The sequence below is a fragment of the Vanellus vanellus genome (assembly GCF_965231255.1).
Source record: "Vanellus vanellus genome assembly, chromosome: 8".
In the NCBI taxonomy this organism is placed as follows: Eukaryota; Metazoa; Chordata; class Aves; order Charadriiformes; family Charadriidae; genus Vanellus; species Vanellus vanellus.
This window is the reverse complement of record NC_138913.1, coordinates 10550918-10623006: the sequence shown is the minus strand read 5'-3', so window position 1 is coordinate 10623006 and position 72089 is coordinate 10550918. Positions and strand designations below refer to the sequence as shown.

The 72089-nt window shown below is 37.9% G+C and overlaps 1 protein-coding gene and 2 long non-coding RNA genes across 3 annotated transcripts; all 3 read right to left on the bottom strand.

Moving 5' to 3' along the window:
* Positions 1-16296: 16296 nt before the first annotated feature.
* Positions 16297-67305, bottom strand: ATP11B (ATPase phospholipid transporting 11B (putative); the record flags this gene model as incomplete). The annotated part of the gene is made up of 23 exons (XM_082487212.1): positions 16297-16308; positions 17123-17288; positions 17972-18075; positions 18371-18436; positions 21927-22065; positions 22940-23067; positions 23362-23421; positions 24664-24809; positions 26217-26319; positions 29021-29174; positions 29444-29647; positions 30373-30554; positions 30697-30800; positions 32483-32558; positions 32855-33013; positions 33284-33481; positions 42297-42335; positions 42460-42588; positions 42758-42865; positions 47557-47637; positions 50752-50841; positions 51649-51765; positions 67279-67305. 23 exons carry the CDS (start codon positions 67303-67305, stop codon positions 16297-16299), a joined length of 2592 nt encoding a protein of 863 aa, XP_082343338.1.
* On the bottom strand, positions 30916-32410 carry LOC309675202. Its single transcript, XR_014269465.1, has 3 exons — positions 32386-32410; positions 31922-31990; positions 30916-30959 (listed from the first exon to the last, which is right to left on the bottom strand). It is a non-coding gene; the product is annotated as an uncharacterized lncRNA (long non-coding RNA).
* Positions 37991-42283, bottom strand: LOC309675203. Its single transcript, XR_014269466.1, has 3 exons — positions 42232-42283; positions 40932-40979; positions 37991-38041 (listed from the first exon to the last, which is right to left on the bottom strand). It is a non-coding gene; the product is annotated as an uncharacterized lncRNA (long non-coding RNA).
* Positions 67306-72089: the final 4784 nt, after the last annotated feature.

Sequence of the window (72089 nt, the reverse complement as noted above, 5' to 3'; positions counted from 1 at the left end):
TTCAAAAAATTTATGCTAGCGAGGCTTCTGCACATTCCACCAATTCTTACAAATTTTTCCATGTCAAGGTCAAGAACCGTTAACAAAACACACAGGGCATAATAAAAATGACTGGCTTCTGAATTATACTTCAGGAGAACAGTGAATTGTTATACCCCTTATTATTCCAAATTACGATTTGCAAAAGTTAACAGTGTTTTTCAAAGCAATGACTAATATATTGTCATTCATACACCAGCATAAATATTTGAATTGTATTTAACTTTCAAAAATTACTAAAGTGATTGCTTATAGAATATAGTAATCGTCTATGGAAATAACAAAATTGATTTGCTAACTGCTAGGACAGCATCTGTAAGAGACAGCTCAAAATGAATGTGTGTGTGTTTAAAGTGAGGGCCATCATGAAAAACGCTACTTTTAAAAGTTTCATTGTGCAAATTCAGTTCTATTGGATCACTCAGATTTGGGAGAAAGGTTCTGTCACTGCGCTACAGTGGCATCCCAAGTATCAAGTGCAGGATTCCAATCTGCTCATGTAGTAACAAAAAAGATTAAATGGTCTGAGGTAAAGCATTCCTTACAAAAAATAATTTAGCAATTTGTGGATATAATTACAAAAAAAGTATTGGAAGCGATTACTGTCCCGATGACTTATGCTAGGTCACAAGACAAGCCAGGGCTTGTATTTAGAAGTCATGCTAGTCTTTTCTAGGGCAGGGATGTAGCGCTGAACTCGCTTCAGCACCTACTAGAGGTGTGTGAGCACCACATGGCTTCCACAAGGCATTTACAAGTGTCCCTGTTAACAAGTGGGTGAGTCCATTGTGGAGAGAGTCAAGATGCTTCTGTCGTTGGCATAGAAGGGATCCGAGGAACTCCATGATCTAAAGCAACAATAAAAGAAAAGTTTGGCTGACTGGGAACTTACAATCTAGAGGTGAGGAGAAAAGTCTATGAAAGCAAGAACTAAAAGCGTTATGAGATTAGGCAAATGTAACTCTTTTCCAGACTACCCTGTTAATTTCATGTAGGCACCTGCAATTCACTCAAACCTCTGAAAATATACTGCCATTAATCATGCCAACTCTGTAATTAACAATTCTATGTTTACCTTTCTACGTTTACTCCCAGCTACAGGTATTTTCATCCCTACGAACTAAAATGACCAGAGGTTTATATGCTAGTTTTACAGCTAAAAGTTTAATATTGTGCCTCGAGGAAAATCCTTATGTTGCGTGTGTGACTTCAGGCACTGCGAATGCTACAACTTGATACAGCGTAAGGTCACCCCGGTCAGCCCTGTGGTACGCACAGTATACCGGTGTTCTACTGTGAAGCATCCGTGCTGTTTAAAGCTGTGGGTATGTAAAACTTATCTGCAGCCATGAATCTGCTTTATCCCTTACTGTTAAATTTATGTCACAGCTTTTGATTCCAATGGGATCTTGCAATAGCTTTCTCTGAAGGACAGATTACTGCTTAGAGAGACATGCTGTTCTTGGTTGAACAATATTCTAGGACTGCATATGAAAAGCTGAAAAATAGAAGGCCGGAAGGCAGGAAATCAAAATATAACCAACTTATCCTCCAGATTTGCCTCTGTCAGAAATCTGCTGTTTCTTTACAACTTTTACATGCAGTGCCTTGACACAACCACCACTAATGGGAGATATGAACGATTCAGTAATGAATCCTACTGTACAAGAACGTATGTGATCCAGCATTCTTCGTATTTTAGTGACTGACGAGTTGACAGACAATTTAATGGAACAGACAGACAAAAAACACATTTTATCCTACCACAACACACATTTTATATTCTAACTGGTGAATGAAGCTGTAGAAAATACTTCTTGAATACGTTTTACAAGCAGGAAATTAAGTACAAGAGAATATATTCCTGTGGCCCGCTACTCCAAGCATTTGTACAACTTTGATTCATCAAAGTTTCTATCTAAATTTGATACCATGTTTGATTTCATGTTCAGTTATTGTATTTGACAGAATATCATATTTGACAGAATATCAGGAGCATGGAGTAAAACACAAGCTAGCTTCAGCAACATCATTTAAAGTAGCGCTCTTCATTCTAAAGCACTCTCACAAACAATGTATTTCTAAGCATTCAACGAAAATCATTTGCAGCTACCTCCTGGCTGAATAAGAAGCTGTTTTATAAAGCACAAGCACTCAAGAGACCATCCTGTTTGAGACTGCGCAATCTTCTGAAAATGCCAGCGTTAGGTAAAAATCAAAGCAGCTCAAGCTTGTGAACAAAGGCTAAACAATTTTACGAGCATTTTTAAATCACCAAATAGATTTCTTAACTGTATCTTCAGCATTTCATAACTTTTAACTGCCTCATGTGATTTAAGCAATTAGTACATTAAAAAACAAAGACTTTCACAGATTACCAGGAAAGCGTAGGGAAAAAAATCATCTTAGTACCTTGACTTTTAGACTAGGCTTTAAGTGTCAATGGTGAGTGGAAGGAACTGAAGTCATTGAAGAAAGCAATTAAGACTCAAATAAGAGAAAAAAGTCTTTTCTAGCACATAAATTTATACTTTATACACAATTTATATTTTGTACACTGTACATAAATTTAATTGAGGCTAGAAGATGGTCCAGAGTAATTTCAACCAGAGGCAGACGCAAAAACCATGGAACTTCAAGCCCTTAGTGTAGCACCAAGATAGTTTTGCATATTCATTACGCATAATACTAACTCCTGTGTTCTAACAACTCTAAAATTATTCAGCTAGATGGAACTTGGTCTGAAAATTACGTGAGGTAAGCAGACAAGAAACCTGAGGAAAAGCAGTCTTCAAAAACTGTTTAATATTCTGTCAAATATGAGTTATCTTCAACAAACATTTGTAAGTTCTTAAAGAAAGAAAAATCGAGTGGAAAAAAAAGAAACTGCAAAAATGTAAACGCATCACAGAAAATAAACCACAGAATACCTACCTTATAAGACTACACGTTACTAAGGCAAATGTTAACTAAAAACCTGCCCTACTTAGATGACAATAAATGAAAAAAGTAGCATGAGAAGTTCCTCATTTGGAAAGCACAGTTTTACAGAGAAGTGGAAAAAAAACCCCAAAAACTTCGAGCAACTGCGACCAAAATGTTGATTTTTAGACCAATTAAATGCTCACCTTGTAGATTAAAAATTCTATTGAATTGTTTATTTTATACATCATGCCCGCTTTCTATACAGCAAGAGTTTGAATTAAAAACGTACTTAATCGTAACAGTTCATTTTTCATATGGAATGAAACCTTTTTGCATAATCATACCCTAGATTTGTAGAAACGTTGAATAAAATTTCATAAGCAAGCCAGAAGACAGAAACTGACTGAAACAGCCGACACTGTGTTCAACACAAGAGTTCAAACCAGGGGTGTACTACACAGCAAGTCAATACCTAAAGGCAGAATCAGAACTGACAGAGCTTGTCAGAGAAAATCACCCACAGAAGATTTCATACTGAATGAATGATATCACAACCTTTAACCAAAAGAGACAAAGTTGTTCAAATACAAAATGAGTTTCCTTGAAAATGTGTGAAGGGCAATTTTTTCAGGTTTGCCTTTTGACCAATGAAGGACCATGATATCATTCGGAAACTGAGAGACTACGATGTACAAAAGACTATTTTTATTTCTACCCCCAAATATTTCCATGTTTGTTAGCTAGCCCTCTTTATTTGGAAATGGGGAGGTGGCACATTAGCAGATTTAGTAAGAGCTTTTCTCAGTTATGCTGACTGCAAGAGCAGTATCACTCCTTAGATGTATTCGATTCCTCTAACGTGCTTTTATCCCATTGAAGTTTGTTTCAGGCATGGTTTGTGAAGGAAAAAGATTTATTTAGCACATACTTTGGAATGGCACACATGATTTTGACAATATACCTTCTAGAACCGAAAAAACGTTTAAAATTCTTAGAACTTGAAGGCTCTGCTCTGTCAATTACTCTGATTTTAGAAATAGATTATAAAAGTTTACTACAAAAATATTTAATCTTCATATCAATCAATGGCTGAAAGATTTAAAGACTCTCCTTCTAACAATGAAGTTATATTTAAAGGGGGGGAGTGTGAGCCTTTTGTATATCCTCAGGAGTAACGCGAGCTCCAAGGTAAATATTTGGAGGTTGTACATCAAGAAGCAAAGGGAAAAGTCTTTCAACTTTACAAACAACTCCTGATTTGTGAAGGCAAAAAGAAAAGAAAAAAATCATAAAAAGGAGAACAAAAAGAGCAGCAAGGCTTGATTTCTCTAGAGAAGAATGTACAAATCAAGAGAAATTACGATAGATACAACACAAGAACTTGTAGTAAGCCAAACTAAACATTTTAACAGAAGTCTTTTGAAAACCGTTTTTCCCCCTCCCCATCCCAAAAGAAAGCACTCAAAAAGAAACAAGAAACTAATATTTTAGGATGAAAAAAGGTACAATAAAGAGTTGCATTTCCTACTTAAATAAGCAAAACCTGCAGCTGGTTTGCTAGACATCTATTGCTGCAGGCTCATCAGGTTCCAGTTTATAGGAGAATCGTCTGCAGCAAAGGCTATTGAGAGAAATGCCACACCTGTTGACCCGGGTTGGACTACATCTTCCCATTAGTCGTTCCAGCATTCTTCTAACAGATGTGCATGCTGTTTCCCCATCTGAGAAGCAGCACATGGAGTCCAAGCAGTTGATACCTGAACCTGCCTCAGTAAGCTGGAAGGAGGAAATAAAAATAATAATAAAAAAAAAATCAGTACTCACAGATTTTAGCAATGAAGATGTTATCAGAAAACATTTAGGAAAAGCGGGTTTTCTTAAAGTTAGAGTGTTGAATATTTTTCAGTTTTATAGGAGAACTACAATGATGAATAGCATTGCCACTTTGCTTCCTAAGGTCTATATGTACTAAAATTTGATCTTCCCAAGGTTTGAATGCAGCCTTGGTCAGTGTATGGAAATCATTGAGCACCATCTCTGCTTAATGTTGAAAATAAACTGGTTAGCAATTCTCTGCATTACAGCTATAATGAATCTCTGGAGCAGAGCGCCATGCAGTTTAAGCTATGATGCCCTGATTAACCTCAGCGGAGGTACAACAATTTATTCAAGCTGCAGGTCTCCCCAGTTTTAAGGGAAATCCATCAAGAGAAAGCTTCAGACCAGGGCTGCAGAATACAATGCAGCAACCTGATGGTAAGTAATATTTTTTCCTTAGGAAGTGTAGAATGCAACTTCCTACAATAATTTACATTATACCACTACCATAGATGGAACAAAAACTCACTCCTGATTTTGTGAATATCTTTGCTTTAAATGCAAACAAGGCTGATGTTAGAAAGGTTCAGTCATGTTCATGCCAGCATGAAGAATAAGCCAACATTAGCATAATAAACTACCTACTGTTCATTCTTTGTAGGTGAGAAATAGACCCAAGCAAAATGAAAGAAGTAATACAGAGATGTTTGGGTTTAAGTTAAGTGCCATCTATCAGCATGCTCCTCTATATTATTTTTGCACACCAGTCAACCGCAGCATAACTAAAATCTAACTGAAATCTACTACAGCTGGAGAGAGAACACCCAAAACTGACTTCGGTATCCTCTCCGAAAGGAAATAAGAATGTGGAGCATGGGGATGCTTTTTAATTTAATTTGAAACAAATGCCAAACACGAAGGCTAAATTTAAGCATCCATTATCCTCGCCTCATCACTCTCAGACACCACTGAATGAAGAAATCTGGAAGGAGGCACCTTAGTCTACGATAGGACACACATCGCTTAAAAGCTTCCCCCACCTTTTCCCCAGAGGTGGCTGATTATTGTCTGAAGACTTTGGTTTCCAACCCCGATTTCTTTCATGCCACCCACGCTTTCGCAACGCTGCAAGCAAAGCCAAGAACCTCAGAGCTTCCTATGGGAATGGTTTACTATGAGTGGACACACTCCTTCGTAATCCCCCAAAACAGGCAACTGGACAGATTACAGCTTCATAACATAACAATTCCTATGCTATGAAGGAAAAGGCAGCTAACAAAAACAAGAGGCATCTGGAAGTCCAGGAGAAAAGATCCCAAGTGGTAGGACAAGGAGGGAGCACACAGACAGAACTGGTGTTTCCATGCATCTTTTTCGTATGCCTGCCCCTTCCTCAGCTCTGTTCTGCACTCTCCATTGTCCCTCCAGATCCTCCCCTCACACGGCTTAACATGATGCTTACAGGACTGTCAGTGAACAATTATATGAACGTACATAAAGCATTACAAACTGAAGCCCTTGATTCAGCTGCTGGACCACAGAGGCCATAAATGAGCGCAGGCAGAACACATGCTTCTGACTAACTTGCACTCATTTGGGAGGTTTTCTGGACAGAAAACGAACATTTACTACGACAATGAACTTCTGTAAGTACCCAAGAGACAGGAACAGCAGCATTGCAACTGACAGATGTAAAAGGAGTTCTGCTTAAAACCAAACCAAACCACACCTCAACAGAGCTTGAGTCCCTGAACGCTCTTATTTGATGACCATCACATCTGGTCACAATTGTACTGTCACAGAAGATCGCATAAGTGGCAACACTGCAATTTGCAGCATTGCAGTACTAGCAAATACGACCTTCACAGCCATGTCAGGCTGCGCTCACAGTGTATTGAGACAAGAAATTACAGAGAAGAAGGAATTCCTATTAGGAGGTCAGAAAACAAGTTCCCTGCTGCATATGCAGTGATCTTCACGGTTGTGTTCACAGCAATACAAAACAAACTCTCAACATTCCCACACTTAGGATTAGAAAAAGAGTATTTAGTCCATCCATTACCTTGAAGCAGACCAAGTCATACTTTTAAACCGACTGTAAAAGGTTGTATTACAGTGGTTGTATGTAGGATCAGATGAACCAGACATTTTTTTTCCCCCTAGAATCTGCTGACCTGAGAGCTAGCAGTCCTAGATATTATTCAAAGACTGTCAGAAAGAGGAATGAAGAGTAACCCAAACTAGCTTCCAAGGAGTGAACCCTCAGCTCTGGATTTTGGAGTACTTGTGCCCCTTCTTCACTAGAATCTCCTTTGTTCTTCACAAGCTAGATACTCACAAAAACCTAGGATCACGCTTGAACCACAATTTATGGAAAAGTTAATATTACTGTTTTTTTAAAAACAGCAAACGTGACCTTACATAAGCCTGGAAACAACATTTATGTTTCATCAAACTCACAGTTAAGTGTAAAGCAATACTAGGAGAGCATTAACAACAACATAAAAATAAATTCAATTTTATGCGTAGATATATTGTGTATCACTGCCTGGTGAACATGGATTTTTATATTTATATCCATTGCCTGGAAGGAAGGTACTTATATTATCTAAAGAGTCCCTTTTCTCACTTTTCTCTCCATGGTGGACAATTATGATCACATTTTTATACCAAAGTAAAATCTGGCATGGTATGGCAGTAGAGCATAATGGTGTCTGAAGACCTGAAACAAACCCTCAGGAAACAAAAGGCAGTATAGACAATGCTTTAGAAAAATTAATAAGCATAGAGAAATATCTGATATTATTCATATTTGGCCTGCAAATAAAGTATTTTCATACTGTAAGATCCAGGATCACAATAAACATAATACTTTATATGATAATGGCCCATTTCATGTAATAAATCAAAAAGAAACTGAAGTGCAGAATTAAAGAATGCTTGATAAGGAAAAATCAAACCCACATACTATAACGCAAATTTTCTTGTAGCTACCAAAAATATGAGTATTTTGCAGATGGCTCCATGACTGTCTATATATGATATATGTAAATATAGATATACACACACATTAGGGTAGAGTGGGAGTACTACCTAGTGAACGTAAGAACTGTCGGGTAGGCTAGATGGATCTAGCAGTTGCCTATTGTCCTCCCCTCTGTGCCTGCTTTCAGCAAAGTCACATGCTGAGCTGACTGAACCCTTATCTTCTTCCATCTAGAAGGACAGAAAAGCAACAAATATTATAAAGCACCATGCTTGCATTGCTTTAAAACAGTTACCATTTTTATATGAACTTTCATTTTACAGATCTGTTCTTGAGAGAACAAGGCTTATTTACAACGTAAAGAGGCTTTTTTTTTTCAAGTTAATCGGTGGATCAAACATGGTTTATCAGTGCACAAGTACTAGAAGTGTTTGGTCTTTTTGTGCACTGTAGACTACAAGAGGGGAAAACCCAACAAATTTGAAATCTATTTCAAATTTTCAGATTTTGGAGTTTTATTTGGTTTCCCCCTAATAGAAAGGACCATTTCAGTTTGTCTTATTACAGGGTATTCCATATGCCACAAGACAGACATTCCAACTAAACATTTAATCACACTGAAATATACAGTTGGGACTTTGTTAAACAGGAAATGCATTTAATCCTGTACATTAAGTTAAGAGCAGTGCAGTGTGTTTTCCTGAGCCCTGGTCCTACCTGCCAACATGCCTGATGCCACACGGATGTTTCAGAAAATATATACGAGATGGTTACTACTACTCCACAGTTAAGTTAAAACTTGCTCCCTACTGTAAAGCTCACCTTCTTTAACCCTTAATATACTGTATACCGAAATCCTAAAGAATTAGGATATCTTGTAAGAGATAATATAAGAACGTTGACATCTAACAACTTCACTGGCAATTATGTTTTCAACATTTTTCTAGTTTTTTTCTACCCTTCATCTCTTTGAACAAAACAAACCTACAAACGTCAAATTATTTTGTTATTTCAAAGTCATTAGACAGCAGCATCTTCAGGTAAGTAAATACGTGCACTTTTGTGACTGAAGAGAAACATGAAATAGCCTATTCTTCTCTCATTTATTCCCTCTTCCTGCGATAGATTGTATGGATTAGCTAATAGATCAGCACCACACTACGCTAACACAATATACAAACCTGCAAAGGAAGAGATTACCCTTGTTCAAAGATGTTCTGGTATACTTCACTAGTGCAAATGCATGTTTGCACTTGAATAGTCTTCTTAGAAATTATACGCTCCTTACAGAAAACATATGCTGTAAGAGGAACAGAAACCTGTCTGTTCTCGACTTCTACACAGCTGGGCTGGATCAGATATGAAAGCTATTAGGAGGGGAATCCTATGAAACAGTAACTAGAGGAAAAAATACAGACAAGTAATGACGGCCGTAAAGCCAGGGGCAGGAGTCTGGAGGTCTGGAGACAGCTAAAGAAAGCAGATCTGTACAGAGATGAAGGGAAAACGAGGCAACAATAGACTCATGGGCCTGTAGACGGGGAAAAAAATGGGTCTTGGCTGTGCTAAGGCAAATGCTACAGTTTGAGAGTCCCAGATACAACCTTATGCACTGACAGTCTTCCCTGTAAATAAAAAACCTTTTTTTGTGTTTTACAGTTCCCTAGTATTGTGTACAGTTGTAACACACTGTCCAAAGGTAAGAACTCTATAAACATAGTTAGTCCCATCAGTGAGTAGAACTAAAACATCTGTCTGAGCAACACTTCTCACATGTGGCTTAAGAATTCTGATAATTCTAATAAAGCACAGACATGTATACATACATAGACACACAAAACTGTTTACAAAGAAAAAAACTGAAATGAGATACAATGGGGCCCAGTTAGAACCCTAAGATAGATACTTCACATGATCCAAGTACAGGAGAGCCAGCCACAGAAGAAAGAAGTAGTACTCAGTCAGTCCCCAGTTAAGCACAGAGCCCACCCCTGACCTGTGCTGCCCAATTTCCTCTTCGTCCCAAGTTACCAAAGTGACAGTAAAGTTCAGAAGCAAGAGCTTAACAGGCACACACGAGACTGCATTTCTGACTTACAGGAATCACATGAGCACTTAAAAGACCCCCCTTTCAAAGCTCTTAACCGTACGTCACAAATGTACTTAATGCAAACTTGAACATTTTTTGCACTGTGAAGCCTACAGACATAAAACTTGACTCTAAGATCATGCTTGTCTTTTAGTTTGCATTGATAAAAGTATTCTCCTTTTGTGTATCAACAGAACAGTAAGCACATCTGCAGAACAAGGCACGACTCAGTTTAACCTGGTGCTATAGTCCTTTTGAGGTTTTTAATACATATTTAACAAACAGCAAGCTGCCAATGTCTGTTCATCAATCTACATGCATTCTGCAGTCGCAATGCAATTACTGGGCAGCAATTATAAATGAGGTGTGACAGAATTAGCTCCTTACAGCTACATTCACTGAGCAGCCACTTTGTTTCATACTCCTACAGTTTTCCTTGCGTTCCCTGCTCCACTGCTTTTGGAAAACAAGCACCTCAGAAACTAACCAACGGTCTTCACTCCAAATTAGTTTTTATTTAGTACAGTGAAGTGAGTAGCTTCCGCCTATTAACTGACTTTCCTTTTTACTGTTTTAGGTAAAGATTGACAGGATAGCTTCCAAATTTTGTCTGAAGGTTATGAATAAAGAACTAGAGAAACCTGAATCCTTGTTTCTTTCTTGTTGCACTTTACAACTTCAACTGCATAGTATAGAGCACTCAGTGCTTGTATTTCAGGTACCTTACTATCAGATACTCAAGTGTAAAAATTCTGACATACAAGAGAACTGGATTTGCATAATCATTTGTTACTCAGGGACAAAACAAATTTCCCATTTTCTCAAGCCTTAAAACGTGTTTAACTTCAGAAAGTTTAACAGAATCTTTTGTTATTAAACCTTTGGTGTAGATACGATGCACTACATAATTCACTTTAGTCATTCAGTGAGAAAAAAAGAAGTTTACTGGAAATAGATTTATCCAAAGTTTTAAAAAGGTAACTTATTTACAGGACACTGATAAACCAAAAATTTTAAAAGCTAACTTGTAAAATCTTTTGCAGAGAAATCTCCCCAATATGTTGCTAAGTTTACTGAAATTCAAGATGTATACTGCAGTTTGCCTGTTTTAAAGCTAGTAAGTGCTGAATTTGAAATAAGACAAAACCACCCCACCACTACCTGCCTGAGGCGTTTGGAAATCAAAACTGATATGTTTCACAGCAGAATAACTAATAGCTAAACAAAACTGCCATTTCAAGTTTTGCCTTGCAAAGGTGTAGCACACTCTCAGAGGAAATACAAAGTCCCCGTCCACCCCCCCGAAGGACTGGTATTGTCTGTTTCAATTAACCACTAAAAATCCTCTGCTAATCATTTACAATGTCAGCTTCCTGTCTCCTACTTTCCCTCAGTTAAACAAACGGCAATTAAGTCACAAAATTGGCTGGTTGGTTCTCTAACACCTGTTTGCATGTTTTTAAACAACAGAGTCACCTTAAGAAAATATTTTAAAGAAATCCGTTCTTTGCATTAATTCTTGCTATAGAATATAAAAGTAGGTAAGGGTTGGATAAAACAAACAGGTTGAGACTGATGCATAGAAATGTTTTAGTCTTAAAAAGAGAATCAGAATTTGATAGCATTTCACATATTGATCTCAGTGCATTTGAAGAATTTCAGAATCATAATGGTTTACCTACAGACAAATGTACGCTTTGATTTTTTTTTTGAATAATTTTCTAGGATTTGTAGCCAAATGCCTTTAGGAATATGTATCTATACACATTGAAAACAAACAACACTCACTTTATAGATGCACAAAACAAACACAAAAAGCCTTAGCCACACAAGTGCACGTATGCACCCAAACTTAAAACATTTTCTGCTCTTTCAATACAAGTGAAAGCAAATTAAAACGGGCAAACAACTCACAAGAAATTGCTGCCTGAAATACATGGACCTTCCTGTCACAGCCTTATGAAGCTGAAATTATCCAACATGCAAAAAGCACCGTTAATTTTGATCATAAAGAAATTAAAAGCATTATAACCATGCTAGAAACTGATTATTTACAAATGGATGCAAGAAGAGCTAGATCTGTACTCTAAAAGTTGAGCATCATGCTAGGGATGTTTTTTTCCTAAAAAAAGCACGTCCAACACATGCTACTTAGGAGAAGCATTTGGCTCAAAAACACAGAGCAAAGCCAAGAAATAACCAAACTGAATGGATCTGCACTACAGGTATTGCCCTCTCAACCCACTAATATTCATGCCTCTTCCCATCTCTCTCAGCACTGGTTAGTTCACCTTCAGCATGCATAAGAGTTGATGAGGAACTGTCCCTCCTACTCTACCTAATTTTGCTCAGCTGATTCCTTGCCCTGGACAATGGCTGCAGTGCGATGAACTCGTCACTTAAAGCAACTCTGTTGGAGTACATCTACAATTGGACAGAGAAGGGATGGAACATACATGTCAGTAAGTAGCAGCAGTAATTTTCTAAGAGAAAGACACAGGACAAGACATTGTTATTTAACTGGAATACACATCATATACAGAACACAAGCCTGGTACCTCCAGGACAGCTCCTGGGATCATCACAGCCAATTATTGTTTGGTAGGACCATTCTTAAGCATACCTTAGCTTTCATACTGAGAAATGAGGCCTATACACTTTTACATCTATACTTTACCAGACATTTTTATTCAGTATTACCTTCTCCACTCAACAGTGCTGTGATTTATATTTACCCAAAGATTTATGTTTTGATTCAGATTTACCTTACTGTCCACTTCCTCCTACGTGATTCTGTAACAGACCTATAGTCAGAAATTACCCAGAAGCTACTTCAGGGCAACAGATTTAAGTCAAATATAATAAGATGGATTTTCTTTAAGGACAGCAAAAGAAAAAAAACACCTTTGAACACAGAAAACAAAAATTACACACTGCACCCTGAGTGCAATAAGGAAGGTAAAGTTAACCAAATTCATCCCTTTATAAAAGTCAACTCATGCTTGCCTGTCAAATTTTTAATATACTGACTTCCCAAAATGGAACAGAGATTTTTTTTTTTTTTTAAATTGTTGTAACAGAACAATATTTACATTTAAAAATTTATCTTTAGCAGAATTTCTCAAGTGTTTCTCTCAGACCGGTTAAATTTCTTTGCTCTCTTATAACTTAGCTACATGTAACATCTAACAGACTGCCTGTTGATGCTATGACCTTATACTAAATAAAAGATATAAAATCAAGTTCCTTATATACTAAGGCAGCTGCCTACAGAAACAGTGAAATCAGAGCACAAAGTCGGGTAACTTGCACAACTAGTGTGCTCTTAGTTTCTGAAAAATTAAAACAATAGGGGGAAAACCTGTGTTTTCCTCATTGCTCCTGTGAATATTTTACAATTTAAATGATGGCAGATAGAAACATATAACTTAAATAGCCGTGATTAAAAAATCAGTGACTATCTCATGTAACAATTTCTCTTGTCCTGATAAAAGATACTGGGACTGATAAAAGACTGGGGTTAGTACTGGAACTGGTGCTGTTTAACACCTTTGTTGGTGACATGGATGTTGGAATTGAGTCCACCCTCAGGAAGTTTGCTGACGACACCGAGCTGTGTGGAGCGGTTGACACACCGGAGAGAAGGGATGCCATCCAGAGGGACCTGGACAGGCTTGAGAGGTGGGCCTGTGCAAACCTCATGAAGTTCAACAGGGCCAAGTGCAAGGTCCTGCATGTGGGTCAGGGGAATCCCACGCACAAATACAGGCTCGGCAGAGAATGGATTGAGGGCAGCCTTGAGGAGAACTTAGGGGTGTTGGTTGATGAGAAATTCAGCATGAGCCGGCAATGTGCACTCGCAGCCCAGAAGGCCAACCGTATTCCAGGCTGCGTCAAAAGAAGTGTGGCCAGCAGGTCAAGGGAGACGATTCTGCTCCTCTATTCTGCTGAGAGCACACCCGGAATATTGTGTCCAGCTCTGGAGCCCTCAACACAAGAAGGACATGGAAATGTTGGAGAGGGTCCAGAGGAAGGCCACGAAGATGATCAGAGGGCTGGAGCACCTCTGCTATGAAGACAGGCTGAGAGAGTTGGGGTTGTTCAGCCTGAAGAAGAGAAGACTCTGGGGAGACCTCGTAGCAGCTCACCAGTATCTGAAGAGCGCCTACAAGAAAGCTGGAGAGGGACTTTTTACAAGGGAATGTAGTGATAGGATGAGGCGGAACAGCTTCAAACTGGAAGAGGGTAGAATTAGAATAGATATTAGGAAAAAAAATTTCACTCCGAGGGTGGTGAGGCACTGGAACAAATTGCCCAGGGAAGCTGTGGCTGCCCCATCCCTGGAGGTGTTCAAGGTCAGACTGGATGGGGCTTAGAGCCACCTGGTCTAGTGGGAGGTGACCCTGCCCATGGCAGGGGGGTTGGAACTAGATGATCTTTAAGGTCCCTTCCAAACTAAACCGTCCTATGAATCTATGACAAAAACTTGGTAACTGTAAACTTAACTTCTTCTTTCCTCCCAAAAGGAAATATACTAATTTAGTCCTACAATTAAAAATGAAAAAAATATTCAGTTATACAGAGGGTGCACCTACACTACAAAAAACACATTTAAAAGGGCAATATGCAAAGTTCCATATTCACTCTTCCAATGACTTCCACAGAAAATTCCTTAGTGTTTAGGACAAAGATATTTCTCAAACTCATTCTGTCTCAGAGTCCTTTCCTCTGTTTTGAAACTGAAGAATAATATTTACTAGAATTTTTAAGCAAATCTAATAAGGTACAATAATGAAAGAAACATTCTGTCACTCCTCGACAACAAATGAGCTAAGTTGGTGTTCATCTTCACTTATATCTACTTCCTCACTACAAGAAGAAGATGAAATTCAGTGGGACTGACTGTCCCATTAAATATAAGAGTGGGTAAAAGCTCAACAGATTAAACCTCAAGACAGGAACAAAAAGGTGCCTTTTCACAAATACATTTTTAACTGTAATTTCACTGTCAGACATACACAGAGAACCACTGAATGACTGCTGAAGCATTTCTGGCCAAATCCGATACCTCGACTTTGCAATATCAGGACTTAAGTGTTTTCAGAAAGAGACAGTACTTTGGTAAACACAGATGCTAATGCTGACACTGTCAAATGGCAAAGTAGAATGGGAATAATGAAAAAAGAAAAGATGACTAAGAGACGCACAAAGGAGAATCCCGATGGCTATGAATCAAGCTATAGCCACAGGAAAGGGGTTAGACACATTCATCAAGATTCTTCCTGAAAAAATAAGAAGTCCGACTGTGTCCTTGACAGACAACTGTAATGGAAGCAAACTGAACCCAGAACTTCTTTAGAAGTGATTGAGAAAACGAGAGAATGGAACAAGAAGTATATGGATAAAGCTAGGGAAAACCGATGCAGGCTTTCTGGTTTTCAATTCAAGCACCTTAGGAACATGCGAAATTTCAACAATCATACTGATATACTACCAAAGAGAAACAGCTGACGTGCAGGAAGGAAGGAAAAGGAAATATTCAATAAATATTGCCACTAGTTTTTGAAGACAAAAAAAAAAGTAAATATCATTACCTATAGAATTTTTCCTAAGTCAAGACTCTTTAATCCAAAAAATGTAATAACATGTAATCAATTATCGGGTCTAGTTGAACAGTTTTCTGAAAGCTAATGGTTATTTACATTGGCTTTTAGCTACTGAATTCCAAGACTGGAAAAAGCAGCTAATATTCCAGTTTTGAAAAGGGACAAATGGGATATTTTGGCTGGCAGTAAGTTTGTCAGCATGATGTTGATCCTAGGCAAATTCTGAGAAATGTCTCGCACGGATTTTTTTTTTTAAACACACAAATTAGAAGAGTAATATAATTTAAGTAAATCAACATGCACTTATATCAAAGTAATTACAAGGTTAGATGCTAAAGGTAACTGTTGTTGTAATAAAGTTAAAGAGTTCTGTATGGCACATAGTTCAGTGTAACTTGAGTTAAGCAACTAGGACAACACAAAATCAATGACACACAAACGCACTAAAAACTGCTAACAGGTTTCAGAACATAACTGTATAAGGGGTATCTTTGTCAACTGGATTCTTCATTCACCTTCACCTTTTTTTTGGCCCTATGCTAAGAAACCAACATAATCACTTGCAGATGAGGAAAAAGATGCAGAAGGTAACAGGTTAATATATATTATTTTATAAACTGAATAGAGCTGGGGGATTTATTATTCCCATACTTGGCACTGATGTATGCTGTGCTGCAATATTGTGTCCACTGGCGAAAACCAAAACTCAAGATAAAGTTGAGGAACAGTGATGATTACAGGAGAAACACAATAATGGTTAAAAGACTGGAAAATAACCTTTTTGACAAAAAGATGCAAGTCCAATCTACTTATCAGTGATAAAATTAACTTCATCACAAACCTAACTGTGAATAAAACAAAAAACTGTTAATAGAAGGCTTTTCAGGAAAAGTATAAAAAGATAAAGTGCTGAAAGCTGAAACTATAGACAGTAACGTTTAGAACAATGGGTCACGATGACTTCTTCATAACTGTCACTAAAAAGAAGAAAACACTCAAACATAGATGAGAGATTTACCTAAAAGACAGCCTAATTTCAACAGAATGATTTCAAGGAGTTTTTGTAGCCTGTGTTAGGCAAAAGGGAGATTCTATTATCACAGCATATCTTTAGACCTCTTCTATGAATTTATGAAAAAGCCACATGGGTAATTATCTTTAATTGCATAATCAATGATCAAATACACAGCATGTGATATGATGAAGATTTAAGAAGTACTAATTAAAACAAATCCTACTAAAGCAATTTTTAAAATATTTTTTTTATCACATTTTAAGAACTATTGAGTGCCATTTACAGTTGAAGAGAGTTTCTAATAAATAGACAAAAATAAGTTACCATCTTTAAAGCAGTACAAAAATGCGTAATAGGATCCTCTCATACAGCTGCAAGCTGAGTGACCCCCTTTATAAATAATTCAATTGTTAATATCAATTACTTAAACAGAAATGTTATTTCCTTGTAAAATTGTGTCCTCGTTTTTGTAATTTTGAATTAACAATTATCTTTTGAAATGAAAACACTTTTATGCATTAAACATGACAGCAATATAAAAGGATCATTGAATATCACAGGAAAGTAATTAGTTCACAAGACAGACTTTAACAAACATGTTCTTTTAACTATTGATCAAGTTGGATACAAAAGCGTAACATTACCTGAGCTTTTTCAGTACTTGTTGGTTGTAGATGTCTGTACAGCACTTTCTTCACAACATCAAGAAACAAACAAGCAACTACTATGAGGATTATGGCAAACCAAGCAGAACCACTTGACAACAGCTGAACAAATACAAAGTACATGTCCTGGGTATGCAAAAATGGCCTGAAAAGTTAAAAGTAGTAGCCATTACTAAAAGGAACTTCTAGAAACGAAAGTACAGCACAGGCAGGTATTATTTTATTATTTATAATTTATAGATATTATTTTATTATTTATAATTTATGTATTCAAGCAGCAAGTCTCTCAGGATGCAGAGTTAAAACTGCAGGCATCCATGCAGAAGAGTAGCAATCTGTTGGACCTGACCTGCAAATAAACTCTGGGGAAGGAGGGTAGCGAACTTTGAAGGGAAGCGTTCTAGATCCTGTGTTGCAGGAAACCAATCACCATTCCTATCCCTCCAAGACCCCAAAATACAAGCAAAAATACATCACTTTACTGATTTAAACCCCAGCATCTTCATTTCTGCTGCCAACATTTACTTATTACAGAGCACTTTTGGGAACCTACATGCTTTAGAAAAAAAAAAAAAGCCTTTATAGTCACAGGTTGTCAGAGCCAAGTAATTCCTGTCCTTGAGCACAGGACAGCTTAGCAACACTGCTCCTATTTCTGAAAGGATCATCAAAAGCAAGTGGCTGTTCTAGGTTTAAAAATTTCTTTTCTGACACCTGTCACAAAATTCAGAGCAACACAGTAGAACATAATATTTCAGTGTTTTTTCATAACTTCACCTTTCATATGTGCTATAGAAACAATAGGGAAAAAAAAAAAAAATCACTCACCAGATAATTCCCCCATAAAACAAGGAGAATATGAAATAAAATACAATGGATCCCCAAGTAACAAAATGGTTTATCCATGTCCAGAAGTGAGTTTCTAGTGCCATCTAGAAGAAAGATAACTTCAATGAACTTCCTTTCTCCCCCCACTTTACAGAAAATGGTAAATACTGGTTCTGAACAAACTTACGAACTTTCAGCTCAAACACTAAATATTGTTGTAACATGCAAAAACTACAAAGAAATAATTTAACCACCACTGAAACCAAACATACGAATCACTTATCTGGAATCCTCAAGACTCAATTACTTCTGTATAATTTGTGAATCCATTTAAAATTATTGCTCTATTACATATTTGCCTATATACCACAACATAGAGTAATTAATATAATATCATACCTTCATCGTAACAGTTATAACCATAACGGTGAAGACCAAAGTACCAAATGTCCAGTTTCCAAACATCTATGAAAACGGCAAGGTAAAAATCATGGAAGAAAAAAAAACAAAACAAAAACATCAGTTAAGAGATTCACGGTTAAGTCAGATTCTTCTCTAGTCAGCTACACTAATGAAACAAGTCTGCAGACATAAGCTTGTGGCAACTAATCGTGAAAAAGCAAGAAGGACAGAACACAAACTACTAGAAACAAATACAGCTTATGATAAGGGCAAAATTAACGACCCACAAGTCATCTTTCTTCTTGGTTCAAGACAAATCACCACAAAGGCTACATGAAATATGAAGAAAGTCCGAAACAGTAATATGAAGTGATAGGAAGATGAAGATACCAATTTGATCAATTAAGCATAAGCATCCAATAGAAAGCAAGTATTGGGTGGAAGGTAATCACTTCGACATAAGTGCAAAACACTTGAGTTTAAACATTTCCAGATCATTTTCAACATGCAGCATCACCTGAAATTTCACTTTTTACCCCAAGCACAAATTTACAATTCAAAAATAATGGTGCCATTGTGGTTTTCAAAGAAAATTCTAAGGAAAAGACACTTTGTTTCAAGGCTAATAAACACAAAATTAAGCTTCAATTCTAAAACGCTGCATCTGTCACTTTTGTATTCTCTTGCCCATGTAAATTAAACTATCAAAACTCTGAACAAGTTCTACAACAATAAAATCTCAGCTCTGACAACCAAGCAGGGATGCTGAGTTCATAATCTATCTACACACATGCTACTCAGACACACACTGCTATTCTACAAGTCCAACTGCTCGGCTCTTGTAAGCAGTCCGGGTGCTGAAACTGTTTTGTAGCTATTTTTGCCACTGACATACTGAACAATGACCAAACCCTCAACTGTGTATTTACTGGTAGCAAACTAAGCAAGCAGGGAGAAAGGTACCACATGCAGACAGGCAATCAAAGTCATCCTAGAGTTGATTTGTTAGTACAGCACAGAGGCACGGAACTGGGATTCGCACAGTTGTAGTCCTTGTTACAGAGCTCTGACCAAAAAAAAAAAAAAAAAAAAAAAAAAAAAAAAAAATCCCAACAGCCTGATGATAGATCCCACAACTGCCTTTCTCATCTTTACACAAGGTACAAAATTGAGGCAGCCATGAGTCTGGATTTACTGATAATTTTAAAGATTTTTGTTATAACTCATCTTCTGAAGCCTTCTATTTACTTTTCGCACCGATAGTACTGTTTAACAAGCAACAAGCTTGCTGTGAACTGCTGCAACAATAAAGTAAAATGAGACTAAGGCTCCTGAGTGACCTGTGAAAGAAAGTGTCTTTGCTAACACCGCTCTCAATGGTCACAGAGTTAGAATGCAAAACGTGAACAGGTTCTTGCCACCATTTTATTTTTGAACACATTGACACTGTGGATGCTGCATCCTTTAATCCTGCGAAGTAACAGATACAATATTTTGTATCTCCTCCTCTTCTAAACTCTTACCATTTGCCTGTTAGGTTTCAATATCTGACGACATGCACAGCATGAAAAAGGGGGGAGAAAAAAAGAACTAAAAGATCAAGTTGTTGCACAATGCGTTGAGGTATGTCTAACAAACCACCAGCATTAACAAATTATTTACCATCTCTTCTATTCTGCTTTGCTCCAAACTGAGAACTTGGAATGAAAATGTGAGGCCTTGCACTAACACCACCCCGTATCACACATTCGCACAAACCGATCACTTCTCGAGGACTTCTTACAAGAAAGCACTTCAGCAGTATATGAGCCTTTAACCTTGGCTTCTTCAGGCACACATTACATTTGCACCATACTTTATGCACCACAGATAGTTTACTGCAACACACAGTTCTACGAGTTCTGACAATTACCTTTTAGCAAACACAGAAAGGTAGAGTAACTCCAAATAAATTCTAAGACTTTTTTTTTTTTTAAGCCACATCACAGAAAACATGAGAAGCCAAAGGGCACCCGAAAGCTTTATTTCCAGTATGTTAATTCACTAAGTATATTTGAAAAATCTGGAGAATCTTGAGTTTAATTTATACAAGAAACCATTAAAAGAACCTTCTCCCTAAAGTCTACATTAACACATTGGTCTAGACTTACAGAATATAATCTGCTCCCAAAACTAAACATTTATTACTAAATACAATGAAAAGAGTCTGTTCCTGCCTTGTGGACGTTTACTAGGCAATTTTGAAGTTAGGTGCTTTGACAACTAAGACAACGCACAGAAATGCACTGATTCACAGCGTAGAATTACTTCATTAGAAGAGTACTGAAGGTCCTTTCCTAATTCACAAGAACTTCAGTCACACAGCTTGTAACAAATGACAAGAGAGGACACACTCCTATGTCCTCAGCTGTAAGAGACATTTTAGTGTAAAGCACAACTATTTTAACCTTTTTATCAAACATCTTGTGATGAAATAGGCATTCCAGCTAGCTGCACCACTCCCCCCTTACTGCTCCTTTCTCTGCAGGGATGCTAACCCACCAGTTCACATGCTCTGATTTTAGTCACTCAGGACAATTCTGGCCACTGTCTGAACATCATTATATGGAAACCCTTTTTTTGCCTAAACTTCCTGAGCTCAGGCCCACTCCCTATCACCAGGGGACACCTGTGAATATAGCATGATGCTATTTTTGTGCCTTGTGCCATACCCTGCAACTCTACCAAGAACTACAAGAGAATCAGCAAGCACTTCATGTCAGTACTAAGAACTGCATAACGAGAGAGACAAATGTATTTTTGCATCATGACCTGTAACGGTTTTACGAGAGAAAAATCAGTATTTAATTGTTCTAAATTGGGCTAACCAGCTCAGAACTAGGGAAAATGAGGAAGCAGACTTGTAATGGTTTCATCCAAGCTTTAGAGGTTTTTTGTATATGATTTTTCCTGTGAATTTTAACAACTTTAAAATAGGAAGCATCGAATTAGTATTTTATGATTTCATTAAGTTACTGGCTCAACAACATTTATTGAATAAAAAGTAGAATTTAAAAACAGCTTGCAACAATGAATTTTTAAAAATTCTGAGTAAAATAATATATTTTCAGGAGAAGTTTTAAGACTTTTGGCAACTTTCAGACTTAAGCCTAGTTTTACAACAGATGCTAAAGAGAAGCCATTGTTTGCCACTGCAATTAAGTTCAACTCAAAGTGAGTTTTGAATTAATATAAATTCTTATTTACTGAAGTTACGACTTATGATTTTGACAAAAACAGTATACAAAATAAAACAAAGTTTAAGACAAGCATAATAGGTTTATCATCTTGAAAGATATGTTCTTCATGGACATGCAGTTTCTGACAACACGTCTTACACTTTCCACACTAGGAAATGTTACTCGAGAGCACACACAAATATTGGCAAGTCATCTTTGGTAATTACGTGGTTCATAAAAAAAAAAAAACTTAGGTTTTTTGACACAAAGGTATTTAAAAAAAATTAAGAAATAGCACCAAAAATACAGTGGTATAATAATAAATTATATTGTACCTGGCCATTTCCCAGCAGAGAAGTGTCTTCTCCCATTAGAAGATACGAGCCATAAAAGAAAACAAATGCATGAAAGAAGCCCAAGATGGTCCAGTAAAGAAATGGTTTAAACCCCAGATGGGCATTTTTACTGATGTCTCTGCAGAAATAAAACAGATTTGGGATTTCAGATTGTCTTTATACAACCCATCAGCTAGTCACATTGCATGGCTGCTACTGCTTTGAATAAACGTAACTTTCAACTGCACCAAGATACATTTAACGAAGGCTGACATATGAAAAAAATACATAAATCATGAGTAAAAAGAGAACTGTGAGCTCTCATGATCTGCCCCTGCTTTATGCTAGCATCACCAACGGCAAGGGTCTCTAATGGGTCAAATTCAGAATAGCACAAACTAGAATTCTTCTCCCCGGAGGTGGAATTGCAAGAGGAAGAAAAAGCCAGATCTCCTGACACTTGCCCCTTGCTCTGCTTGAAAGACCTTTAGGAAAAGAGAAACATCTAAGAGACAACTCTTTTTTAGAAAAATACATGCTTTTTTTTTTTTTTTCTCTGAAAAGCAGTATGCAGTGCAACATGCTACCACTGGGAGGACATCTAATTCTACAGGAAATCACCTCCCCTCTTAGTAAAGCATTTTTTTGTGGTGATCGCCCTAAGTGCAGCGTCCTAGTTTTCCATGTGCGTGCCTGAGAGATTTTCACCTCCTACATGTAATGGAGAAGGCTGCAAATCATGTTAGCTGACCAAGTGCTCAATTCTCTTCCAGTCTTAACATGACTGACAAAAAGATGCTTCTCTTGTATTTTAAGATAATTTAATGTTAATTAACTTTTAGGATGAAAACTATGTAGCTGCAGTTCTTCCTCGTCAAGACAATTACTAAAAGTTGCATAAATTACAGATAAAAATACTGCAGGAATGCACAATAGCAAGTTCAAACTTCTGCAGATGCCACTGCTGCTCTAAATTATGTGCTACTGTGACAATATATGTAAGATATACATACCGATAAAGCACAGGTTTACTCTGTAATACATGCGGATGCACATGCTGTTCAAAAAGACTGTATATGAGGACAGGCAAGGAAGTGAAACAAATATTGTACAAAGTCAGGTATACACTGTCATAGAGCGTCTGAAAATGGAAACAAAAATTATTTTGAGTCTTGTAAAGAAAAAAGTTTGCATTTATTAAAATTTATTAGCACACTAATAGCAGCAACAAATCATTACGTGAATTTACCAGTTAGATAAAAAGCTATACTCACATAACCATCTAGTAACATCAAGATATCAAATATAGAAAATGAAGCTGGATATTTAAGTGTAAAATCTGTGCTGCTCCTGCGCAGTTCTTTCCTATTTTTTTAGTTATTTACCCTGATTGTTTCATGCACATTTACCAAGACGTAAGGCATCCAATACTTACTTGTTGTGAAAACAAACAGAAGAACTGATATAAAAATTGTGGTGTAATAAAGCACACATTCTGAAAAAAGAAAAGTGAAGAAAATAGTTAATCCTCAGTATATGTCTCACAACCCTAAAAGAAATTGCTAACTCTTACAAGCTGTAAAAATACACAGGGAGAGCATAAAGCATTTCAGCATTTTACTTGGCAAAGTGAAGCAATATGCTTTGCTCAAGAGCATGTTTTGTTTGTCATTTAGGACAGTGAACCTGAAAAATATAAACTTAATTATACATGCCTGATGAACACATCTCATTATGGGGGTACAAGCAGTAGTAAAGGAGGAGAAATCTACCCATTTTCCCATCAGTTTCATTTTAGGAATTTCTTTGCAAAATAGTTTTCATATTTCATTAAAGAAAGCCTGTGCCCTAATTATGTGAGCTTTTTGCATGGCAGTAGACAAAACAAACCCCAAAACCTAATACCATGCATTACCTTTAAATGAGAGCAAACAATAGAAGATAAAAAGTGGCTTGGTGGTCAACGTTAGAATCCCAGATAAATTTCAAGTAAGATAGTGGATTTTGACTGCTTATCAAAATTGATAATCAAGTGAAAAACAAACAAGTATAAAAAAAAAACCAACCCAGACATTAGTAGCATTTCAAACACCCCAGCTCAGGATTGAGCTCCCGGGCCCATCCCTCCACTCCTCCTATTATTTTGCCTAAGCGCACCCTGCTGCTCCATGCCCACAGATCCCCCAGAGGTACCCAGAGGTAACTCAGTCCCTGGTTCTTACACTTCCCCTGCAGTGTGTCACCTCTGGGTTTTTTAAGTCAAGGCTGGGACTATTAAGCTTTCTTAAGGGGAGGTGGCTGGCAGAGAGCGTGCTCTCCCCACACACGCTTTCTGTAGGCCCTTCACTCCCTCAACTATTTCCTGTGCTCCTTTTTTCTTTTAAGAAAGATGAATGAATTTGGTTCATATTAAATCACTAAACAAAAGAGGCTATATTTTTTTACATCTTGCTAAAGAATGCATTTAATTTCAAGCTACTAATACTGCTTTCAGAAAGCAAACGTGTCTGCCTTTCAGCCTAGGCAAACTCATCGTGGTATTTAAAACCTATTTCCAGGTGGAAGTACTAAACTGTTCCACAGTTAAACTACCGCATTTGGCTATTAAATACCAAAAAAGCCCAGAAAACATGTTTGAACAAAGATATTCAACCTGTTCCCAACAAAAACATTAGATCTGAAATAAATCTCTTGCTGGGAAAAAGTCAGACATGTTTCTGTGAACTTGAAGACTTACCTTATAAAAAAAGTACTGTACAAGGGTTGCTATTCTAATATAGTAAAAGTGCCCATGAACAAAAAGCAACTTGGAGAGGAATTTAAACCGTGCTATTGCATAGTCACTGTTTCTTACAGCTTGTCTTCCTTCCTTGCCCATGATTCCTGTAATGTTTGGGAAACAAAACAGGAAGCAGGTTAAACATTATAAAAATTAAAGTTTAAGAAAAAACCCAACAACATACATCTGAAGTTACAGCTTTGTTTTCCTGTACTTCATCATTATAAAAAGACTTCAGCAACTTTCAATTCCAAATGAAGGCATTATTCCTGACACAACTACGGGAAACTACTCATTTGATGCTGATTCAATTTAAAAAAGAAAAAAAAAAGTATTTCTATAAGTTATTCTTACAAAAAGATATATGGAAAGAGAGAAATAATAACACTCATACAAAACCAAAATTCCCAAACCAAACAAACCATTATCAATCCATCATTAATTATCAATTTATTTAGTATATTTTCCTTCAGAGAGGTTTTTCTTACAGTACTTTCTGGGAATAATATATGACCTACACTCAACAGCAGTATAAAGGAACTGCTGAACTGCTGTTTTTATTCCGATGGGCTGACAATGCTCGTCACATGTCACAGCTGAACACAAATTCATTTCTAAAAACTATTACTAAGATATGGATAAGCATACACAGAGAACTCAAAATGCTCTTTTTACAGAAGAAAAACTCAGGATTCCTAAAACCATTAAACCAAAACCAAACATTAAAGCCACTTAAAAAAAAAAAAAAAGGCAGCCAGCACTTTAAAAAAAAAAAAAAAAAAAAAAGTCTAAAGGTCCCCCGTCGCCCCCCATGGCAGAGACTTGCTAGTTTTGAACAATGTGCATGGAATGTCTAATATACTACAAATTACAATAAAAACTTGGATAAGTTTACTTTTCATAAGCTTCATTAGTTGAGAAACCCACTGTAGAATAAAGTATCATTTGCTATTGGCCTGCAACCTTCTCAAGCAGGCTACACCCGTTGTCTTCAAAATCACAGCCATGTGATTTACATGATAAACACTGTATACAGCTTTTTAATCACAAAGGGTGACAGATTGAATATCCTGATGTACCAACACCTTCGGTAAGAACCTTCAGCACTTACTATTGGAACAAACACCATCCAAAGTCAGTCAAGGAAACACCAAAACGCTAGGTGATGGGTACCAATTCAGTTACGTGCATGTTTTGTACTCTGAAGCACAGTACTTCCGAGATTCTAGTTACAGAGAATCTTTGCTGTTCTTAAGGCAGCATTAAGCAGGACCTCTCATTATTGGTAGACTATAGAATAAACCTAAGACTGATGAAAGCCAACAGCCTTAAATTTTAAATTTCACCAAAGCTCTGCTACAACAGATCTCAGAATCACACAGATTAATATCCTGTCACGCAGGTGCAAGACCCCCAGGAGTTTATCTGTTTATGAACACCATTCATGATCTAATCCTCTACTGAAATTTCCATTGTGTTTGCCTTTATCTTTTCTGACAAAAGTAAGTTACCTATGCCAACATGTGCTTCTTGTATCATGCTCACATCATTAGCACCATCACCGATTGCTAATGTTATAGGTTTTTCTGGAGACGTTTTTAACAGTCGCACTACCTGGGGAAAAAAAAAAAAAAAGGTAGAAATTTTTCAAATTAGACAGATAGTGTATCTACAAACCATGCCTCTAATTCCCAAGTACCTTAGCTACCTACCTGTAAATATAATTACTAAGGTTTATGAATGTGCACACTTGGGTAAAAAACTTTTGGCATATCACATGTGCAAATTCATTGCTCCTCTGGAAAAGCTGCTTGCTTTGGGGCACGAGCCTTATTTAAATATTATGCCTGACTTGAGCTTATTTTGCAGTTCATATTTAGATGTTTTCACAACTCTTAATTTGGTACTTCATCATATAAAACAGTCAAGTAAAAGTTGGAATTGCATATTTACTTAGGGAGTAAACCAGATTTAATGCCATGTACCAGACATTCCCATTTTCAATATTTTACATTGTTAAAGGTCATAGAGGAAACTTACTCAGCAGTACGAGTAGTTCTAAAAGAAGGTTAGTTTCCTTTGTTTTACTTCTCCAAACAGATGAACTACCAATGGAAGGTTATAATTCTGCTCCCTGCATTCCATGCTGAATAACAAACCAGAATGACAAAGGGATAAGCCAAGAGGGCCCAAACAGTACTCTGCCCCATGGCAGCAAGGAATGCGTTGAAAGGATAGAAAGAGTATAACCAAGCCGTGTTCATTCGTTTGAAAATTCTTCACATATGGAAAGAGATGTAACTCCATTTCTTCAACTGCAAGAAAGGTCAGGATTCAGGACAGTACTAAAGTAACATAATACCTGGTGTGCTCATGAAACAATAGTAGAATATTTCTTTGAAATACCATAAAGAATTAATCTTGGTAAATCCCGCTGAGGAAAGTACATATTTAGACAGCAGTCTCCCCAGACTGAAGCACAGTGCAATATAGGGCTGTCAGTATAATCAAGTATGCATTGTTAGCATAGCCAAAGGAATGGGATGGGAACAGCTACTGGAAAACTTTTACAGCATATAAGAACCCTGAACCAGCACCAGATGCTATTGGAAAAAAAAAGCTGAAATGACAGAACACCTGGAACTAATCACTGTAAAAGAGAAATCTGAAAAAACCCAATGTATTAGCTCAAAGATCAATATATGCTGTTATTGAGGAAAATAGTTTCTTTTTAAAGCAACTTCATTATCACCAATGGGTACTCTCAGTTAGGTACTGGGTAGTCAGAGAAGAAGAGATCACAGAAAGAAGAAAAAATGTGTTTACATACAATGCTCTAAAACACTCAAAAGAAGAGCAGAGATATCCCACTCTTCCCAGAAAGGAAACAGATCTTTAATGTAAAAGTGCCAACAATATTCTAAATAAAACAGGAGTTAAGTTAGATGAGGTTTTTGGTTAAGGAGAATAAATAATTCATTAACGTCCCAGACAGCTCTAACTAAAGCTAGAAGCTTCACTTATTCAGTCGTAAGCAGGCTGCAGAGGTAAAGGTGTGAATGCAGATCCAGAAGGCTTTCCAAAAATCAAAAGTATTTGTCCATGAAAAGATACTGCACTTTTCTGCCAAAGTTCCAGAAAACCCAAAGGGGAAATATCAACAGAACAACAACAGCATGAGGCACGTAGACGCAGACAACTGCATTCAAATAATTGAGTTGTAGCTGGCAGCGTCAGTGCATTGATTCATAGGAGCAGTAACTCACTTTACAAAAGGAACACAACAGTGATTAAATACAGTCCACAGTTCAGAGAAATCCATCTGATCGTGGGAATACATTACCTAATTGCAGGTATTGATATTCAAGTTTAAAGGTTCCCTATTCCTAAGGGGTAATTATTTCAAGTACATTTAGCATTAGATCTTAGTAAGCAGCATTAAAGAGGTAGCAAGGCTGCAGTATGTCACCCAGATCCGTCCTCATGAGATGCCGAAAACTGTGGTAATTAAGACAGACAAACATCTATGCCAAAAGGTCAAGGCAAATCCTCTGGCAAATTTTACCAACAGCAATCAGCGGCAGCTCTGGATGACAGACATGAAAGATGTTTAAAAAGGCTTCAGAGCCACAAAATATATATAAAAAAAAAAAAAAGCAGTGAGACTGCTAGCCATTTATTACAAGCATTAACATTAAAGGAAACAACGAGGGAAATATTAAGCTGAGTTCCAGCTTAACCTTGGAATAAACCTCACAAAAAATGTACCTACAGCAGAAATTTAAATGCAAGGCTAGAATAAACTGCAATACACTTCCTTCCCCACCCGCCCCTCCCATATTGTATGGTGTCTGTCTCAGTGAGGCAAAACTCCCCTGGAGACTAGGTCTCAGCTTCCCTTCCCTTCTACTTCCTCCTCAACTTTCGGTATTTTTTTAAATCTTTAGAGAAGAACATTTTTTCCCCCCACAGCTTCATGAATTTTCAATTTAGCTTTTTTTTTTTTTTGGTTTGGAGAAGTGATGGAACAGGCAATGCAAACGCATGCAGGTGATCAGGATAGCGACTGCCTCACAGCACACTCACAGGAGGCTGATTAAAGATTAGCCTTTTCCTCCTCCATCCACTTGCAAATTTTCATAAACTCATGTAGAAAATTCTGAGGAAACTACTCCAGGTCAACTGAACTTAACATGGGTTTAAAAAGTCATAGAAAAGGTCAGGCAAACAAACAAAGCAGTTCCAGAAATCCTTGCCCCCTCAAAGCATGATAAAAATACCTACAGGACAATCTCCTGATTATATTCTTACTCACCTTTGCTTTCTGAAGGGGTGCCATGCGACAGCACAACACTGCAGAACAGTTTTTGCAAACTTCCATGAACAGTTTTTCATGTTCCCTGAGTGCAAGAGAGAGGCTGGTCCCATCCACAACCAGTCCATGCTGTATAACGTGGTCTTCCTTTATTCTATTCAGGGACAAACAAGTTGGCTTTGTATTGGCATGGCAGAAAAATTTAGATTTTGTTATGAACTAAAATGCCCAAACAATAAACAAAGAAGTCAGCCTGTCAGACAGACTGCTTCTTCAAGGCTGTTAATATATTAGTAAACAGATTTCTAAATAGGTAACTTCATGTGTTTGGCATATACATCAAAGTGATTGTCATGCAATTTGAAAATAAAAGAAAACTAAGCTAAGATCAGCACTGAGATAATGACATCTCGGGTATTTTACCTCTTGGCTAGCTGCCTCAGTTGCTCTGCGCATGTACTGTCTGACTTGTGCTGCACAAGCTCAAGGATGTTCATGGTTCTGTGAAAGTGTCCACAGGATAAGCTGACACTAACAGCTGTTTCGTGCTTATCTCCAGTGAGTACCCACACTTTGATACCAGCCAACCTGAGTGCTTCTATAGTTTCTTGGACTTTCTCCTGCAGTCTAGAAACAAGAAAAATCTTAAATAACCAATCAAACACTTGACAAAAAAAAAGAGCTCACACTGTAACCCCATGTTAATCCTGCAACCCCACTGTCATGATGATTTAAGACTGCATTTCCAATGTTACATACATTTTCAGAGATTCACAGTTTGGCAGATGACGTTCTGTTACCAGCAACAGAAAACAAAAAACGAAGTTCAATCCTGCTAAGTGATCAGAACTTTATAATAAATACATCTTAATTTAAGTTAGGCACTATTGCTGTATTTGAGAAGCTTTAAAACAGTCCACAATAATTACCATCTACTGCGGTAAATGAAAAGCTTTTAAGTGCTCCATCTGTACACTCCAGTGTACAATGCACCCTCTGACTTACAGAATATACACATGCAAGCAGAACACCTTGAAAGTAGCTATATATACAAGTTTTCCCAAGGAATTAGCCATTACCCTAAATATTTACTGCAATTATTCTGTTTTACGTACATTAAATCTCTCCTGATGAAGCACACTGCATGTCATCGTTATTGAGCCAAAAATCAGTTGGTACAACACGTGTTTTGAATGCTCCTCAAGCCAAAGAGTGGTAAACATACTAAACAAGAATAGCATAGAACTTTTGGTGGTGGTGGGAGAGTTTTTCATGGCACACATCATATTTCAGTTATAAATCCTAAACTCGCTATGTTTTTGAGTGTAGTTAACAGAAACTCCATTGCATACTTGTCTTCTACTCCTGTAGCCCCAAGTAATTCCAGATCCCTTTCTATGAAGTTGAATACATCTGCTAATCTTTCTTCCCGTTGTTGTAAGGCAGTCCTGGCCTCATGAAGGCGTTTGCCAATTTCTTGATACTCCTCAGGTGTGAATCTTCTGTAGGCTACGCACAAAGTTCTTAGTCCTTTCTGTGAGAAAATAAAAAACTACATTCAGAGTAGACGAGATTCTGACCTAACAAGGTGTCACCTGCAATTTGTTCATTTCAAGTCACAGAATTTGTACTGGAAGAATTTTCTTCCAATCAGCTGGGCAAACACATAGACTTACCAAAGCAAATTCATCCACGTGTATCCTTGTTTTGTCTATTTCTCCACTCTTACTACGAGGAAGAATGGAAGATTCTGCTCCCTTTGTGAATAAAATCTTTTCCCCTAAAAAGTACAATAGAACAGAAATTAAGAATACATACTCACGTGCAGTTCTCAACTGCAGCTTGTGCAACTTCTGCTCACTTACCTGAGGGACTCTCTACAATGACACTCATTCGTCTGCGATTTGGATCGAACTCCAAAACATGAAGCAATTTGTACCTGTATTTTATGTTTTCACAGAAGGAGGAAGGGGAAGAAAACATTTTTAGAAATATATTTCCAAAGACAATTACTTCTAAATATACACTTACCCCACAGAGCTTTCCCCAAAGTGTCATTTTTATATAGTAACTCTAAAAGTAATGCTATCACTGTCAAGCAACAATCACTGTTATTGCTGTTTGTGCAATTGATTGCTTTTCATCACTTTATATACATTTAATTCCATTCCATAAGAATAAAAGGCTCTTCTACCAGTAACAATAGTTTCCTGAATGCTAGCTTTACATCTGGAGATTACAATCAGCTCCTACCTATTCCTTTATCCTTCTATTGTTACTTAAGGTGTAAGTTTGAAAACTACGTTGTATTTCTAACACCTGTAAACACAGTCAAAAAAGAGCGTATGTTCCCTGACAACCAGACTGGTTTTTGTTACATTACCACTAGCTTATAAAGTTAATTTTAGGCGTTGAAGTTTAAAGTACTGCCAACTAACTGACAAAGATCACGTGGATAAAATGTGTTATGAAATACTGTAGATATACAATTATCAAGAATTTTTCTACTCATGTTGGGAAAGTTTAAAATATATAATTGGATTATGCATACATGAGTGATTCTGGGAAATTCTTGAACTTAAAAGCACAAACTGTAAGACTTGAATAAGCAATCCAGCTTTCCACCTCTACTACAGTTTCAACCTTTGAGGAACGGGTAAAGATACAAACTGTCATAATACACAGCTACACAGAGTAACTCACAAAATTCTTGCATCTCAGTTTCAATTGGTTAGGAATAAGATGCAAGCTATCTTGAAGACGTCAAGGGAAAAGAATTAAAAAGAGCATGCTGTGGAAAGGCAAGGTTTTCTTATGAACAGAGAGAATTAAGAGGAGAACATTATATTAATCTACACTACTGTTCTGTCCTTCAAAAGAAACAAGAACAAAAATCAATACCTTTCTGGTTTTCCAAGACTTTTTACTTCCATACTGTCACCACTAGTTCCAGTAAATACTACTCCAACCCTAAAATGAAAAGAAAATATACATTTAATCATCAATTTAAACATAATGTCAACTGATTACTGGGGGTGGGGGAGAAGAAAATAAAATAAAAGAGAAAGACTTTTACACCTCATTACTATTCTCTATTTCTAGAGCAAATGAAGAATGCCTGCTTTCTACAGTATTTTAATAGTAACATACTCTGTCCCCTATAATTTCTCAAGGATTTCCAGTAATATTTTAAATCATTACTTTATAATATGCCTAGGGTTTTTGTGTATTTTTCATAGCAAACTGACAGTGCCAGGCTCTGGGCTCTACAGTCTCTCTGAGCAATTTCTAAGGTTGTTTTTACCACAAATCGCCTGCCCTAGTAGGCAATTTCTCCATTAGAGAGTTTTGGCAGTACAACTCACCGGCTTGCAGCTTCAACTAAAGCTTTCTCATCTGGTGAAGAAGCATAATACTCCAATGGAGATGCTATTCCATTGGCATGCCAGGGACCATCAGCACCATCTGTTTGATCTGCATTGATCTGCACTGTATGACAAAGACAAACTGCTTTCAAGAACAGTTCTTCCTCTTTCATCTAGAAGAAAGAAAAAAAACCACAATGCTTTATTTGTAACATTTAGATAGCAACCCAGTTTTTAACATATTTAAGTATGTTTTTACTTAAAAATCTGCCAACTATTCCATGTTCAATAATCACATCTCAACGTGTTTAATAAATATTATTTGTTCAGTAACACTTAATAGCTTCAAATTATTCAGAAAATTTGCTTTTTTAAAACATGCTAATGCTAGAAGACTATTTCCCTGAAATAAGACACTGTCTACCTAGGATGCCTAATGCTGGAGGGGTTGGGGGAGGGGAAGTCTTACCAAACTATGCCTGTTTCCATCTGGAGAATCTTCAGAAAACCCCTCTGGAGTTAGTTTACCGTTGACTTCTTGGTACTTTATGCCATTAATGGAGCACTCCCGAAACTGCATCTCATTTTCAGTTAATGTACCAGTTTTGTCTGTAAACACATACTCTACCTTTTGTAAAAAATAAAACAAAAAACAGGGTTGGAGTTGCATATACTCATTAGAAGGGGAGAAAAAACTCAACACCAAAAAAACTCTCCACACCTTTTTTTGATTGTGTAAAAATTTTAATTTCTGCCACCCGATATTTATAATTTATTTTCAAATTAATCAGAAATCAAAGTGCAACCAATAAGTCTGCAGTAATTATTTTTAATATTAAAAAAGAAGTAGAAACCAGAAGGTTAAAAAATAAAGAAGAGAACGTAATTTTTACTCTACCTGTCCCAATTCCTCATTGAGGTCTGAAGTATTAACTTGTGCTCTCTGGTTTGTTTCTTCGTGATAGAGGTCAAGATCCCAGCCAATAAAAAAAGATCCAAGAAATTTCTGCATCTCAACAGTCACATAAAGTGAAATAGGTATGATAAAGTTGTAAAGTACCAGAAAAGCAAGAAAATCTGAAATAAATCTCAGAATCTGCAAGAGAAAAAGTAAAGATTACTGCAGCAATCGGGTGAAACACAGTTACTTATGTATGAAAAATGAAAAATTGACAGAGCTGGAGGAGCCCAAGTCCCATGTACACACAAGAGAGAGAACACACGCAGTGACAGTGCAGGCATTTCCAGTTTGCCCCAGTGACGTGCCTTCAGACTGATGCAAAAAGACTGCCTTAAGCTATGACTGGATGTTTCAATTCGCAAGTTTATTAATTTTTGTCCTTTCTACTGAATCTGTCAGGAGGGCTGCCAATTAGTATTAAATGTCATGGTGATTCTGTTTTCAAACAGGGCTATTGGAAGAGTTGGGTCTGAAAAAACAAATGTGTTCCCTATTCCACCGAACAGCACCATTCATCGGCTTTTCTAAAGAACCATAAATGGTGAAGGCAAACAACTGATATTCCATGCTGTCAGAGGAATCTGCAAGTATTCTTTATTAGTTTAGGAGAGCAGAGCAACAAGAGGGTTCCTGCCTATGAGCATTCCCCAGTGATGTGGATGATCCAGACTAGATGACAAGAAAGAGACAGCGTGGATTTCAATGGCACAGACTTCTTCTATGCCTCTTCAAATCATTGTGTTCACCACATACATTTTGGGTAAATAGCTATGTTACAGAATAGAAATTTCTCAAGTATGACAACTTTAAACTCTAAAATGCAGCATTACAGTCTTTTTTGAATTCTCGGTTTCATTTGCACTACAAACTCATTACCTAAATTGTACTTCGGGAAGACTCTTACCAACACCTGATATCAATCAAGGGAGAGTAGAGATGAAAAAAACTGGGACATCTCTTTCAACTCCACCAGATATTGGTGTAGGAGAACTTTTTGAAGAAAGGGAGTATAGAAGTAGTCAACAGTTTGCAAAGCTAAATGTTCTTTCTAATCAGGAAGTGTTGCTCTAATTACTAATTACTTAATAAAAGTACCAACAATTAAGGTGTCTGACAAAAACTCGAAGTTCTGTGCCTTAGGAGATCTTCCAAACTAAACCATAAAAGATAAAGACTGAAAGCAGTAATTCATGTAAGAGAAGATATACTGAGAAGAATTACTAAGGTTAGCGAGTTTCTTCAAGCACTGTCTATTAAATAAGAATCTGCACAATACAGGACAGATGAACAGAGAAAGCACTCCAAGTAAGGATGTCAGCATATTGAGAAATACAAAGCAGATTGTGGAAGTAAACAAGGGAGAGAGAAAAACAATGATAGAGGCAGAGTGACGTCGCATAAATACAGATGTCTCTGTATGCTCCTGAAGGCAAAGGTAAAGGAATGGAAAGATTGAGTAAATACTTATCCCGATTCTATTTGGAACTGAAAAGGCTCCACAGGCTAGTCTAATTTACATAGCAACTACTTCAACTTAAGAGGAGCCAAGAATTTACTTGACTGACAACCTCAAACAGTTGAAAGCACATTAAGTGGGTGTACGTATTAAAAATAAAAGTCACTAAACAATTGGAAGACTTTTAAATTCATTTAGTACTTTTCAGCAGTGACACTTTTAGATAAGACTATTTTAGAATGCATTAAAAATTTCTCAATAACTGTAGTGATAATCTGAATTAATAATTTTAAACAAAACACTGCCTTGAGATAGATATTTTTTCCAGTAAAGCCACAAAAACGCTTTGCATGACAAGCTTCTGAGAAAGTTGCATGTTCTACTGAAATGCCAGTAAACTCTTAACTCTCCTTGAATCAAAGACATTCTCAAATTACTTCTTTCCTTCCTGAACCACTATGTACTAACCCAAAGTTTCACTCTACTTATGAAGCAAAACAGAACTCTCCTGACTTGGGATTTGGACGTTTTTGCACATGTGGCACCTAGTGAGTGCATTTGATTCTCAACTCTCTAGGACATGGAGATGGTAGTGGTGGGGACTTAAACATCTGACACCACATCACATGTGAAAACTGCATTTCCAATTCTTCTGCACTTTGAAAATCCCCTATACTGCTTAGAATCAGCTCTAACCAGCTCCTGAACTGCTTGGAAGAAGGCAGAGTCACACAGAAATCAAAAATTAAACAGAACACAGAAAAATACGTAATGATTAAAAAAAGACACTTCTCTGAACTGCAGACTTAAGGAATACTTCAAAGTATCCCTCCAGTCTCTACAGACAAGTGAGAAGGCAAGCAGGAGCTTGAGCAAAATTACAGCCTTACAAAATTGTCTGACCAATCTCAACATCACAGAATGTCCAAAATGCCTGAACTGTGAAATCACTGCAACAGAACACGCACAAGAATAGTTGCCCTCCTCCTCTTTTCATTTAAGAAATTTCAAAAGACACCAAAAGAACAATAACTATAGTAAGACTATAAAACATCAGAAATAAGTCCTAACAAAACTCAAAGTTTTCAAAAAGTTTGCTCTTTTCATAAAGGAAGAAAAGTCCAACCAGTAACAGAGGTATGGTATTTCTACACAAGCGTGAGGCTACATAAGACTAACTCCGTTAGAAATACTGAGACAATAGCATACAGACTTGCAAGTGGATCACATGGCAGTTACACCCAAATCCAAGAACAGGGACATAATAAATATCACATTCACTATAGTGATTGAGGGTTCTAAAGATATGCAACTGAGTAGAACTACATTACCTTACTGCTGTTTCTTTCATGCTCTGTTTTTTCATTATACCAAGGCTCATCCCATTTTTCTTCAGCTTGCCACGCGTACTTCAAGATAGTACTCAGAATGGCTTCAAAGAGGAGGATTATTAGATAAATAATCAAAAAGGAATTCATGGACCTACAAAGAGGCAAAAAAAAAAAAAAAGTTCTTTTACTTAATCTGTTGACACACTGTGGATGAATTGATCAAAACCTTATTGGACAATTTTTTTTTTTTTTAATGTTTCCTGTGTTTGACATGGATATAAAGTTTCCATGTGACAAACAAGCAACAGCAGCAAAAGGAAATCCTACATCTGACTAAGATATACTCTACATTTATCAATATAAAGACTAAATTAAGGTGCAAGAATACCCCAACAGCTGACTTGTGTCACAGCTGTTGTCCAGGGCTGACATCCTTCCCTGCTTCCCTGAGTATCTAGCAAGGCTGTGAAGGCAGTACGAACAACCACTGTGTAAATCCAAGGCTTCACCTTTTTCTGCAGTTAGAAGAGCACTACCGTTTCCATCTAGTTATTTAAGCCAGGCCATGCCATGACCAGGATATAGTCAAACTTGCCTTTATATTCTGTAATGCTAGACAGACCATTTTTCCACCCCTTGGCTTTGTTGACTGGACTTTTCTTGTGCACTCTACAGTTCTATTTGTATCCAGCTATAGAAGAATAATCAATCTGCTGTTTGCAGAAGAATGCCAGAAGGCCATCTCAGATTTTTAGTAACTGGAATAAAGGCAATGTATCAGAACTACTTTTCCTTTTTCCATTTCAATCCATCCTCTTTAAGGGCATGATGCAGTTTTACAGTAAAGGATGCAGAGAACAGCAGAGGGTTGAATTGCTGTGAAAACTATCTCCAAGCATCTAGTTTGAGTAGCACATCTCAGAAAAAACACCCAACCTGCTGAACTATCTTTTTCTGCTTTATTCCTGTTTATGCTTGGGTATTTCAACTTTGTACATTACTGATAAATTAATAAAGGATGAAATAGCAAGAAACACATTTTATCTTTATGCTTCCCACTGAAGGCAAAGCAATTACACTCTCTTTCCTTGCCTATAACCAAATGAGATCATCAGGGTTTTAAAGTTACCAAGGAAAAACTAAGTTAAAACTCTACAAATAAGAAAGATATTAGAAAATAAACATACTTTTCTACTGCTGACCGTTTCTGAGATTTACTCTTGTAATTTAATGCCATCTTTGTCTCCATACCTGTATACACTGCAACACCTGTGAAGGAAAGCAAGAGGGAAAGAGTTATATTTTATTCTCTGCATATATAGAGTTTGTAGAATTTTTTGTTTTAAGAGACATAGGATAAAATCAAGATGTTTTGTGTTTACTTTTGTGTTTACTTCAGTACAATGGTGAGACTGTATTTAGTAAGTATTTGCAATATTCTGCTACAGTAAAACAGTACTACTGAAGTAATTTTAACACCTACTAAAACACTGTTCATTATTATGACTGTACTGCTCTTCAATATGTATTTTATGGAAATCATAATGGTAAATCTCAGGAGAAAGTCTTGAACAATGGGTAACAGTAACAACAGTCATTTATCCATTGAAGTTAAGTTATTCCTTTATCAAACCACTTCAAATATTTTCATAGAGCAGAGCTGGAACTTTATATCCTTAGAGATTCTTCAGCATAATATCATTACTTTCATCTATAATCACATCCCCTCAGGTAAGAGCCAGCAAGATTATTACAATTTCTTCAGTGCAAATAGAATTAAAGCACAGTTCATTAACACGTTTTAAGGAGAGAATACTCTTTGAATATTTAGGTGTCTACAAACCAAATATTTCTTTAGTGTTTTTTAATCTTGCTCCACGAAGTAAGAGACTTTCAGGCCCAAGAGGTCTAAAAAGAAATAGACATATCAGGATTTAAAAATGAGTTGTTCGGTATTCTGTAGGATTAATCAAATCCAGCTACCTATGCGAAATTGTCCTATCTCCTATGAATTCCCACTGCAACAACTCCAACCCCACCCTCATATAGGTCCATCATCAATCCTCTTACCCCTTTTACCAGATCTCATTCGCACATCTCCACAGAGCTCTCAGTTTCCTTTCATGTCTCCCTTTGGCCACCGCCACACTCTCCCACCACTGTTCAATATCCCATAATCAGTCATTGAGCTCAATATATCAAACCGCTGTTTCAGAGACACCCGCAAGTTACTTAAGACAGTAGGCAAAAAAGCTGTTGAGCTCACAATGCAACAGGAGTGCTACTTTTGGTTTGGCTATTTTACCTGTATCTCACTTCTACCCTCTGTCAAACTGGAACGATCTAGCAATTTCAAAAGCTATTCAGACCAGAGAAACAAACAACTGGGCACACCACCACCACAACAGTGCAAGTTCTGCTTCCTAAGACAAGAGTAAAATTTCATAAATGTTCTTTCCTCATATCTATCACACCACAACAATACATTCATTTCTATTGACTAAGTTAACTGTAAACAGTGCTGCAAAAATAAAGGTCCAGTTAGAATCAAGGTTCATATAAGGTTAGAGCCATATGTTCTACTCCAGCAGCTGTCTCATCTTTAGGAACTGCTTGCACGGTTGGTTTGAAATAATAAAAACAAAAAGGTACATTCACTATTTTTGCCAGTGTTTCAAATGAAAGCAGAAATTGAACAACGGCAGTGGCCAAGTTGACCTACTGGGTATAAACAAAAGAATTAAATATCATATACTATGTGCTACAGCATACAAGCCCTGGGGTTTGTCTTACTTTTGCATTAGCTGTACCACAGGCAGTCCATGATCACTATTATATGAACAAAGCTCTTATACTTGAAGTTCCTTTGAAAGCATAACCCTGAGTTACTCAAAAAAAAAAAAACCAAACCAAAAAAACCAAACCAACTTCAAGCCCAGACCCCACCTCCCAGTTAAACATTTAACTTAAATGTTACTGTAAACGTGACTGTTACCATCACAAATACTGTGTGCACCAGTTATTCACACGGATTACAACAGGTTCTTAAAATTGCACACAAGTTAATATTTTAGGCTAGACTCAAACTTTAACTGAAAAACAGAACTAATAGGGACTAAATGCTCAAGCATTTAACCTTTTTTTTTTATAAGAAACCTAATGTATATTTCTGGATTCAAGTGTTTTTTCCAGTTTGTAAAACCAGTCTGACAAACCCAAAATACAAACCTGAATCAGTGCAACACAAGACGAAACAAGTTTCTCTGACAGTCAGAAGATACAGCTCCACCAGTGGACATAAGTTACAATTATTTTTCACACTCCCTTTAAACTGGCTCTGTTATATGTTGTCAACTAAATTATTTTGATAGATTATCCCAAAGCTGAACCTGTGAAGCTTGGCAGTAATGACTTCTGAAAAGCTCTAAGTGAAGTAGCTCATAAAGCGACCTTAGAAAACAGCCAAGTGGGTTTTTGGAGGGGTTTAGGTGTGGGTTTTTTTTTGTGGGGATGGCCAAGGCGTTGGACTTGGGGCCAAGTGATCTGCCCTCTACATTCCCATAGTTATTGCAAACGATTGAAAAATCATTGCTTCGCTCTGAACTCCATGTCACTCCGATCTAATATTGACAGATGTTTGCCAGTCTTATAGGAGGTGCTCAGATTGAAAAACTTTCAATTCTTCAGAATGAAGGCACACATTACATGGAAAATAGTACTGCTTTAATATTTGATTTGGGTAGGAACTTCACCAAAAATATAAATGTGTAAAGGATAACGCTTTGGACATTAGAAGAGTTAAAGAATCATAATGGATTTATCTGTTTCTGTGACAGATTTATACATCATAACATAGCACTTCACCTTTTAAGAAGATGTGACCAATGTTTTTGAAAGCTTGAGTGTCAACAACTCTCAAGATAAAACAATTAAGTAACCTGAATGATAAAACACTGCTGAAAATCTGGCCATTTCTTGAGAGTGATTTCCCTGACTTTATTTCAAACGATGACCTTTTCAGTCCTGTTCTCCCTATTTTCTCTCCTGTCCTGTTGCAGGGAGGGGAGTGAAGGAGCAGCTGTGTGGATGCTTGACTGCGAGCTGGGGCCAACCCACCGCAACTAGCAATCTTTTGAGGAAGTCCACATGTAGTTTTGTAAGTGGCTTAACATCTTTATTTTTATATTTTCACATGTGTTTAGGTGTATGCTACTTGCAAGCAGGACTGCTCAGGGAAAGGCTGTGAGCACACGATGATGTGCACACAATTGTGTGTTGACTATTACAGATGTAAGCACTTATCTTTACAGTCCAGGTAGTACAGTAGTTTGAATACATACTTAAAGCTGCATATTTGTAGTAGAGGCTTTGTTAAAACATACCAATAATTTGTACGAATTTCAGCTGCAAAAACACCTGCCCAGTGTCTCTGATAAACAGGTAATGGGATCTGTTGTAGTCTACGGAATACGTGACTGGAAAATGTTTAAAATCAATAAATGTTTTAAATAACAAATAGCAACAAAGTTACCAGCTGATTACCAGTGCCTAAATATTATCCCCTCCAGAACAGCCAAGCTTTCCAGAACTGTCCCATTAAATCTGAAAAACTGGACAGTAATGAACAAACTTTCACTAATTTTTTCTCATCCCCATCTGAAGTGTGCAACTACAATTGATACTTTTAGTAAAAATACCCCTCTCTTTCATATATTCAACGGTAACTCTTTTTTGTGATTGTCATGATTTTAGCCACCTCCACCAGTTCTAAACATTAATCCTATTAAATTGTACTTACCGTACGATTTCTTCAGTTTGTTGACTTATAGTTATTCTTCCAACAAATCTACAAAAGATGGCCATATGTCAGAAATATCTACATAAAGATTCAAAATTGTAAAAAACTCCTCTATATTTAAAAAAAGTCATTAATGGTTCACAAATACAAGATAATCAACTTTTATCAAAAAAATCAAACTAAGACAATATAGCAACACTGGCAATAATTTTACAAGAGAGACTTAACAATAGAAATCCTTCAAAAGAGCAGTCACTTGAGAAAGTCTACTAGGTTTCATTAATAAAACCATAAAATATTATATTTCTTAGTTAAAACAGATTGTGAGTTGTTTCATTAAGAAATAATTCCTTAACAAATGTAAGTTAGCATATTATCCATCAGAAACAGTAATTTTTCATTTAATAAAGCCAATCTACTCGGTTTTTAAAATCTGACCCTTGCATATTTAGCATGACCCCAACTACAAATAGGGACATAAATTTGTGTAGGAATTGAACCTTAACTCGATGTTCTGAACTAAAGATAAAATATTTGAACAGCTGTTCCAACTGAATTTGTAAGTTTTTAAGACCTTAATATTTCTCAAAGATCCCATAGCTTAAGAATAACTGCTGTGATATACTTGGATTTTGAAAAGTACTACTTGATAGCTACAATTTTCTATTATACTATTCAGGAGAAACTTGGATGGGAATATAACTTTTGTTACATACAGGGCTGTTTTACAGAGTCTAGGGCATTGCTTGCTGACCTTAAAAGCTGAAATCCGATGCAGCTGTTTTTAATCTAAATTTTTGCTGCTGAAGAATGGAGTTCAAATCTTCTCATAAGCAAAATAACTGTGACCACCACACATACTTAGAATTAACATAAGTTTACAATAATTTGCTGCAGTTTGAGTTAATTCCATTAAAAAGATACTACATAGTACTGAAATCTCCTGGCACGGCCTTACACAACTCTTTCCTCACTCTGCTCAGACTCACGGGCCTTTTAATTTTTTAAATTTGGACACAAATGTACCAGTTAGAACAGAAACGTACATAAGTGTCACGATTAAAATACAAGAGGCAAATATTATCCTGTAATTTCTGATTTACTACTGAAATACTCAAATATAACTTGTCCCATGCGACTTTCAGTAAGTACATATATTTACACACTTCTGCTCATTATTAAAACCTAAAATTTAAGCAGATGTCTCAAGCTATTTTAATCCAAGCAAGAGCCACAATATTCCTAATATTAAACACTTCATTTTGGTTTAATTTCAAAATATTTACTAATAAAGTGATACCTGTACAGATCTGCTTCTGGCTGCTGACACTCTATAACAGCTACAAGTTTGTCCAGGTTGGCAACAGACTGTAACACTGCTGTTTCTGGGACTGCAACATGTGTCTGTAAAACAGAGTCCACTAAGTTACTGATACAGGACTACCGGGCAGGGGGGCTACTTCAATTGGCTGAAATGAAAATGGCATCGCAAATTAACTGCATTCTATTTCGTAGCAGTAACCCCGACCTTAAGATTGGTCTCTCCATCCAAACTTGCGGTAGTAACATGGCATGAACCGTCAACTCGATCAGATGACAGAAGCACCAGATCAACAGGAAAAGTCTCATCTTTGGCTACTCTGACAATGTCCCCCACCTAAGGAAGCAAACACAAACGACAAGGGTCCAAACAGTTCTAAAAGTGAAGAATTCATTTCAGCATTGCTGCCAAATCATGATGAAACAGGCCACAATGATTAGTAAATAAACAAGAGCTTTAGCTATGCAATAGAAATACAATTTTCAATTTATCCTTAGGCACATACCCGAATGTTTTTAGATCTAGTTTTTACAAGGCCACCACTTCGAACAACATAAACCGGAGCACCGTTTACTTCATTGTCTGCTTTATGTCGTAGCCAGTCTTCATAACCCTTTGGAAAACACATACAAATTTACTTTTTAAGCAAGAAACCTATAAAGCGTAACAAGTATTTTCTAAGCAAATCTGCTTCAAATTACTTGCTGCATAGCTTGAATACTTCTCTTGCCTTTCTACTACAGCTGTTACTCAAGGACCTGGGAAACCTCTTAATTTTCACTCACTTTACACAAATGAGTAAAGGCAAATAAAGTAGCAAAAGTGGTGAAGAAATTTAATAGTCCCATGCTCTGTTGAAACAAAAAGGCAGTGACACTTTCTGCAGATGACATCATAGAATGGTTTAGGTTGGAAGGAACCTTAAAGATCACCTAGTTTCACCCCCCGTGCCATAGGCAGGGACACCTCCCACTAAACCAGGCGGCTCCAAGCCCCATCCAGTCTGGCCTTGAACACCTCCAGGGATGGGGAAGCCACAGCTTCCCTGGGCAACCTGTGCCAGTATCTCACCACCCTCAGAGTGAAAATTTTTTTTCCTAATATCTATTCTAAATCTACCTCTTCCAGTTTGAACCCATTCCGCCTCGTCCTATCACTACATGCCCTTGTAAAAAGTCCCTCTCCAGCTTTCTTATAGGCACCCTTCAGATACTGGAGAGCTGCTATAAGGTCTCCCTGGAGCCTTCTCTTCTCCAGGCTGAACAACCCCAACTCTCTCAGCCTGTCTTCATAGGAAAGGTAATGAACAAACACCCATTCAATCTTTTATCTATGTGGACTAATAAACCACAAAACTGGGAACACTCACTCCCAGTGTCTCATGGATTTTTTTTTTTTTTGAGAAGTAACAGACAAATTTCTTCCTCTTGTCATACCATATAGCACTTCTTATAGTTACTGCCATAGCATATGCATGAAATCTTAAGATTTCTTAATTTTGTATGACATACTCTTCACACATCAGCTCTGTACAGCAAGGGAAGATGACTGAGAAGGTTTTAGTTGTTTGACAGTCCTAATGCAACAGTTTGAAGCAACTCTGTTTTTAATGGATAAATTAAGCAGGTTTTTCTTTACCTGATATTCAGCACCTCTTTAATTGCCCTTTATCCAAAGCACACAGGTGTGCAAACACTCATTAGAGTGAATCCAGGTATATTATTCCCCTCCCAGTTTCCTAAACTACAAATACATTGCTTATTTACACTAATAGCATGATTTTCAATAGCAAGATCTCTGATTCCCAAGTCTAGGTACTGTTTGGAAAGCGCCACGAGCAAGCACAAGAAATGGATCGGTCTATGCAAGAATTTCAACTGCCTCTTACATCCTGGCAAGACTTCTGCAACTGATTTAGAATAATAGAGACATTTCCTAAAATGCTTTTCTGTAGGTATAAAAAAATGTAAAAGAGTCAAAACCACTTCCTTGGAAGTTTGCAGCCAGAAGAAGGGGGCCTCCCGAAACAGCAGGCATAATCCCAACTCATCTTAGATTGCTACAAACATTATAGATAAATGTCATAATACAAAGAGTACTAAGCAGATGCAGTTTGGAGAATTATGCAGTTGACTGGAGTTTGGGGGAAAGTTATATGATGAATTTAGCATGTTAGAAGTATAGTTTTGCAGTTCTACCTTCATGTACCTCCACTGTTAATAGCACAAATGAGTAAGGGCAGCACAACTACACTATCTAGGGTTAAAAAAAAAAAAGGGGGGGGGGGGAGCTTTATATACCAACTGCTTAAAAATAAATAATTAAGTACTGTGTAGCAATAGCAGCCACACAGAGAGATACTGGGAAATCAAAATCCTAAAAGCCCCAAGTAAGACTCTTTAAAGAGTCCTTCCTACTCAGTATGGAAAAGCAAGAGTCAGTACCTACAGCTCCTTGTTAAAGGTGACTGACAGAAGAAAACAAGGATTTAACTCACATCCAGTAACCTTGGGGCATTTGTCTCATAAACCTGAACAGCTGAGCAATATGGGCATTTGGCAAAGAACTGAAATTTACCTTCTTTAGAAAGTACAGATTTCAGCGCTTTCTCCATCTGACACCTATTGCCTACAAGACAAGGGTGACACCTCACACTGGGGAATTCTTAAGAGCCAACTTACTGTGGTCAGTTTAAATTCCCCCAAAATTTACCTACTGCAGCATTTTTGAAAGTTCCTTAGCCTCACTTGCAAATATTGCAAAAATACTGTTAAAAAAGATGCAATAAGAATACAGGAAATGTTGTTTAATTGATTGAACAGAAACTAAAGATTAAAATGCCTCAATTAAATTATATTCTTGAGTCCTTCTCAAATAACTGCATCAATGTACTTAAGAAAAGAGCAAAATTAAAACAGGCCTGCGTATTTTATTACCAGGTTTTTCATTCTCAGTTTAGGTCTATATTTAATCAAACCCTGCAAAGTAGTTGTTTCTAATTCACCTGACAGTAGTGTAAACATCTGTGCCCAATCACCTTGTTTGCTAAATAAGTATGAACTTACTGAAATGGACGAGGTTCCCTAAAGTTCCTTAGGAAATACCTCTACTTTGTTGTATTTTGTTTTGGGTTTTTCAACTTTAACTTTTGTTTTATTTTTAATTCTTTTATTTTCTAATTCTGGACTCCTCTGAGGACTGCATACGCATCTTCACAGCCATAAGGAGGAAAGCGCTCTGGCTAAAAAGATAGACAAAATGACACAGCATGAGTTGCATCACTTTGCGGTCTTGTATGTCCTTCTTTTGACCTAGGTGCAATTACACCTCCAAGAAGAAAAAGTTCTATCTCCTTGGCTGAGATTAAAATAAGGCTGAGTTTTGAGGTTTGCTAGAGGTGTCACGTTAACTGGCCTTCTGGAAGCAGGGGAGAGTTTTTCCACCCACTGCCAAGCTTCTCAAACCCGCATACAGTTAATACTTCTATTTTTCTCCTTCGTCTTTGGAGAGACTACCAAGTTATAGTTTAACATTTATCCTCATGTAACTTTCTACAGAACCAGTGCCCTGCAACTTTCAAAAGGAGTTTCTTCCCCTAAAATCTGCTTCCTAGTCCACTTCTGGTTTGACAGAAAATGGGAGCTGGTTTTGAGACCACACCGGGTATTTTCCTCTCTGCATTCCAACAGAAGATTTATCTTTCATCCTTGTCCAAGGGCAGTCTGTTGAAAATAGCACACTGAATTGTCTTTCCAAGATAACAGCTTGTGAATACTGTTCGCCTACTTTGTGGCAGGTAGGATAAACACGAGAGTCCATTAGATCAGCTTAGGTGGTTCCAATAGTCCTTGCAGAGATAGAGACAATCAGAAAAACTCTTGATGCTCAGCAAGTCATGAATGATTTGAAACCTCTAGAAGGAATGCCATACTCTCTATTCTTTGCAAGTGATGGTAAGGTACGTAAATTTCCCATTACAAGATCAGGCAACTGGAAACAAGGTGTTAATAGAATATTTTGGACTATTTTAGACTTATACAAGTCCAGCTTCTTTCTGGGAAAAAAATATCTAATATATATAACCAAGCTGCACAATCTTCCTTAGTTCACAAAGCTTTAAAAGGGATATTTTCTATTGCCTACTTATGACTATAGCTCTTGAACATGTGATTTTTGGGGGGTGATGATAACAACTGCAATTGCATAGGATTAGGACACTCTACATACACAAATTGCACAGCAACAAGATGAAATCTTTGTTCAAATATTACTCAAGCATTAAGATCCCCTCTGCCCCAAACACCATTCCGTCTGCTTGAAACCTAGAGCTATTTTACTTTTGTGCTATTTCAGGGTGGTTTTGGGTCTTACTGGCACAGAAGGCAAATTGAAATTCCAGTTGTAGCTCCGTAACAGTCTCCTGCTTACTTTTCAGTTGCTATGACTGCATCTCTTCCCCAGACAGCACTGTCAAACCCGTTGAAGGGGATAGCTGCTGAAAATTACCTCCCTGCAGAAGAGATTATAGTTTCTATCCACATCACCTCTTTATTATGTGCTTGTTTCTTTCTCCTCTTGCTTTAAGGTTTCAAAGAAAACAGAAGATTTTTTTTCTCTCCCCCCCCCCCCCCCCCTTTTTTTATTTTTTTTAAACATTCTCCTTCCAGGGCCTCTAGGTCTTCATAGGATTTAGTATGGTGCTTCAACAAGATTTCTATTGAACTCAGAAGATTTTTTTTTCTTATTTCAGGTGGTACAAAGCACTCCAAAATTTTTTTATGCAACCAAAGAAAAAGAAAACAAAACCAGAAGCTTTCCAAACTGGACCTTTTACCTGGTACAGGATTACAGTTGATATATATTTTACACCATGAAACATACTCCTTGGGGCAAAATTTGCCTTTTAACTACTGACAAACAAGGACTACACCACTGCTTCATCTACCCAAGCTCCATTCTCAGTGTGTCATGTGGGAGGATTGGTTTTAATATGCAGCGAGGTGTGCCAAAGGAATAAGCGAGGAGCTTTCAGAAAAGGTCTTATAACAAGTGACATGTAATGTTTAGACAAAAATGCTGTCTGACAGTCATTCACTGTCCATTTAAGGGTACTGCAGTGAGTCACTGAGCTCCTCACTACTAACCAAAATGCTCAAGTTCAAGCATCTAACAAAAAACATTAAATACAAAATCCTTTCTAAAAATAACACCTTTTAAATTTATTTTTAGTATCTAAACATTATCTTGGTCAGACTTGGTTAAGTAACTTTACCTTAGAAAGACTTCATGCTACAAGAATTTTACCTGTTTTATGGCTGTCACAGTTATGACAAAGAATAATGGCAATCCACTGGTAATGGGACTAGTAGGGGTATCTATCATGAGCTAAAAGAGAAGAAAATATGAAAATAAGACCAAATTTCACTTTTACAATCGTACTTTCAAAAAACACCCCAAACCAAACAGTGAAGGAAGATGACAACTATGTTCTAAAGTCCTCATTATAACCTGTATTTTTGCTGCACTTTCTGCAGTATTTCTGGAGTAAAACTCAGTTCCTGACACCTAAAGAATACATGTCAACAATGATGCAAACAAAGGTTCTAGGGCATAGAACAGATTTAATCACATTTGTAATACATGTGCCAATTTTAGAGTCCTTAATAAAAGGAAGATATATATTCTTCCTACAAAGATGAATTCAAAAGTATATTACAGAGGAAGGAAATCTACATTTCATGAAGCTGTTTCAGTACTCTACATAGTCTACTGCTTAACAGCAATGTAAAGTATAACTTTATTTTCACTTCTGAAACGGATGTTGTTAAAAACAGTAATTTCCAACAGTTTAGATATTTAAGAACACCCTTTCTTAGACTGCTCCTTTCTGGTTCCCCCAAGTTAACATGCAGTTTTTAAAATTTGTGTTGTTATTGCTGGCATGCCAAAAGTGCAGTGTATAGACTAAAATTCTGTATGTGGAGGGGATGTTAGTGGTTCTCCTCTGCTGCAGGAAAAAAAAAAAAAAAACATGGTCAAGTGCTGTAAAGAAAATATACACAAGAACTATTCAGACTCAAAACATTGATTTGATCCACTTTACCTGAGACTTATGGCATTGCTTTGGGAACCATTAAAGAAGGAAACAAAAAAATCATACATGAAGTTTACTCTGTTGAGAGCCAAGAACCTCATAGAAAAAACAAATCATGCCACCTTACAAGACATGGATGAGCTTTTTTTTTTTTTCTGCTGAAACACAGACAATCTATAGAACACCAGAAACTTCAGATCTAGCCTGCAATATCATCTGTTCAACTGTATCACTGCAATTTCAGCTTGGCAGCATGTTGTCCAAGCAAACCCATGCCAAAAGCATTTGATTTTTGGCTGGATAGGGTTAACCATGACACTTCTGCCATCTACACTCTCTCCTTCTTTCTCAAGAGAGGCTCATATGTGAAAATGGAGCAAGTTTTGGGCTGGTGGAATTGTCATGGCAGCCTGCTTCTTTTGCATCTTTCACCAGAACACCATGGCCCTTCGCCTGCCACACAGCTGGATGCGCATCCATCAAACAACTGGTGTGGAGCCTCACATGACCAAAATGCAGTCTGTCACTACGTTTCTGGCATGCATATGTGAGGTGAACAATGTGGACTGGATTGTGGTGCACGTTTAAATCACACAAGAATAATAAGGCGGTAATGACAGACACTGCATCTTGGTCACCTGAGATTCATATGACAGAGAAGATACCATGGTGATCGACTTTTAAAGGCACCTTTGCCTTATAAAAAGAAAAAATATTAGATATTAATGAACTTCCAAATGAGATTTGAATAAAAACAGAATTCCATTCAAACAAATGAACAAAAATGACTGCAGCTTTTCTCCTGTTTGGTTTCCAATAATAAAGACATATAGACAAGACATTTCCCATACAACTTAGGGCATCCACTTGAGTCACAAACAGAGAAGAACAGGATTACACTCTGAATAGAAGTTCTGCCTTTAGATCCATATTTGTTCATGAACATTACATTTAGGTATTACTGAAGTCTAACAGTTTGAAAGGATGTGATTCAGAATTGAACTAAAGAGGTAAACTGCATTAAAAACAAATAAAAGCTTTAAACATGCAACACTGTCTGGGGTTACTTTAAGTAACGTTTGTGTTCCATCTCTAGAGCGCTTCCATCTTCCTCATGCTACAATATGTTAGACAGCATGAAACATCATGACAGGAATGACAAAGTCAATATTCTTAACTAGGAAGACGGGATGGCCAATACGTCTGTTAGACTAAATAAGAACTATACGACTTTAGTAACTCCCCACACAGGATTTTTCAGCCTATTAGAAAGTTAATTCTTTCTAGATGTAAAAGAACAAGAGCAAGGGACACAGGAGGCAATGGATTAAAAACTGCAGAACTGCTACTGACATTTGCACAATCACAGAGAAATCTTATGAATTCTTCATTACTCGTGTTTTTTGTCAAATGAAGTAACATCTTTTTCAGATGCATGCTGTATGTGTTGGTTAATCACTGTGGAGGGCTGCACATGTTCAAAGCATTCTACTTTATAATGAAAGAAAAGTTTGTGTACCCCAAAATCTTGTCTCCATCTCAGATACTGATTGGTCTTTCCAAAGTTATTACCTCTCCTTACAACCTCTATCTCACTTATCCTTCCATCTACCAAGTCTGCAATAGCTCAACAGAATTCAAGTACAATTACAGAGTTGGAGGTATGAAAATCACAGAAAGTGTACAAACTGTCACAATATACTTGTGGATGTTCTGAATTAGAATAAATATACTCTGCTACAAAAGCCACAGTAATACTTCTGACCAATACTGTATCAACGTCAACTGACATCTTCAGAACTGACAAACTGTCAATCCTCGCTGGAAATTCTTATGTGTTCATTTTAACTGAGCAAACTGAATTTGAGGATCTTTCAACTGTGTGACAATAGTGTGCTGATTTACAAAAGCAAGATTCCACCACAATGAGAATATACACTAACCTGTACTCAGCTCAAGAGCAAGCATACTGCCCAATTTGATGCAAGTCTGCATTTCTGCACACTAGTATCCAAGAAGCACTTAAAAATGCATAGAGTAAGACTCCAGGTTTATTCAAACACCACCAATGTCCACAAAAAAAAACAAAAAGTGCATCTGGAATTTTATTACTAACTTAACAGATTTACAATTGTATTTTGAGGCAGGCAATTGAGTCCCTTGCTGGCAGTGCAATGGACTTTGAAGCTGCACACTTAAATATTAGCATTCAGGGAGATAAAACCTAAGGACAGTACTTAAATTTGGACAGAATTCTTTAAGTTGTATTATTTTCCCAGAGAAACTGGAAATGTGTTGTTTTTATAGACAGAATACGTAGAGTAGATAAGTTAAATTCATAGAACAAAAATCAGTGTCAGAATTTACAACATAAATTGTAATTTCCTAAGTATTTTTCAACTTACCTGAACCAAAAATATAATCAGAAAATAAAAGTTGGCTACTCTTCTGAACTGTTCAAATAAGTTCTTTGGAACAAAATTCCACACTGTATACTAAAGGGAAAAAAGGGAGAGAGAGAAGAACACTTATGACATACTGAACAATTTTTAAGTGAAATTCAGTTCCTCTCCCATTAAACTCTCTTAACCTAAACTTTTTCATTTTTCCATCTCCCCTCCCCCAAACCTTCTTCTGGTCTTGGCCTACTCCCACCCAGAACTGCTGTATCCAATATTTTTTTTTTTAAAGTACAGCTAGCAGGGAAGCAGGGGTAGCAACTGCATTGCCTTTACAGTCAAAGTTTTGAATGTTCTCCTACCAACTGGGATAGGAGCAGCTGGAGTCATTTGGCTGCCTGCATCCTGGGTAGCAGAGAAGAAATTAATTCTTGCAGCTGTAACTTTCTCTCCTACACTACAGCAACAAGACACATCCCATCATCAGTTCTATTGATTCTAATCCAAGCTCACGCTAGGAGGGAATCCGCAATTGCAGTCCATTGCTGCTTATTTTATGCATTGTACTAGCTTACAATCTGTCTATCTTATAAATCCTCACAACCAGCTTCATCCATCCTTTTAAGTGCTTCTGTGCATCACATCCAGACACAGGCAATACTGGTTTACCTTTGTTTAGAAATTCTGACCAACATGCTTAATTGTTCAGCACTTAGCTTCTGAGGAAAGGGGGATGAGCAGGACAAAAACTACAAAGGAAGCAACCTCGCTTTTTCCTCAAAAAAGTTTAGAGCCTGTTTCATTCTGAATATCGTATACGCACCATTAGACATAATACACACACGCACACAACTTTTTAAGTAACATATCAAGTGTTTTTCCCATGACAAATTGATTCCTTACCTTGGATGATATGATTCTGTTGTCTGCAAACTTCTGAGGAACATAATGGCCATGCTGGGGAAAACGATTTGCTATATAAATAGTTCTTGTATCGCTTTGATGTGGTGGGTCAAAACCCTAAAACACACACACAAAAAGATGTTCAAGAAAGACTATTTTATTAACTGTAGTTTTGTAAAATTGTTATCTTTGTGCTGAAAAATTATATCCAGATATCAAGCAGCAGTTTTAGAACAGCGACTTTTGAATGGGAAAAAATTAATGTGTAAATTAAAATCTGCTGTGTCCAGAGAATTTTCAAAAATTGGGGAACAAAAAAAAAAAAAAAAAAAAAAAAAAAATCTTGATTTTGAGTTTGTGTACTCATTCTGGAAAATGGAAGAAAAAATACTAAGTCTCAAAAAGGATAGAGAACACTGGCTATCATGCAGACCTGAAGCCCTGTGAAACTTAAAAAAGAAGAAACAGAAATGGAGATGAAAACATATAAATAAACCTCACACTCACGATAACCCTAACAAAACAGATTATGAGAAAAGTAAAAGGTCAAAACAAGCAAATCATACTAGTATGCTGTGATAACTGGATTTTGAAAAGATTCTCAGCTGCTTAGAAACAAAAGCACACGCGTCTGACTAGACAATAGTATTTTTCCAAATGAGTTATATCGCCAAGAACTAACACTTTGTCTAACCTCAAATGCAATTTCCTGCAATTACCACCAATTCATACATGAATGGTAGCAACACTGAAAGCAAAAAAAAAAAAAAAAAAAAAAAAAAACACAAAACAGTTTCCTGCCAAAACAAGATCTGAGTGAGATCCCTTGGAAACAAAGCCCTGTTTCAAGTCTAATGGTCAATATTTTCATCAACTGCCTTTGCAAAGGGAAGGGGAATAGAGGCGTTACATTTGCAAATGACACCACCTCAGGACTGCAAGAACACCAAATGACAAGAAAAAAAATGGAAAAATCATCCTGACCAACGAGATGCACCCAAGATTGAAAGATACAACAGTTAGATACAATTGACTGCATCTACAAAAAGATAATAACAGCCCTATAGAAGTTCTGTAGAAAAAGATGAAAAGGCTATAGCCGATCACAGGCTGAATGTGAGTCAGTAATATCATCTCATTGAGAAAAAGACCTTCAGTACTAAGGAGGCTGGAGGAAGAGTGGGAGCCACACTTGAAGCACTGTGAACCAACTGGACAGCATCCAGAGGAGTGGAACATGAGCCACAAGAGAGCCTGAAAACATGACATATAATGCAAGGCTGAACAATCTAAAAAGCCAAGAGCAAACAAATTAGGGTCATTTAGCCTAGAGGAGGGGAAACTTTGGATACACTAGCACATCTTCCAATACATAAAAGACTGTTCCACTGAGAAAAGGGGCAATCTGAAGGACGAAGAACAGAAAGCAGCTTAAGTTATAGCTAGGAAAACTTAGTTTTGATATTGGAAAAACAAACACAAACTCCTTTCTTATGGAAAAGAATAAATAAAAACCAAAATAAGTCACATGGGAAGGTTGCAATGTCTCTGCAACACAAGGGCTTACATCTAGGTCATTCAAGTCTACCTTTAATTGAGCCTTTCCTGGGGCTACATAACTTACCTAAACCCTTCCTAGTTCTATAGTTCTGACCTTGAGAAGCAGGTGATGGCAAAAGACAACAAGAAAGATAGTACACCAGTAATAATTCAGGTAACAGGCCAAGAAAATTACTAAAATGAAAAAGAAAAAGCTTTAAAATACGGAACAGTGAAATCGTAGTAGTGAAATTAAATTTAGAACTGTTAAATTTTAGTAGTGAAATTAAATTTAGAACTATTAAGTTGTTCAATAGGGAATTGATGATTGCTGGGAAGTGGTGAATTTCAGCATGAGCATCAGACATTCCTAATCTTAGAACTGACTTTGCACTGTATACACAATTCTTTGATGCCAAGTGAAAGGACAACTGATGAAGGAGGTAAAAAGGGCATTACCAGTCCCACTACTGGAGCTGAGGAAACTGCCTCTGCAGTTGTGTTGCTCCACTTGTGAAACCAGGCTCAGCCCTTGATTCGTGTCACAAAAACTGACACTTCACAAAACTCCAACAGAAGATACTTCTGTACCAGTTAACTACAGAGGGTGATGAACAGCGAGCACAATAAGCTACAGAAAAAATGGCTGGTATAACCAACCAATATTCTTCAATTGATAAAGTTCTCTAACACAGGACATTAGGTATGTTCACATTCAGGATGGTGTCATTTTAAAGTAAAGGAATAATTAAAAAATCCTCTCAAACATACAAATTTTTTGTATTTGGCATCATTACTACAGAAACAGTCTGCTTCAGAAAGAAAGAGGTCCGTAAGAAAGAAGGGAGAAAGAAAGGAAAGGGGATTTTTCAAAGAGATTTGAAGGACAATAAACTTTAGATGACAAGCAGTGGAAGGCTGCTGTAGTCACATGCTCTGGTATGAACGCATGTTTAAAGATAAGAGTGGAGTAGGGAAACAAAAAGTAGATAGGGGAAGGGACTGGAAGAAATACATAAGACACCAAAAGCAAAAAGAAAGGAACTGTTCAATACTTTAAGAAATACAAGCATGAAGATAAGATTAAAAAAATGTACCTGTTAAATGCTGACACAAAATTTAAAAACAGAACAATGTTTGTAGCAGAAGTATTTTGGATATTTGACATTAGTGACACATTACATCTTACTCAATCCAGAAGATGCCACAATAGAAGTGTTTTGCAAGCAAGAAAAAAAACATGCTTAATTAGTAAGACTAGGTACACAGCTCTTTTCTATCTCAGAAAATGTCTGGCACTCACAAAATGCCAGACATGCTCACTTTGGAAAGTCATATTCTACAGCCTGAAAAAATTCCACTCTAAACCAAACAGAAATACATCTCAGAAAAAAAAAAAAAAAAAAGCAAAGAAAGCAATTGGCAGTCTTCTGATGGTGATAAACGCTAATCTCCATGCCACTTGCTGAAAAGATATTAAAAGAGAAATTAAAAATTTCAGTGACTAGGGTATCACTGATTTTTTCCCAAATATTTACATGCTCCTTTTAGGCCACTATCTGAGCACCTGAAAGTTGATGAGTTAAATGACTTCTTTCATTATGAAGAGTAAGGACTTCCATACAACTCAAGCCTTACTGCATGAGCACTTCTATCAGAGGAGAGTACCTCCGCTGACACGGACTCAACCAATTAAAAGCAAGAAATGTATTCTCCAAATCAGAATCTCAGACCATACAAGTTTACAGCTGCAGTTGTGCAGCTAAAACAGCTTAAAGTTGCCATCTATACACATTTAGCTCTGTTTTGTTGACATTTATCACAGAGAAAGTACAAAAACTGTCCACTCAGCAGATCTATGGACACGGCAATGCACAAGCAAGGCAGGTTGGGGACAAGAACCTCTTCCGTTGTCAGAGCTATGGTTGGAAAAGGACACATCATTAACAATCTTGGTGACTTGACCACAGTCACAGCAGGAAGTAAGTGTCAGAGCTGGGAACAGAACCCAGATTTCTTAAGTTTCATGTCTGTAACTATGAAAGATCATTTGAAATAACCCAACAAGCCTGTCATCACACAATTAGCTGGTGAGACCACAACCAAGCAGAATGTCCCTAGAAATTTTAATTGCATACTCTCTCCAAGGAAAATTCTGCACAGAGGTTGAACTTAACTGTTCAAGAATTGAAATGCCTTTAACTTTTCTGCAACTATGGGGCTGGTCACAGATGCTGCTCCTGACACAAAACTGATCTGTAGTCCAAATTTCTGCCCAGCAAAGGGCTTTTGCACCTCTTTGCTGGCTTGCACGTAGATACTATGCAAGCCAGCAAAGAGGTGCAGAAAGCACAGTTTGCTAATTTCACTTATTAGACAGTCCTTTCTCTTTCTAATGTCATCATCGAACTCCACTGCAAAACTAGGGTAACATGCCCTTGTCAAAGGATTTCTACAGCTAAAGAGCATGAGCAGAGAATCCCTAAATTAAATTGAGTCTTGCAAAAAGATTCAGTTGTCACCAATATCTTTCAACAAAAGTTAGTTTACCTACAGTTATCTAGTGAAGTGATTTCTACCCAAGTGCATAGATCATTGGCTTCATAACAAATAAAGTTGAGATTATTACAAAAACTGGTATTTAAGACTTCTTAATCGGGTGTATTACAAGAATCAACTGCAAATAGAATAAAATTTGACCATAAGATTAAAAAAAATTATTAAATCTGTTTAACTACCCCCCCCCCCCCCCCCCGATGCAAATTAAATCTAGATTTATTGGCTAAAGTTGAGCCATTCAGCTGATCTATCAACATAAACCAGGCATTACTATTCCTGGAATACAACTCTCATATATAATCTTCAATACACTCCTCCCCAGTAAAAATTCTGCACCCAGATAAACTTGACGTGTTTGTTTTTGAAAACAGTCTAAATGAATGCCATTTACATAAAACACAGAGATGTTTGAGTCAAGCTGATTTATAAAGCACAAACCAAAATAACTTTCTGGAAAAAAGAAAGAAAGAAGTGAATTGTAGTTTTCCTTTTTTATAAATTTGTAATGACTGTAACCAAAGTCAAAGTAATTTTTACAAAGCCTCTTAAGCAGTGATTTCATTAGTGTTCTGAAAGTTAGACAAAGTCATCCTCTGTAATAATTAGGCACCTTTAAAACAGCATATAAAATATATCCTGGGGAAATGAGGAAAAATTTTTGACTGCAATTTTGTGCTATTTCTTTCATGAAAGAAATGGGCTTCAACAGCCACCTCTCCTCCAAATAATCCTTCCTACATTTTGTCTCCATTACTGCACTAGAAGAACTGCCTTTGCAGCCATGTGTTAAAGGAGACTGGAAAACTGATCCAACCGAAACCCCACCATTTTTGGGGTTTGGTTTTGTTTTGCCTTTTTTTTTTTTTTTAACTTATCAGTTTGCTAAAACAATTGTATGGTCATGCCAATAGCTTGGTGGCATAACAATAGGGTACAGCATGGAAGAAGAGTTTTATATTGCTGCTGAGGAAGCACTATTAGCAGGAACAACGAATTAGGCAACTGCAGAATCAGGCAGAGTAAGCAAATGAGAAGCGCTACAAAAAAGAACCATGCAAAGGATGAGACTGTCCTCCCAACACCTGTGTAAACAAAGAAAAAAAAGTGCTTTCCTCAGTCAACTTGTTGATATAATGTACCCTATCTACTGCACTCTTATTTCTCCAACACCACTATTAACTTATGGCAGCATGCACGTACGCCCTCCCCACGCACTCTATAGCGCTACCAAGCAAGAGCACAGAAATCCACAGATCTTTCAGCAAGGATTAGTGACATGAGACCGGCACACAACAAATCAATCGCTGTTTCAAGCTTTGCAATGCCTGCACCGATAATTACAAATCATCTGATAAGCAATTTTTGCATATGATTTGCATAAAGCTAGTATACTCTAACCTGACCTCTCAGTGTTTCTTATTGATCATTCACAGCTTTTAAAGGAAAAAAAGAAAAATTATGTTTGCTAAAAGAACTTCTGCTATGTGACCAGTTATCAGTGAAAGGGGTTTGAAAGAAGAAGTCTGAATTACAGCCTCTTCCTCCTTTCAAAAACCACACTGAACTCTGCTAAGGAAAGCAGTAGTTCCTTCAAAAGCACTTTGGACACCATATACTAGTTAATAAAACTAATAAACAGAAAAAAACTCGGTCTCAGGAAGTCTTTTTCCTAGGGAGGTGACTGACTGCCATTTCTTGGCAAATAGCCCCAAAGCCTGCTATTACACTGCTGCCAAGATATATTTTGATTAAAGGTGTTTTGAGGAAATGGATTTTCTTGCTTTGGATTTTTTCTGAATATACATGGAATACTTTTCCCTTTGTTAGATAAGATGATCTATTCACACTCCATGCACATTTTCAGAAGTCTGTGTAAATTTGTACTCAAACCAGTCAGCCAATAATTCTTTCAGTCATATAACCGGGCAGTAGTCAAACTGAATTTGTCGTATCAAAGGTTAGCATGAAGGAAGAAAGCCTCTCACAGCAATTTTAAACATTGCTCTAACAACTAAAGTAGTAAATCAGCTGAAGCACCCTGAGGTTTACATCGTGCCATGCAATTTGTTCCTCCTCTTTTAAATATCACTGCAGTAAAGAAATAAAAGACATGCACTATTTATGCAACTTCCTCTTCCCGCTTACTACAGCTACAGTTGTTTAAAATATCTGATAACAAATCACGTTGTAACCTCCTAAAAGGATCTATAACCAGACTAAGTTATTTCGTGAAAACAAATGCTCTAGGAAACAAGGCCTGAGAAATCATGAAGCAATAATCCTTCCTTTCACAAAGTTAAAAACATACCTAGTACTGCATTTAGAAAAGTCGTAACGGTGCTTGGAACAAAGTTCTAGTTACATACAGCTCAAATTTTTCTTATTTTACCTTGTCTTCTCAAAATGCCCACAAAACTAACTTGGAAAAATCCCTACTTAAAATTTAAAGAGCCATCTATCTTCTCCTTATTTATCTGCAAAAATAATAATCATGCTAAACTGGCCTCATTCACTGCTAACATACTTCCCTGTGCCAGTTTCTCTATTCAGGTGACCGATGCCAAACATACTGGTCTTGTAACATCAATAACATCAGAAAGGAAAAGCGAGCTGAGCATGCAAGTTAGGCTTTCTCACATAGCGCTCTCAGAGACTGTTATGACATGTCTGGTTTTTGTTAGTAGTGAAGAATTTTAACAAAGATTTAGGTACACTGTGCAATTTTGAACTACCCCAACTTTGCATCAGTTAAGGAACTGGATTTTTTATTCTCCCCTACAATTCAAATCACTATTTACGAAGCATAACCCATTTTGGACATCACATAATAAACCAAACCTAACACTCTATAACAGCTACTTTTTTGTGACTGTCTTCAACAGAATTCCAAGCTTCCCATTTTTTCTACAGGATTATTAGAATTACCCAAATGCCTATAATATATTCCTCATTCACTGCTTTATTTTAGGATGCTCCCTTTCACACTCAGACTATGAAAATTATCTATAATGAATAGATCCAGTGATACTTTTGCTGTAATACTTTAGCAGTGATTTTTGTTAAGAATAAGAAAAGAAACTGTAAACATATATATAATTTTGTCAGTCAAACTCAGGACCAAGAAAAAAGTATAGGACTACCAATGCCAGTTCAAGCAAAATGAACTTGATGAGTTTTATGTGTCATTAACAGCTCACCAAAAAACTGTGTATTTGTGGGGTGTCAAGACTCATCCAATTCTATCAATGTCCTCTAACCTCACATTCTGCGCTATTTTGATACAATGGCAATTTTAAAAAGAAATGGCTGTCTATACTGTTGCAGAAGGGAAAACGTGTTAGTAATAAGCAATGAATTAGGAAATCACTAAAGGAGAGGAAAATGACTGCAGTCTTCTGGCAAGAATCAAATGTACACGTGGCAAAGCAATCTGCACCAGAGATGACAGAAAACAGAGACTTTACAAAAAATGTGTCTTCAAATCTAATAAAAAAAGCAATGTAATTAACATTCAGATTCTAGGAAGCAAGCCTCAAAGACATGGCTAGTGGCTCCCAAACTTTGCAAGGCCATTCAGTGGTCTCTGTATCTTTTCGTTAAAAAATGCATTATGGTAATGGCCCGATAGGTCTAAGGGAAGTTGAGGCTTGACAGTAGCTGTGGTCCAAAAACGCTGTCTTTTCCTGTGATTCCCAAAGCAGCCCATTGCTCTAAAGAAGCGGGAATGAGGATGTCTTTGAAGTTCCAACCACGCAGTTTTAATTTCAGAACTAACAGTTTCCCTCTACGGGCTGCAGCAATTACTTACCCTTATCTGCAGTACCATCTCCTTCTCAGACACATACAAACGGAGAGTAGGCAAGATTTTCAGAGCTGAAGGGTGACTTTAAACACCCAATGGCAGGCAACTATAGGGCATCATATTTTATAAAGTAAGAATTGAGATCTCAAATCAATAGCTACTATTAAGAACGCTGCTCAAAATATAGAAAGTAATTTGAACACAGAAAGTGCTAAAATTCTGCAATAATCAATCACACAGAAATACCAGTTACTAAACAAAGTCACACTAAGAAATACAGAACCAGTACAGTCAAGGAAACATTCAACATGCAAATCCTTCATATACCTTGAACAACCAGAGTATCTAAAAAAAAAAAAAAAAAAAATCTAATTGTATCCTTTCTGCACAGTCCCTGGATTTGTTTAAGTCATTTTATATCAGAAATATTTCTCCTTGATTTTCAAGAGTAAATAAGGCGTTCAAATCTGTGAAAAGTCATGAACTTTGTTTTCACTTAAAATTAGAAAGCAGTTCCAATTTTGTAGCTAGCAATTTCACCATATACAAAACCTAAATTTGTCAAGTCCATGACGGGACAAATACAGAAGAAACATACATTCCTACGCACACTGTTATCTTAAAATAAAATGCTGTCTACCCACTGCTCTGAAGAGTCATTTACAAAACTATTTTACACGAGCATGAAGGGCTCCTGTTCTGGGCTACTCATATGACTATTATTCCATATGAATATTGGAAACCACCATTTTCAATATTTAGATTGGTTCCTGCAGGCAATAGCTACTTAGGCCAATCAGCTCCTGCACTGCAAGTCTAACTCATATATTCCTTCAGCATGAAAAACTTCTCAAAAATTCTTCCCCCCAAACCACCCCTAAATAATAAATCTTAAGGCTTTTTCAAAATCTGTGCCAAACTTATACTGACAGTTGCTCTGACAGTTGTTGCTCAACAAATTTAATGGAAAGGTAATTTAGTTCACAGCTAGAACTGTCTACCTCTTCCTTTTAACATGCTTTGATAAAGCCTGCTCTGCAAAACTTAACATTACAGTTTTGTGTACATTCCATTCATCAAATATGACTAAGTTTTAATTCCATTTCCAACATGATTTACAATCTAAGCATCAGTTTAATGTCCTGCTTTCAGACATGTCTACAAACTAGTTTACCCTTAAAGCTCGCTAAATCTTAAGCTTCCTTTCTATCTTGTTGCAATTCTTTTTCCAAACAGGTACATAAATACCTGCAAAAATTAGCACAGCCATCCATAAAACTGGTAAAATATTTTCAAGATGAAAACAAACAGCTTGCCTTTTGTCTATGTCACTACCTCTCCTTCCATTTACAGGAAAGTTTTCCTTTCCCATGCTTATTTTTACTCAAAGTAAACAAGTGAAAAAATCCGCTTAAGTCACAGTATGTGGGAGGCCAAGGAATTGCAGTTTTGTTTTTTAAATCACAGTGTAGCTGTCGGTCCTACTTTCTATCTTTTCTACCATGTTCTGTACTATTGCTATGTGGTTGGTTTTTATTTTTCCAACAGCAGCTGAAAAGAGGTTTGTATCAAAAAAAAAAAAAAGTCTAGCTGCAAATATGTCACCTGTTTTGCTGGAAGATATGACCTTGCGTTTACAGAGGCACTTTGTCAGATCTATTTTGCTGCAGACCTTATCTGCTGGCTTACAAACAGATTTTGTGCTAGAAATTAAAGCAGTTTTTTTAAAGGTATACTGTAGATACCTTTTGCCTGGTTAAATAGTTATAAAAACAGTCATAAATACTGAGGACACAACAAAACAATAAAGAAAAACACATGACAGATCACTACTGAAAGGCACAAGTCATGATGCTTTTCATGAAATGTAAACACATTATTCTATTTTTCTTTTATAACTCCTATCTCTCCACACCAGAAGAAAGCAAACAAAAGTTTTAATGAATTCAGCCAACCCATCCAAAACTAGAAAAACTAATACCAAATGATATCCAAACTACATGTTGAGTGTTATTAAATTCAGCATATATTTACTTGCCTTAGATTATGAAATGCACTTTCTGATCAGAGTTCAGAGGCAATCTCTTGGCAATAAACAAAGTCATCCACCCTGACCATCCCCTCAGATACCACCTACTGACCAGAACACAAAAAGCTTTTCCTCTTTGTCAACAAAATAATATTTTTCTCCCTGAGTCAAAAAAATATAAATAGACAGTAGCTATTAACAGAGCAGGACCCTGTTAGTGCAGGAATATCATACAGTCAGTGAAATGGTCACAGTATTGTGTGACAAGTGGAAGTTTGGCACATTAAAAATTTGCTGCTTACAATGTTGATGGCTTGGGAGGGGACAGGGGGGTGAAGAGGATGGGCCAAGATACGGGTCAACATCCAAGTCTCACAGCAAGGCAGCACATCAGACAGACTCGTTTTTTCCCATTTTTAAAATGGTCTTTGAAAGAAACAGCGTCAAGACTGGTTTGATTAGGTTTTGGTAGTCAATTCTTAAATTAGAGTTTAATTTTTATGAGACAAAATTTAAAAATTTGACACAGGACACAACGGATGTCTCTGTTCGGAAGACAGCTGGCTGAAGACAGGGCCAGGTTCTGCATGCTTTGGAACACATTGTGCTGCAAATACATTAGCCTTCAGCAGTCACAGAGTATAAAAAGAAAATAAGGTTGAAAGACCCAAACACAATGGGAGGACTGGCTCAGCAGATCACAGAACACCTAGCAAATAAATACGGCTACATTTCATGCTGTGTGAAGTTACAAGAGGGGGGTCATTAACCCCCAGTTCTCAAACTACTCTACCCAAAGCGCTGCAACCTTTGGGCTGTTCTAACACACATCTCACTGATGCTTCAGTGACAATACAGAAGGTATTAGCTGGGCAGTCTGAACCAGAGGAACTCTTTTGAGTAAATACACATTTATTTCTCTAGTATACAATAACAAACACCCACTTAATTTTAGCCAAAAAGGGGAAGGGGCTTCAATGATAAGTAAGAAACAAGGGTCCAACTGTGCTCCAGAAAAGCAACATGATTTCAGAAGCTAGGCTTCTCAGCCATTGATTAGTTCGAAGTACTTTCAGTATTCAAAAAACACAGGGAATTCTTTGGGGAAAAAAAAGAAGTAACTGCACCGGTTCATTTCTATAAAATTATTAAGTGAAAATAATACACACATGTCGGAGCAAACAATGAGATCAAACGCTGTCCACCTCGTTCAGAATGCCAATAACTGCAAGTTATCACAGACTACCATCTGCCCCTCTCAGAACATCTTAACAGATACCGACACCTGGAAGGAAAGGGAAGAACATCCCAAAAATACAGTGCTCTAAGTGCTAATCTATTCAAGGACATTTCCCTTGTTAGTAGAAGAAACTTTTCATTAGAACACATCCAAAAGATGAACAAGAACACTCCCACAGGTTCTGAGGGATGGCATGGGATGTGACAGGGACAACCAACACAGAACAGTCAAACATTCCCTGTGATTACCTCTCAATATAGGCTATGTAGAACGTTTGGACTAGATGAACTCCTGATGTTCCTCCCAATCTGAACCTTCCTATAACCACAAAAAAAGACAGTCTGGTACCTAGACTTTCCAGTTAAAAGACAGCGATTCAAAGGCACCAATCTATACATTTTGTCTTTGACTTCCAGTTAAATACCAAAGCTGCTTTTGCCTGAATACCTTGCTCTGCATAGTGTAAAAGTTTTTGTCAGTGCACAACAGCATTCAGGTTCTTAAGCCGTAGGAAGATACTCTGCTAAATATGCCATAATTTTGCTTCTCTTGAACTGTCATTTATAAAAGAGGGACTGGCTAGGTATCTTTTGTATCAGGCAGTATCTTTTGTACACCATTGAACTGTTAGATAACAGATCAAAAGGCTCAAACTTCACCTAACAGCAACTAGAAGGGAAATCCAGAGACTCTTCTTCACTTGACAGGGCTAATAGTTCAAAATTATGCCGCTAAGATCTCACATACAAAGGGTATTCCATCACAGTTTTTGGAGACCTCCTTGCCAGACAACAGAAGTTGTCATTACTTTCTGTTAATACCACTGCAACAGCTCCTACACTCCACATACACCATCAGGACATTTGCACAGTCCAAACACTGTCATAAATCTATCAAACTAGAAGTGGTGCAGAAAGTGACAGAGCGTTACAAATGCCACTTTGTACTCTTGTTTTGTGTTGGTACTGCACAACTTGACCAGGAGAGCCACAATAGCGCTCCGCTGTACACAGACTGGCTATTAGTCTAACCCATCATATTTGGAAATGCAAATAAAATGTAGTGTGCTATTCCTGAATATTAATGATGCTTCCTATCAACTGCTGCTTACCTGGCTGCTTTTTTCCAAGCAGGGTTGGCTGTGCCTGTGGTGTTATGCAACCCTCAGCAAATCCACACGCCTACAGCCTTTCTGAGGTCTCAAGGTAACAGAGCTGGAACTCAGGCATCTTTCCTGCTCAAAGATTGTCTTTTAAATACATCAGGGTATGTTACGCAAAACAATGAGCTGCACTCCATTCTCTCCACCTTTTCTGTTACTGAAACCTAAGTACTTCCAACTATTAACTTAATATCATTACATTATAATACCATTATCAACTAGAAAATTGTGTGCTGTTAATGACTTATTACACAGTTTATTTAGTATGGGACAGCAATAGAGAAGAAAAACTGATAAACTATCTGTGTAGGGTGGTGAGCAAACAAAGCACACTGAAGGCTGAGACACCAAAACAAACTGGTAATTTGTAAGAGAATCCCACATAGGCACTGAAGACTGAACAACAGTATTATTGTCACCAATTTCTGTTACACAACAAATCACTGAAAAGACAAATAAGACCTCTTATTTTAGTTGGAAAACTATTTTGGACTTGTAAGGCCATAATAAAGATGAAGAAATTCTTACACTCTCAGCATGTCTCCTGTTGTCAGAGGAGTAGTCATCCTTCTATGTAGCAATACAGGCATGTATAGATTTTCACAGACTAAAGCACAGCAAAGTCACCACTTAAAGAACTTAGCTGAAATAACTTGAATTCCATACTCTCATCGCTTACTTCTAAGACCACCTGCTTCATTTTCCCCGACCCTTTTACAACTCTTGAGAACACAAGTTCTCAAGATCCTATACACTCAAGACAATCTCATCAATTAGTATATGAAATACTGTCCTCTTAAACAAGAAGTTGCAAAACATTTGTTGGTTAAGTACAGAGTACTTAATAACTACCTAAAAGCACCTTCAGCAAAGTGCCAGTCCCTCCCTCTTTCCCCAACCCCTTACTACTTTCCAACATGTCTGCACACCGACGTTTTTCTTTTGTACTACTACAACATCCCACTTAAATCACTCCCACATAGTTGCCTGGTTCCAACCCTCCCGTATGGTAAGGGAACACTTTTTTCAAAACTTGTTGCCACATCAAGCACAGGTACAAATATACGTTCTAAAGGCATTCAAACCCACGCGTTCTTCTCTTCTCCTATCAGAAATAAATCAGACACAGATTTTGCCATCCTTTGATTCAAATAGTCTGAGTATTCATGAAACTACACAGTACAAGCAACCCTATTTCTGCCCCCCCATTCTTCCCACTCGCTCTGATTATTTTCCCAGCATCTTTCCCCAGGTTGTCAGCCCTTTGACATTCTTTCAGAAACTAAACATCACAGACATGTGAAGGAGTAAATGTATGCTGGGATCTATGTTAAACCAACAATTACACACAGGGATGAGTTGTCCGAGTGACCCTCGGAAGAAACATGCAGCGTGATACCTATCTTAGGCCATTTTTAATCTTTACGAGCTGTGAAACAACCAAGCCATTAATGTCAAACAGCGAGGTTTATAGAAAAGAAAACACAAAACACATATAATTACAGTATTTTTTTCCTTAGTACAAGTCAAGTACATCTTGAGTTTTTATTATCCCTTTCTTCTACTACACCAATCCTTCCCTGTCAAAACTAGTGCAAGTTTTAAGCAGCTATTTTCTCATCAAACAGTTTCCTTAGAAGAACAAAACCCTCTTACTACTAGGTTTACAGCTCATGGTCTTACATTCAGTTTTTGCTTTCTATTAAGGGCAAACATATTTCTGGACAGCTGGTCAGTGTACTCACAGACAGAAAAGCAGTCACGTTTGATACATGAATTCCTAGCACTGATGCAGCCCTAAACTCTACAGAATGCTGCTTTAAAAACCACACACATAAACCTCAAGCCACCTTCAAGGGGAAAAAAATGATAGCTATGTTACAGCCAAACAGGCTTTATTCTAAAAAACTTGCATACGACTGTAACAGAAAGAAGAGTGCAGTGAGCGCTCAGCCAGAGCAATTAACTTCCAGGTCAGTAACTCCTGGTGTCACACCAAACTAGGGAGCACTGTCAGGCTGGCATTGAGACCATCACCACAAGCTCTGTGCTTCACACAGATCTGGGAAAATCCACGGCCATGGGAAAGATGGTAGGGGAAGAAAAGGGAAACAAAACAAAACAAAACCAAAACAAATGTATCTATTTTTGTAAAAAGTGATGTAACAAATTAAACAAATCATTAGTGAGACACAAGCTTTAACCATTAAAATATAAAAACCTAACTAACGTAAGTTCTTGTGCTAACCCGGGCAACATCTGTGATGCAAGGCAACCCCAATGAATGGAAAAAATACGTTTGTAAATACAGCATTTAGAAGTAATTTCTCCCCTCGAGAAAATGCAAGAGAAATGATGCTGAGGGGGGCACAGGAAGACCTTCAATCCAATCAAAACAGCCAAAGTCAATGTACTTCCCTGCTATAGCACCACAGACGTTACAGTCGCCTTATTTCCCTCGCACGGGGTAATACAAGCACAGCAAGCAGCGCCTATTTAGAAGCAGACACCCTCTCTCTGCTGCCTTTTTCAAGTGGTTTCCCCCCCGGAAAGCATTTCACGGATGTTTTTCTTCCATTTCTCGTCACTTTCAAACCCTTAACACACACGCAGCGGTAACGGCTGCAAAGCTCTCGGGCACAGGGAAATAAAAGCGACGTGAAACAGACGCACATCAGGTGAAAAAGCCTTGGAAGATTTCGCAACGTGAAGGAGGAAGAGAGGCAGCAAATCCCTGAAGTGTCGGTCCACGGAAAAAGGCACCGTCATTCCTCAGCGACAAGAAGTTTGGGGAGACCTTCCCGAAAGGGGCCACAGGTAAGGGAACGCGCTTTCCTCTGTGCCAACGTGATGTTCAAGGAAAAACAAAAAAACCCACAAAACACACACACAAAAAAAAAAATCAAAAAACCAAAACAGAAATACCCCGAAGCCTCCGGTTGGTGTTAAAAATAAAATAAATTAAAAAAAAAAAAAAAAAGGATAATCCAAGTGCAGCCTGCAGGTCTCTCCAGCCCCTACACCTCCCCGCTCCCGGCGGAGGGGAGGGCTCTCCTCCCTCACACACTCCGGCCCTGCTGCCCCTCAGCCCGCCCGCCCGCACCCCCGCTTCCTCCGGCGACCCCGCGGCGGCAGCGGCCCGGGCAGAGCCAGCGGGACGGGGCCGCCCTGGAGGGCCGAGCCGGGCCGAGCCGAGGCGAAGGACCGCCCGGCCCGGGAGTGCGTGGGGTGCAGGGGAAGCCCCCGGCCGCAGCCCGACGCCGCTCCCTCCCCGCCCCGCGGCGGCGGGAAGCACCTACCAGCTGCTGCCGGACCCACCGCAACATCCCCGGCGGCGCGGGTCGCGGCCCCCGCGGCGGGGCCCCCTGGGCAGTGCCGCGCCCTCCGCTGTCGCCGCTGCCGCCTCAGGCCAGCCGCCCGCCGCGGCTCCTCGCCATGGCGCAGGGGACCGACGCCGAGTTAGGAGCGGCACAGCCCCCCCGGCGCCCCCAGCCGCCGCGGCTGCCGGCGCCCCGCGGCCGCCATCACAGGCCCGCCACTGACACCCCGCGGCGCTGCGGCCCGCCCCCAGGAAGTGACGTCTGAGGGCGCGGGGAGGTGGGAAGAAGGGTGGGGTGGGGCGTGGCGGGGTGGCTGGAGGAGTGTGAGGGAGGGAGGAGTGTGAGGGGGTGGAGGAAGGGGGAGGGAGGAGGATGAGAGATTGGAGGAGGAGGGGGGCGATGGGATGGAGGAGGCGGGCGATGGGATGGATGAGGGGTTGGAGGAAGGGGATGAGGGGTTGGAGGAAGGGGGTGAAGCGCCTGCTTTGCCCGGGCCTTGTCTGCGAGGGGCGAAGTGGTGGTCCTCATTTCTTCACTGCCCCCAGGTGTCACTTCTGGATCCCAAGGGCCATCCGTCGGCCCGAGGGACCCGAGCCCTGGCAGCCTCCTACAGGGACCTGGGCAGGGGGGGCCTGGAAAAAATCCCTCCTTCCCCATGCGGGAGCTCCAGCCGCAGCCTGACAGGTGTCTGGGCCCATCAGCCAGGGCCTCTCAGACTCCCCTTTTCTAATAAAATTAAGCCACTTCACGACTTCATTATTTTTATCTTTGTTTTCTTGTGAAAGAATGCAAAACATGCAGCAGTTGGAATAAAGACTTGAACAGAGGCTTGCGAACCACTGATGTTAACGTAGAAAGCAAGAAGCGAGCGCACAGTGTGTGGGTATCGCAGGTGCTGGGAGGATCTGGCACCTCTCTCTTTTCCTGCGACTGACAGTATTGTGCTAAACGGCCGCTGGGTTAGAATTGGCTGTTGAAATGTGTTGATATCAGGCGGTGATCTCTTTGAAATCTTCTATTTTGCTTTGAAAACAGCTACTATTATGAAAACAAAACAGCGTTCAGCTTCAAGCACTTACACACACCAATACAAGGCTGCAGCTTCTGGGCCTGCGTGGCTAAGAACTAAAGGAGATTATTTTAAGCAGTAAAGACCTGGGTATTTGTGACCAAATACTGTTGTCAGTGAAGTCAATGACAACTTTGACACTGTCTTAAAGAGAAGTCTTTTTTCGTGTGAAGATCACAGTACTATTCCTGCCATTCCCATTTGTTTCCAGGTAATTATGAGATATAACAACGAATCATCGTAACATCTGCCATAAAGCTAATGTAGTTTTTAGTGCTCAATTAGAAATTTAGGGCGTAATTCAGCCTTTAAGATAGATGATACAATGTCTGAACAACTGATTCTTGTGGTGAACGCTGATGGTTTAAGCATCTGCATTTAATTAGGAAAATAACCTTAAAACAGTGGGGAATAAGGCTATTTTTATCAGGCACTTAGGAAAGCTAATGTTAGCAAAACTCTATTAAATGCTAAGTATTATTTCAAAACATTTAAATACATCAAAGATGAGTTTCAAACAGCTTGTGCTACCCTATTCATCTAATGTGAAGTCTAAAATAACAGTGATTTCATAGCTATGGCACATTGCCTGGAGAGTGGCCTTAAGCCAGAAGCTTAACTGATACGCTCAATATTCTTGTGCTCCTCCTTTATCATCAGATGTAGAACAGGATCCTGACCACTACACGCTAAAAATCATATGCCATTTCTCTGAAGTGCAAGTATATTTGTTGCTGTGTCCCTGCCAAATTCAAGAATGAGTTGCGCTTTCTGCAAGCCTGTATTTCCACGGCTTGCAGTTATGTTACATAAAGCTACTTTGCGTTTCCTGTTCCATGTTGCTGTAATGATACTATTTCACCAGACAAAACTTGGAAGCAATTTACAAGTGATTTGAACCCTACGGTTTATATTTTCCACTTAAAATATATATATATATTAGAGGGTGAAAGTATATTGATAGAATGAAGTTATCTTGCTGCGTGCAGCGGAAGGCTCTGACCATATTCCTTTTTCAATACACAGCAAAATTCCAACGGAATACTATCCTTGCCTAGCACTCTGGCTAGTAAAACATGCACCTTTTAAATTGTTCAAAAGCTCACACTAGACATTTATGAAGTTTCATCTCACCCTTGAGAGGTAAATAGTCTTCAGAAGAGAAAAACTGAAGCGGAGCAGCCAAGTCAGATATTGATTAGCCAGTAACACACCAGAACTTCTGAAATCAAAGGTCAACTGTATTAAGAATTAAGATTCCCATCTCAGAGATCCCATTTTAAAATATTGCCCTGAAGCCTCACCTGAATTTGCACTGCTGGCTTATACAGGAAAAAAAAGCAACTGCTGAAGAAAAGTCACCTTCTGATATGAAGATGAGGTTTAACCCATCACCTAGGCTTTCTTGATGAGACTCCAGGCTTTCCAGTTGAGAAATGCTCTATGACAGCAATGATTTCAGATGTTTGTTTAGCAAGATGAGGACACAAATGTTGTCTGATATAAAAATGTGTACACAAACATGAAAGCACACACTTAAATGTTAGGTCCAGCAAGCTTTTAATTGTAAGTGCATGAGTAATTCTTATGTAATCAATGGTACTACTTTTAGGTTTATAAAATTAAACATTGGTAACGACAGAATCATTGCCCAAACATGCAAACATCAAATTCATACTGGGGCTGCTGATGTTACTCCCTGGTCTTGTTCTTGCGCGGGACATTCATGCATTTCTATTATTCTTAAATGGTGTTTTGGGGTCATTCTTCAGCGGGAGCTGGTGAAGAGTTGGCATGCTGTATGGCCACATCTAGTATACGATGAGATGAGAAGTACGGCACTGATGCCAGAGGCTGAGCTGCCTCCAGCATTCCTGCCTTTGAAAACTTTTCAGCTTGGTAGCTGAACCCTTTCCCCTGCCACATCCCTGGGCGCAACAGCCACATCCCAGGTTGCTGCTGCAGTGCAAATGAGGCACGGGATAGCAAAGGGGGCTGGTGCGCTCTGGAGCGCTGGCAGCATGGCAGGGAGGCAGCCCCGGTCTTGTGTTGCTGCCAGTAAGCGCCAGTGTCCTTTGGGGCCAAACAGTAAAACCAGCAACGCCTAAGAGGAGTGGAGCAGGGATGTAGGTTTGTGTAGCAAAGAACTAGTTATAGCTCCTTATAGTTCACTGTTTTCCTGGTGGAGAATTCCTCTCGCTCATTATTCTGTTTTTAATTAAGTATTTTGTAATTTCTTTAAATGTGGATTTTAATCTATGCATTATTTACTTAGGTAACTACAGTGCTAATTAAAAATGTACACTATAAAAATGCCCGTTTTGTTTCTAATCCGTCGAGAGAAAGAGCTGCCTGAGAGACACAGGGTTTCTTCAAGGCATCTTTATTCCACAGGCATTCAATTACTGGCTGAAGCACCAATTATATATAGATAATCAGTCACAAGTCCCTTCATCTAAACACACATGTGGATTCTCACCTAGAGCAACCAGCCTTTAGGGAAAAAGTAAAATAGTTAGAAAATGAACTGAGCTTTTTAAAAGAAAACCTTGTGTGTAGTTTGCTATTTCTTTTTTGTGCCCTGCAAGAAACAAGATCAGATTAAATTACAGGATGCACAAGGTGACGTTTCCAAGACACTTACTGGATCTACACAATAGTGCATCATTTTGTTTTCTTCTTCTTACCCATTCTCTCAATTGCTAAAACCTGGATCCTGACGTAAAACCTCACCTCTCTATTATTGTGGGTTTTTTTTTATAATTTTCACTTGAAAGCTTTGTTTACAGTGTAGAGCTTCAACCTTTACCCAACACATTTAAGCTCAACAGAGCTGGATCCCAGAGCGAAGCTCAACAGAGCTGGATCCCAGAGCGAAGCTCAACAGAGCTGGATCCCAGAGCGCCAGGTTAGGGGCTCCACGTGGCATGCAGAAGGTCAAAGCCGTCAGGTCCCCTGCACGCACGCAGAGGACTTTGCACTGCACACTCCACAAAAAGATGCTCTGCACTTACATGATCTCCTGGCGGCGTGGAATAGCCTGGCCTGCTAAACGCAAGCCATAGAGTTTAGGGTCAGTGCTACCCAGTTTGCAAGGCCCCAGGATAACAGCAAGCTGTGAAAAACACTGTACTTCATCCTCCCTTTCAGCCTCATTGTTAACTTTTTAATTATGTGTTGCCTGTAAGCTGTAATGTTTGGCTTGTGGCTTTCTCTAGAACTACTTTTTTTTCCTAGGGAAGCAGTCCAAGATTAGAGGAAATAGGAAATGTTTAAAAGCTGCCCCTTATCTTCATGAAGTTGAGTATGACCAAGGTGAAGAGAAAAACTCTGGTTCTCCATGCCCCTTTTTTTCTTTCTTCTTTTTTTTTTTTAAGGAAGAGCTAAATTTTGAACCCAAGGCTCATAAGATTTGGAACATCTCCAATGGCCCTGTCTTGGTGGAAACTGGAGGACTCATCATCCTGCAAAACAGGGTTTTGTGAGGAAATGTGTTAAGATTAGTCAGTTAATTGCTATTATGTCCTGGACAGTGACATCATTTTGCTATTCTGTATTAAAAACATGTTTATCCTTGTAAAATGTGACTTTTTCTCCAGGCTCTTTATTTAATCTATAAAAAATTATAAATTATTTATAAAAGTATACTTTCCCAACTATTTCATTCTTATACTCACCCTGTTACAAAAATTTACTTTTGTAATTTATATACTTAAGTGAT